This window comes from Dromiciops gliroides, chromosome 1, assembly GCF_019393635.1.
Source record: "Dromiciops gliroides isolate mDroGli1 chromosome 1, mDroGli1.pri, whole genome shotgun sequence".
Lineage (NCBI taxonomy): Eukaryota > Metazoa > Chordata > Mammalia > Microbiotheria > Microbiotheriidae > Dromiciops > Dromiciops gliroides.
Genome location: NC_057861.1, coordinates 607,316,733 through 607,388,821, shown reverse-complemented (window position 1 = coordinate 607,388,821; position 72,089 = coordinate 607,316,733). Strand labels below are relative to the sequence as shown.

General features: G+C 38.1%; 1 non-coding gene and 1 pseudogene across 1 annotated transcript; one reads left to right on the top strand and one right to left on the bottom strand.

Annotated features, from left to right (window-relative positions):
• Window positions 1-20,732: 20,732 nt before the first annotated feature.
• Window positions 20,733-21,175, bottom strand: LOC122752618 (annotated as a pseudogene).
• Window positions 21,176-29,810: 8,635 nt separating this feature from the next.
• LOC122737439 lies at window positions 29,811-29,917 on the top strand. The gene has a single exon (XR_006354274.1). It is a non-coding gene; the product is annotated as a U6 spliceosomal RNA (small nuclear RNA).
• The last annotated feature ends 42,172 nt before the right edge of the window (window positions 29,918-72,089 follow it).

The window sequence follows — 72,089 nt, the reverse complement described above, 5'->3', positions numbered from 1 at the left end:
GGCATTTCCTTCAAGAGGTATTTCTTGATCTCCCTCCTCAAATTCATTTTGTCTTAAACAATGCAAGCTCCTTCAGGGAAGGGACTGTTTAATTTTTACCTTTTTACCTATAAAACCTTACAGTTGCTGACACATAGTGGGTAGTTAATATGTCTCTTGATTGGTTCATTGATTCATTCATTGACTCATTTTTTACTGGTGAGCATACCAAGTTTATCAATCCTTGAAGCACTATCATCTAGATATTGGTCTACCTAATTGACTGCATAAAGAGAGAAGGAAATAATCATTTATTTATTTATTTGAAATAAGCATTTATTAAGCACCTACCATTTGTCAGGCACTGTGCTGGTTGCTTTGCAAATGTTATTTCATTTAATTCTCACAGCACCCTTAGGAGATAAGTGCTTGTATTATCCCTATTTTAAAGTTGAGGAAACTGAGACCAACAGAGGTTAAGAGACTTGCCCAAGTTCATAGAGCTAATAAGTAACTGAGACCAGATTTGATCTTAGGTCTTCCTGACTCCAAGGCCTAGAATTTTATCCACTGTGCTACTTAGTTGCCTCATGAATGACAGAACCTATTTAAATCTTGTCAGATTTAAACATTAAGGGAATTCAGATACCTTGCTTTGTAGCCAGAAGTTTTTATACATCTTACCTGAATATGATCTTTGTAAGACTGTAGCTTAAAGTTCATTAATTAGGAAGGGTGGAGCCAAGATGGCAGAGGAAAGGCAGTGACTTGTCCGAGCTCTCCCTAAGACTCCTCAAATACCTTCAAATAATTCCATAAGACAATTCCTGGAGCAGGAGAACTCACAAAAGGACAGGGGGAAATACTTTTCTAGCCAAAGACAACTTAGGTCAGCAGGAAAGGTCTCTTGCATCAGGGTGAGAGTGGAGTGCAGTCCATACAAGCTGCACCAGTGCAGACCCAGCCCCAGCAAACCAGGAGCAGGCCTTGAAAGCCACTGAATCCACAGCAACTTCTTCTGGAACTCAGCCAACAGAGGTTAAGAGGGTCTAGTGATTGGCCAGAAGGAGATTATAGAGGTTTTTTTTGCTAGAACTGAGGCAGGATTCTTTTGTTTTGCCCATACTTTGATCCAGGTTGCAGTCTTGGGTGGTGGTCCCAGGCCTGGAAGGAGCACTAGCATATCAGAGCTTGCAGCCACAATGGAGCAGGATGTTCTTCATAGTTCCAGGGCAGAAAAGCAGGTTGGTGATTGCTTACAGACCAGAGCATAGGCCAGGAGAGTACATACCTCTCCTTAAATCATTGCACCTTGGAAGAACTAAAAACTTATAAATTCCTAGAAGTATCTCTGAAAACAGCTGCACAAATCCCCTGAAGCTTGGACAGTGCACTCTCCACCCTAGAAGTAGTGCCCTACTTTAACAAAGAGTTAAAAGTCAAGAAATAGGCTGGGAGGGGGCAGCTAGGTGGCGCAGTGGATAAAGCACCTGCCCTGGATTCAGCAGTTCTCGAGTTCAAATCCGGCCTCAGACACTTGACACTTACTAGCTGTGTGACCTTGGGCAAGTCACTTAACCCCCACTGCCCCGCAAAAAAAAAAAAAAGAAAGAAATAGGCTGGGAAAACAAGCAAACAAAAAAAATTCTGACTATAGAAAGTTTCTATGGTGACAAGGTATACCCTCAGAAGAAGATAACAAAGTCAAAGCTCCTACATCCAAAGCTTCTAAGAAAGATATGATTTGGTCTCAGGCCATAGAAGTGCTCAAAAAGGATTTTGAAAATAAAGTAAGAGAGGTAAAGGAAAAAATGGAAAGAGAAATGAGAGTGATGCAAGAAAATCATGAAAAAAGTCAACAACTTGGTAAAGGAGACACAAAAAATACTGTAGAAAATAGCAGATTAAAAAAAATAGACTAGGCCAAATGGTAAAAGAGGGACAAAAAGCCAATGAGGAAAAAGAATGCCCTTAAAAACTGAATTAGCTAAATGGAAAAGGAGGTACAAAAATTCACTGAAGAAAATAACTCCTTAAAAATTAGGATTGAGCAAATGGAAACTAATGATTTTATGAAAAATCAGGAAAAAATAAAGTAAAACCAAAAGAATGAAAAAAAATAGAAGACAATGTGAAATATCTCATTGGAAAAATGACTGACCTGAAAAATAGATCCACAAGAGATAATATTAAAATTATTGGACTATCTGAAAGCCATGATCAAAAAAAGAGCTTAGACATCATCTTCCAAGAAATAGTCAAGTAAAACTGTCCTGATTTTCTAGAACCAGAGGGTAAAATATAAGTCGAAAGAATCCACCCATTGCCTCCTGAAAGAGATCCCAAAATGAAAACTCCCAGTAATATTATAGCCAAAGTCCAGAGCTCCCAGGTCAAGGAGAAAATATTGCAAGCAGCTAGAAATAAACAATTCAAGTATTGTGGAGCCACAGTCAGGATAACACAAGATTTTGCAACCACTACTTTAAATAATCAGAGGACTTGGAATATGCTTTTCTGGAGGGCAAAGGAATTGGAATTACAACCAAGAATCACCTGCCCAGGAAAACTGAGTATAATCCTAGAGGAAGAAAAATGGGCATTCAATGAAAGAGAGGACTTTCAGGTATTCTTGATGAAAAGACCTGAGCTGAATAGAAAATATGTCTTTCAAATTTAAGACTCAAGAGAAGCACAAAAAGGCAGACAAGAAAAAGAAATCATAAGGGATATTAAAAGGTTAAACTGTACATTCCTACATGGGAAGATGATACTTGTAACCCATAAGGACTTTCTCATTATCAGGGCAGTTGGATAGAGTATATTTAGACAGGGCATAGGTGTGAATTGAATATGAAGGGGTGATATCTTAAAAAAATAAAATTAAGAGGTGAGAGAGGAATGCACTTGGAGAAAGGGAAAGTGAGATCTAGAATGGGGCAAATTATCTCACATAAAAGAAACAAGAAAAAGCTTATACAGTAGAGGGAAAGATGGGGGAGAAGAAGGGGAGTGAGAGAACCTTACTCTTATCAGAATTGGCTCAAAGAGGGAATAACATACACACTCAATTGGGTATAGAAATCTATCTTACTCTGCAGGAAAGTAGGAGGGGAAGTACATAAGGGTGGGTGGAAAATGATAGAAAGGAGGGCAGATTGGGGGAGGGGGCAGTCACAAACAAAATGCTTTTTTGATGAGGAGATAGAGAGTAGAGTAAATGGCATGGGGAGGAAATTGGATGGAGGGAAATATAGTTTGCAATAATAACTGAAAAAAATTTTGAAGCAAGTTTGCCTGATAAAGTCCTCATTTCTCAAACATGTAAAGAAATGAGTCAAATTTATTAAAATAAGAGCCATTCCCCAATTGATAAATGATCAAAAGGTATAACAGTTTTCAGATGAAATAATCAAAGATATTTATAGACATATAAAATGCTCTAACTATTGATAAGAAAGATGCAAGTCAAAATAGTTCTGGGGTACTACCTCATACCTATTGGACTGAATAATGCAGAGGAAAATGAAAAATGTTATAGGGGATATGGGGAAAATGGGACATTAATGCACCGTTGGTAGAGTTGTAAACTGATTCAAACTTTCTATAGAGCAATTTGGAACTATGGCCAAAGGGCTATAAAACCATGCAAACTCTTGACCCAACAATACCGCTACTAGGTAGGTATCCAAAAAGAGATAAAACCCCAAAAGTTAAAGGACCTCTGTGTGCAAAAATATTTATGGCAACTCTTTTTTGGTGGCAAATAATTTGAAATTGAGGGGATGCACATCAATTGGGGAATGGTTGAACAAATTGTGCTATGTGATTATGATGAAACATTATTGTGCTATAAGAAATGATGAGCAGGATGCTCTCAGAAAAACCTGGAAAGACTTATATGAACTTATGCAAAGTGATATGTACTGTATACAAAGTAACAGCAATATTGTAATATGATCAGCTATGAATGACTTGGCTATTCTTAGCAATACAATGATCCAAGACAACTCTGAAAGACTTATGAGGAAAAATGTTATCCATCCCCAGAGAAAGAACTGATTGTATCTGAATACAGATTGAAGCATGTTTTTTTTTTTAACTTTATTTTTCTTTAGATTTTTTTGTCTGTTTTCTTTCACAACCTAATATGGAAATGTTTGATGACCACACATGTATAACTTATATTGAATTGCTTGCCTTCTTTAAGGGGAGTGGGGTTGGGGAGGGAGAAAGGAAGAGAATTTGGAACACAGTTTTTAAAATGGATGTTAAAATTTGTTTTTTACATGTAATTGGGGAAAAATAAAATTCGAAACAAAATTCATTTATTATCAGGGCTTACAATAAACAAGGTGTCCAGTTTTGGTGGGTCCCTGAGTCAATCAGTCTGTTCATGTTATAGGTGAAATAAATGTGAGGGCTCAGTAATGCGCCCAAGCTCACATAGGTAGTAATATCTTAAAAGTCTCTTCCAGTTTTAAAATTCTATGACTTTAAAGTGAATTCAATTATCATCTATGTGCATAGGAATTCCCAATTTTTGTCTAGCCACACTCCAGTCTGGTACTTCCAACTATTGGTTACTTTAATCTTTGGTATCTTGCTCTGACACTTCAAATTTAATAAATCCAAATGAGCACTTATCTTCTTTTTTCTGAAAACACCTCCTAACTTTTCTATTCCTATTAGTAGAACCACCATTTCTCTAGTAATTCAAATTTGAGTTCTGAGTCATCTTTAATTCCTCCCTCTCCCTCATCCCCCTTATCCAATCAGTTGCTAAGGTTTATGGATACTCCTGTACCCTCTTTCCCCCCACATCTGCATACAATATACTTAAGACCCTTATTACTTCTCATATATTCTATAATAGTCTCATTTTGGGGGCTTCTTGCTGCCAATCTCTCCGTCCTACAAACTTTTGCTGTGGGGTTTCTAAAACTGTGCAATATGCAAGAAAAAACCACCAAGGCAGAGCACCGAGCCAATGGCACTTTATTAAAGGGTCCATGGATCTCTCTAATGAAATGGGCCTCAGATTTTCATCATGATCTGAGATGCTCCCTTCTGCAAGGACCTTAGCTTTATAGTATTCAATACAGGGACAATACAGGTAAAGCAGAATCTCATTGGTTGATAGACCTTGCCCATGACCCTCTAGGAGAATCCACACAAAATACAGAATCCCATTGGTTGACAAATGGGCTAGTGGGCAGACCATAACAGGCCTATCTTAACCCTTCAGAAGGTCCTACTAAGAAAATGAGCATACCCATACTCATGGGCTGGGCCAATAAACATATGTCAAAACATCCACATGGGCTGGATGTGGGCATCCACATAGCTGGGGGACTTTCCATGTAATTGAGTCACCTCTGCCATGCTGGGTTTGGTCACCATAACAAGGAACAGCAAGGGTGGAGGTCTTCGAGTTAGCTTCCTATGATTAAGGAAAGTGAATTTACAACATACAGTTCATACCTCTGAGGCTCTACTATTAGAACTTATCACTATGTCTATGAAATCATATCAAACTAATTAATACTGATAGGAATAAAATAAGGATTCAGTAAATCATCTATCACAATGCACAGGTTTAACCATGTCACTGCCATGATCAAAACTCTTCAGTGGTTTCCCATTGTTAACTGAACTAAGTATAAATGTCTCTTAGTCTGGCATTTAAAGTCCTTCACAAGCTGCCCACCTGTGAACACTTCTCTGTTTACTTTCCTTCTCACATTCTGTATTTCAGCCAAAAGAGATTGCTCTTCATTAGCCGACCTTGTCCCCCATGCCTGGACCAGATTCCCTCTGTGATTCTCCCTGTTGAAATCCTTTCTTTGCTTAATCACACAGCACAGGTGCCCCATCTTCTAGGATCTGAAGTCAGAGAACTTGGATTCAAATCCTACCTCTGCCACCTGCTGTCTATGTAAATTTGGTTAAGTCCAATTTAATCTGGGTCTTACCTTCCTCTTCTAAAAATTAAGGCTGCTGCAGCAGATAACCTTTGTAGCCCCTTCTACTTCTAAATCTAGGATACTATAATTCTGTCTTTTCCTTGCTTAATGAATGACATTCACCCCTGCTATCTTTAGCCTTTATATTCCTTTAATTAATAATAAGCCAGATTTTTCCAGGGTCTAAGCTCTGATTTATATAGAGGCAGTGGTGCTAGAAGATGGCATAACTCTTTCAGGCCTCTAATATACTACTCTATTTAACAAGTTACTGTTTCAGGGATGCCTATCAACTGCATCCTAAACTGGAAACTTATACTGTCTTGATGTTATTTCCCTTGAATTTAGGGTGTGTGTTTGTGTGCCTGTGTGTTTATGCACCCCCCATAAGTATATGAACTGTTTTAGGCCTCTAGGGTTATGCTGTATTTAGTAAGAAGTTATTTTTCAGTGTTTTAATTGGAAGCCTAGAGGAATGAAAGATTTGCTACAACTTCCAAACTAATTTAGTAACCTAGACACTGGTATTATATGAAATATCAACGCAATGTTAAGTTCTTTAATGATGCTGTCTAAAATTGGCTATAGAAAGTCACTACTTCCTACAACTAGTTTTTGTTTCAGCATCTCTCCAATGGAGTATTAAACGGCTTGTTCAAATAAGGTCATTCTACTCACTCTATAGACTGTAAATCTTTTGCAAGCAGGAAGTATTTTATGCTTTATGTTTGTATCTCCAGCACCCTAGCACAGTGCTTGACACATAGTAGATACTTAAAAAATGCTTTTTGATTGATTTACAAAAGGGTTCAGGATTTTAGACTATCTTTCCCCCTATCTGGATCATTCAGAAGTAATGTTCACTTCTTAATTTATCTGGTTTTTCTTTGAAATAAGGGACAAAGAAAAAAAAAGACATAAGTAGTCTGCTTTTTAAGATATACCTGGAGGGGCAGCTAGGTGGTACAGTGGATAAAGCACCAGCCCTGGATTCAGGAGGACCTGAGTTCAAATCTGGCCTCAGACACCTGACACTAGCTGTGTGACCCTGGGCAAGTATCTTAACCCTCATTGTCCCGCATATGTGTGTGTGTGTGTGTGTGTGTGTGTGTGTGTGTGTGTGTGTGTGTACCTGGGAAGCCCTAATAAGTATTAATCTAGGGGTCAGTCTGCATTGCAGTTAAATTTATATAGGATTGGAAAACCTTTGTGAAATAAACTGGACTTTATAACCCCTTTATTTAAAAGAAATGATGAGCTTGATTTTTATAAAAACATGGGCTGACTTGCACAAAAATAATAAAGAACAAAATAAGTAGGACCAAGAGAACATTATATACAGTAACATATATATATGTATATATATATGTATATATATATATGTATATGTATATATGTATATATATATATATATATATATATTTGTGTGTGTGAGTCAATTGGGGTTAAGTGACTTGCCCAGAGTCATACAGCTAGTGTTACGTGTCTGAGGCTGGATTTGAACTCAGGTCCTCCTGACTCCAGGGCTGGTGCTCTATCCCAGGGCCAGTGCTCTATCAGCTATATTGTTTTTTAATTTTTTTGAGGCAATTGGGTTTAAGTGACTTGCCCAGGGTCACACAGCTAGTAAGTGTCAAGTTTCTGAGGCCGAATTTGAACTCAGGTCTTCCTGAATCCAGGGCCAGTGCTCAATCCACTGTGCCACCTAGTTGCCCTCAGCTATATTGTTTTAAGAACAACTTTGAGTGACTAAGTCATTTTAACGATTATAAATACCCAGGTTAACTACAAGGGACCTATGAAGAAAAACTACATTGCTCTGTATCTAGAAAAATAAAAGATAAATGGAAGTTTGTATAGAATGATTTTGCATATATATTTGTGTCTAATGGTAGCCATCTTTAGGGTGATAGGGGGTGAGGGAAAAGGGAGAAAAGGAGAAAGAATAAAAAATGAAAAAAGTTACATAATAACTTTATTATATATTTAAAAGTAATAACAAGTTGTACATAATAGAGTTGCCATTTCATGTGCAATCAACTTTTTAAAAAATTCTGCTGTTACAAAAATGCTTGTTTCCTTTCACAAATGAAAAATTATGTATCTATCTCTATCTATACCTCTACCTCCACCTCTACCTCTATCTATCCATCCATCCATCCATCATCCATCTTTCTTTCTTTCTTTCTTTCTTTCTTTCTTTCTTTCTTTCTTTCTTTCTTTCTTTCTTTCTTTCTTTCTTTCTTTCTTTCTTTCTTTTTCTTTCATCTATCTATCTATCATCTATCTATCTAACATATCTATTTCTCATCTATCTACCTATAAATCTCTCTCTTCTCTCTCTCTCTCTCTCTCTCTCTCTCTCTATCTATCTATCTATCTCTCTATCTCTCTCTCTCTCTATCTATCTATCTATCTATCTATCTATCTATCTATCTATCTATCTATCTATCTATCTATCTATCTATCTATCTATCTATCTATCTATCTATCTATCATCTATCTATACCAGGCTGCTAGATAGAATTCTTGAAGTATGGTTCTCCCTCTACTTCTTTCACCCCTACCTCCTCAAAAAAATACTGCATCACCCAAACTGAAGAAGCATTTATTGAAATACTCATTTATTTATTCATTTGTTGATTTATTTATTGGGGAAAATGTAAGCAGAAACTATAAATTACCTTATAGACCTCATCACCTTACTCCTCATATCTACTATACTTAATTAGGGAAGTCATATTGCGACATCATGCAAAAGACAGCCCAGGAAAACCCCAGTCCCCTACTTAACAGAGATGGAAAGCTACAAACAAATGACTCTGAAAAGGCAGAGGCTTTTGATGTAATTTTAACCTATCTTTAAAAAAAATGTTCAACAATGATGGGAAAGATAGGAACGCGAGAGTGAGTGCCATCTGGGATGGGGTAAGAAGCCAAAATAGGAGAGCTAAGGAAGTGATTGAAGAGCACTTTAAAAAGCTGAATGTATTCAAATCAGCAGGGTCTGATTAGGTGCACCCTAGGGCACTTAAGAAATTGGCAAATGTCCTTGCAGAGCCACTCGCCCTTATTTTTTTGAAACTTGCCTTGGATCCTGAGCACTGGGAATAGGTGGAAAGAGCCAGTACCTGCTTTTTACAACAGAGAACAGGACAACTGCAGTAATTAGAGACTATTCAGCTTATCTTGGCTACCTGGGAGATACAAGAACAAATCATACAGCGATCAATTTGCAGCCGTCTCAAAGAGCGCAAGGTGCTGGGTAGTAATCAACATGATTCTGTGAAGAACAAATCATGCCAGACCAATTTAATTTCCCTCTACAAAGTGATGAGCCTGGTTGAAAGAGGAGAAAGCAATAGCTATAATTTATCTGGACTTCAGTAAGGATTTTGATTCCGTCTTATCACAATATCAACAAGCTAGGACAGGATGGCCTGAATCTTGCCACTATTAGGTTGGTGCATTGTCATCTGGAGGGTAGCAAGAAAAGTATTATTAGGAGAGGTTCAGTATCAACCTGGGACAATCACAGTCTATCAATCTGAGGCCTGATGAAGAAAAAGAAGATAGTGATGATTCAAAGCTATGTCATCATGGACAGAGTGTTGGTTTTGAGGTCCCCAATACCTAGGCTCAAATCTCATCTCAGATATACTTGCCAGCTGTGTGACCATGAGCAAGAGATGTTCATTTAAATTAGCAAATTAAACTAATAATTAGCCTCTTGTGCCTCAGTTTCTACATCTATAAAATAGTCATAACACTAGCATGCCAGAAAGATCAAATGAGAATGTATGCAAAGCTCTTTGTAAATCTTGAAGTGCTATGTAAATGTTACTATGTGTGTGTGTGTGTGTGTGTGTGTGTGTATGTATACACACACACACACACACACACATAATTGCAGGTGGGAGTTTCATTAGACATAGACAAGAAGCATTTCTTGATCAGAAGGATAATTAAGTACTAGTGATCTCCCAGTAAAAGTTATGGACTCTTCATCTCATTCTGAACATTATCAGAATAGAACACTACCAGCTTTCTTGATCAGCTTAGGCATTAACCTGCCTAATGGCAGAGGGCTGGATCCTATAACTTCTTTAGGTACTTTCTAGCCTTGTGGTTCTATGGGCTACCAGCAGGTTGGTGTATTGCTTTCTTTTCTTTGCCAGTGTCAGTAACTATTTTCCATACCTCCACCTCCTCTGTACTCCTGCTACTAACTAAACTCTCTCATGTAGTGAAAATCCAAGAAAAGGAGTTCAAAGAAAATATTTGTCCTTGATCAGTCAGATAGCATATGTAAGCCTTTGTACTGATAGTCCCATTGGAGGATGCAACAACTTTTTGCAAGTCCATTTAATCTTTTTTTTTTTTTTTTTTTTTGCGGGGCAGTGGGGGTTAAGTGACTTGCCCAGGGTCACACAGCTAGTAAGTGTCAAGTGTCCAAGGCCGGATTTGAACTCAGGTACTCTTGAATCCAGGGCCGGTGCTTTATCTACTGCACCACCTAGCTGCCCCAAGTCCATTTAATCTTTGCCTCCTCTTTAGTATATTAGCTCCAAATAAATTCATTGTACTTAAAAATTTCTGACCAAGATTAGAACTTCTCAATTATCTAGGAAGAAAAATTATTTTGATGACAGTCAATTTGTTATTTCATTCTTGTGATAGCAGTGATATTGATTTCAGTTTCTTACCTTAGCCAGTAATCATGTAGATAAGTATGAGTGGTAACCTTTAACCTTCTGAGGTCTTAACCTTCTACACCAATGTTTGTTTGCATGTGTATATTAGAGCCTGTGTGATCTGTCCCTTAACTGTTTACCGTGGTTCTCTTTTAATTACATATTGGTGGTGATTCATTTGTGAGATGAGAACAACCAAGTTGAAAATGAAAGAAATTGTCAAAGTTTTAGCTTTAAATTAAAGCACCAAAAAGAAAAAGTAGTTTGCTTTGTTCCTATCCATCTTCAAGTAATGACTGTTGAGCAAAAACAATCATTCCTGTACAGGGTAATGAAAACTTGTGATAGCAAATAGCATATCACTTGAAATGTTTCTTCATATTGCCATTTCACTATTTCATATCCTTTCCTATCCCATTTTGCTTCATGAGAGAATATAATCTAAGTTTTAACTGGAGGGGAGCTTAGAGGACACTGAATCCTAACTTCTCATTTTATAGATAAGGAAACTGAAGCTCAGATAGGTTAAGTGATTTTCCTGGAGTCACACAGCTAGTATGTATCTTTGGCAGAATTTGGACTCAGGCCTTCCTGGCTCCTAGTCCATTGTTCTTTCCACCCATACATTCTCACATCTAGTTTTTAAGTCAGTTGGAGAGTTTCCCTTCAGTACTATAAATCGTTAACTGCCTGTATTTTATGGTCTTATGGTTAATTGAACCACATAGACACTATCCTCTACAGAGGGTTTAGCAAGAAAATAATAACTCATACTTATATAACACCTTAAGATTTATCAAATGTTTTCCTTCCAACATACCCTGTAAGATATGTAAAACAGGTGTTTTAATTCCCATTTTACAAAAGAAAGATAGATTCTGAAATGTTAACTGAATTAATTATTCAAGCAGGGTCACACACATAACTAGTAAGGCATCTCACACTCAACATGCCTAAAATAAAACTTATATATTTCCCTGAAATCCATCCTTCCTCTATACTTCCTCATTTCTATTGATAGTATCACCATCCTGCCAATGACTCTGCTTCAGAACCTTGGGATCATGCTTTATTTTTCCCTCTCCCTCAAACACCTATTCAATCATTTCCCAAGTCTTGTCAATGTTACCTCTGCAACATCTTTCACATTTGTCTTCTCTCTCACTCATATAATCTCTATTCTAATACAGGCCCTAATCATCTTTGGACAATTACGGTCATCTTTTAATTGGCTTACCTGCCTCTAGCATCCTCTCTAATCAATTCTTTGCACTATTGTCAAATTGATACTTCTAAAACAGATCTGACCATGTTATTCTTATACTCCAAAACACTGAGTGGCTCCCTATTCCTTTTGGGATAAAATGCTTAATCCTCAGCCTAGAATTTTAAAAACTTTTCTCAATCCAACTCTCACCTACCTTTCTAATGTTATTTGAGACTAATTTCTTTCCACACTCTGTATCCTAGTTATAAGTTGTTTCCCTTACAAAATATTCCATCTCTTGCTTAGATTCCTTTGTATTAGTAGTCTCATACCTCTTGAAGGTGCACACCTCAACTCCGCTTTGAGAATTGTTAGCTTTCTTCAACGAACAGCATAAGTACCATTCCCTACATGAAGCCTTTCCTTATTTTTCCTAGCTAGCACTCCCTCACTCTTGAAAGCACTTTATGCTATCTTGTTCTATATAAAAAAGCTGAAATGGCACTGAAGAAGATGAATTTGGGAAGGGCTGTTAGTACACCCAGAAGAAATCAGTGCTGGGGAAAATAAACAGTTTTGGTGGTAATGAAGAATCAATTTTCAGGCTATTTCAAAGAAGAGAATATATCAAAAGAATGGGGAGAAAACCCTAGATAATATTAATTTTTTAAAAAGGTTATCAGGGAGACATTAGCAACTATCAACTCATCTACCTGTTTTCTCATCTCTGTAAAATCTTTATGAGAATGAGAATGGTCTACATACATTTTGAAGTCATCCTTGATGAAAACGTGTGAAAGGAATAGGTAGGGTTTTGCAAACGTTTTTTCTACAGCAAACCACATCTTTACACTCGCACAATTGACTGAAGGTGTAGAAATTATAGTATCTCACTGTGTTTATTGTTTGTTGACTTTTTAAAAAAGTATTTGACTTACTAAAGTGAAATGAGACATTAAAGGCACTCATCCAGCAAAGTATTTCATAAACCTCTATCTATACCTATATCTATAGATATAGTTATATGGATATGCTAAGATATACTCCTTTCTATAGTTAGTTATATTTTTACATAATTATAAAATACTTTTCAAATTAAGTTTTATTTTTTAAAACTAGTTCCAGACATTCCATGAAGGATGCATGATCTCCATGGTGTATATACTTGTCAGTGGTGCTGACCTTAATCCCTCTCTATGCCTTAGACTGTGCAATTCCATTTACATCTCTCTATAAACCCCGCAAATGTGATCCACCTGATATGTTGGAGGCCTCTGTTTGGTTTTTTTCATATTTTGTGTTTACCAGTCTAGCACACAGGCTGCCCATCTACACCTATTCTCAGTATAATACCAAAAAAAAAAAAAAAAAAGGAATGGCAGACAAAAAGGGAGAAACGAAAGTAACAACAATAATAAAAAGATATGATTATCCAGATTTAAATGCATTCTAATGAGCGTATAAACTTCCTACTTACTAAAACCTAAGGACAACACAGGTGCTTTCTCTTTAGAATCTTCTAACTTTGGGGTACTGATACTCTAGATTTTAAAAGATGACCTGTTGCAATGTTAGAGTTAAAAATGTTTTGTTTTGACTTTAAATCAAACAATATCTCCTGGTATAAATCTAAATATTGATTCAATTCAGTGGATACTAAATTCTTTCTTTTCTACCTTTTAAAACATGATCATATTCTATCAAACATTACAAAACCTCCTAGATGAGATCCCTTTCATTCAAAGAGTTTGGTCTAATGGTCCACTCAGGAATTGCTCAGTCACTCAGGAAGTAACAGAGCCAGAATTTGACCCTAGGTCCTTCAACATCAAATAAAGCATTTTTTCTACCTGTTGTCCAAAATTTTGGCATTTGGTATATGAAGATTTGCAAAATTATCTGCCTTTGATGAAAAGGGTCTCATTTTTGAAAATATTTTGAAGGTAACATTTTTAAAGCAAAGAGCCACGTTCATATTAGTGTGAATAATGAATATTATAAAGTGGTTGCACAATTCAAATTTGCACTGCATATTTTCATTGGGCTGAAACCAATTGCCATATTTTACATAATTATAACCTTGAATAGTGCAAATTTGATTATCTGCGACCACTTCACAGGATTCATTATTCACTCTAATCAGGACCTAGCTGTACTATTATATTTTTACCTTGAATATTCTTGCTACTTATAGATCTCTTTCCTTGATTTAAAATACCTATATGGCAACTTAGATTCTTGGAGAGGTAGCATGACACAGTGGAAAAGGTGCTTAATTTGGAGTCAAAAGACCAAAGTTCAACACTCAGATCTATCCCATACTACTACCCTTAGACCTTGGGCAAATCACTTACTCTTTCTCTGGACCTCAGTTTTCTTAACTATTGATGGGGTCTGACCAGAATGGATGAACTCTAAGATCTCTTCCATCTTTAAATCTATGAAACATTCATTTCTTGTTAATATCCCGTGCTGGTAGAAAACTCAAGGGCTCTCTACACAGGTTGAAAAAGAATCAATACAATTATATCAATACAATTTACTTGCTAATCAATTTTTTGGTTGGCAGACCAAATGTTATGCACATTATGTTTCTGTGAGGACTACACTAGAATAATACTAGAAATCACAGTTTAAATATTATAGTAGGGGCAGCTAGGTGGCATAGTAGATAAAGCACTGGCCTTGGGTTCAGGAGGACCTGAGTTCAAATCCAGCCTCAGACACTTGACACTTAACTAGCTATGTGACCCTGGGCAAGTCACTTAATCCTCATTGCCCTACAAAACCCCCCAAAACAAAACAAAAAAAAAACGCAAATAAATATTATAGTAAAGTATTGGCAATTTCTCAAAAGATTTGAATAAAGTTAAGCCTATATGTGCTACAGAGGGACCCACAACACAGTGTTAATCTGTCAAAAGAAGGGGTTAGACCTTTCCATCTGGGTTTATGTAATAGAGTATTCATAACCTATCTACCTTTCCTATTGCTTTTGTAACCTTTTAAATTAACAATAAAATTGGCATTTAATGAAAAAGTTGTGCTAACTCTTTCATCAAATATAAGGGTTACATAATGGCATGGGAGACTGGTTTGCTTAACATATAGCTACCACAAAGCAATGTTGCTTTGATCAATGAATGCATTTGCATGAGACGGACCATTATTTTGAGAGCACTTCTCTTCTTAATATATTATCTCTAATGCTTTTCTGACTTTCTGCTCTTTAGAGTACTTTTGTAAATTCTTTCCTTAATTCCCAACTTGTCCCTTGGAAGCAGTATCTCTAACCTTGATACACCATGGCATCATTTGCTCTCCCCAAGCATCTTGACCATGTCTCTTTCTCTGGGAAGGATTTTTGTTTGAGGTTCTTTTGATTGCTTTTAATCACCAGCATATGAGACCTCCTCAGAGACAACTTGATATGAGAAACAGAAAACTAGCCTCAGAAAACCTTGGTTCCAGTTCCACTCTGACACATGCTGGCTATGTGACCATGGGAAGTCATTTACCCTCGCAGTACCAGGAAAAAAAAATTGCACAACAGTTTCCTATTTACACTGGTAAAAAAAGTTTGTTTACCAGAGGTCTCTTACACCGATGAACTATGTTGAACTCATTCTCATGGAAGAAGAGCAGAAATATAACATCAAGATAAGTGACCCTATTATCTTGGCAGTATGTTGTATTGTTGCTGTTGCTTTTGTTTATTTATTTTTCTTCTCTTTTTGTCTGCTACTCCTTTTCTGGTAATATAGAAATTTATCTCATCCATGTGTTAAACAAGGAAAGCAAGACTCTAAAGTAAAGAAGTTCACTTTTTAAAAACAGCTCACAAGAACGACTAGATGAAGGTATTTAGCTTCTTGGTTATGGAGAATGGCTGGCACAAAGAAGAAAGATTTCATGTAGATCAGGGCTTAACTTTTTTTGTGACATAGGTAGGCCCCTTTTGCTGTCTGGTGAAGCCACTGGATCCTTTCTCATAATCGTTTTTTTCAAAAGGCATGATAAATAAATAATAAATAAAAATGAAATAATAATTAATAATAATTAAAAGGCATAGGATTATAAAGGAAACCAGTTATATTAAATTGTTTTTAAAAAGTTCATAGGTTCTAGGTTAAGAACCCCTGTTATTGAACAAGGAGCACAATTTATACAATAATAATCTTATAGAAAAAACAACTTTGAAATACTTAAGCATTCTGATCAGTGTATGAAAGACAAACTTAAAATGTAGCAAAAGTTGTACATTTTCAGACATAGCTATAGTGAAAATTTATTTGCCTGATTATGTGGATCTGTATGTTTTTTTTCTTCCTCGTTTGGTTTTTTTTGTTTTTTTGTTTGTTTTTGCAGGGCGATGAGGGCTAAGTGACTTGCCCAGGGTCACACAACTAGCAAGTGTCAAGTGTCTGAGGCCGGATTTGAACTCAGGTCCTCCTGACTCCAGAGTCGGTGCTTTACCCACTGTGCCACCTAGCTGTCCCCCTTCTTTGCTTGTTTTTAAGTTTCTTATTACCTGAAAATTAAAAAAAATAAAAGTAAATAAAAATTTAAAGGAAGACCTGTTATAGATGGTGAAGGCCTCAGGTTTTTGTTTTTCTTTGTTTGTTTTGCAGATGTCATTGTGCTGATTGCTTCAGGGCCAAGCATACTCCAGAACCTCCTAAATGAAATTCATCATCATTCAAAAGAGTTTGGCACATGAGAAAAACAAGATGTATGAAAAGTACCAATGACATATAGGTAGGTGGATGACCCATTGAGCTGGTTCAACAGTGTTTGTATCTTGGACAGCCCCTGTGGATGGGTAATGAAACAAGCCTAGCAGAGAGTCCAATAGGAGGGGGAGAGCAAGCTGGGCTGCCTTTTAGAAATTGCATTTCTTTTAAAAAAGATTTATTGATACTTTTCATTTTAACAGCAAAGTCACTTACGTGCTCTATCCACCCCTCCCTTTTCTTACTCTAGAAACTTCCCTTGTGACAAAGAAAAACTACTGAACAAAGCCAACTGACAAAGTGACCATAATTGTCGGTGTATATTACATTCAGTATTTGTATTCTTTCTTCCATCCCTGACTTCCAACACTTAAGGAGAGGAAGGGTACTAGCCATTAACAGCATTTTTTTCAGTAACATCAAACCTCTCTGGGGGCGGCTAGGTGGCACAGTGGATAAAGCACCGGCCCTGGATTCAGGAGTACCTGAGTTCAAATCCAGCCTCAAACACTTGACACTTACTAGCTGTGCGACCCTGGGAAAGTCACTTAACCCCCATTGTCCCACCAAAAAAAAAAATAAATAAATAATTATTAAAAAAAAAATCAAACCTCTCTGAAACAAAGGTCCATCTTTTGAATGACAATATTTTTATAGTGATACCATGACATCATAGAATAACAGTCTCTAAAGAATGTTGAAAGTCACACAAAGGTCAATGGAAAGACATATGGTGGGTATGAGTAAGCAGTAGCAGCATAGAGGCATCACACAGGACAGTGGGAAAATCACTGAATCTAAAGTCATGTGTCATGGAATCCAAAGCTAGTTCCAATTTTTTTTTTTAAACAATGGATGTATGATTGAAATAAATGGATACTTCTCAAGGTAACTATTTTGAAGAGGACAGTTCTCATTTACATGCACAAGTTCTATCCTTTAAAAAAAGAATTCAGTCATATTCTGTTTAAAGTTACTTCTCATCTATTTTATAAAACCCATATGTAGAAAGTAACCCATTTAAAAACTGGTGCACAGGTCCTGTTCAACCATAGGGGAGAGCTTGATATGAAGCTTAAAAACAATGACACTGATTTTGTTTCGTTTTGTTTTGTTTTGATACTGATTTTGAAAAACATTTCTGAGTAAGAACAAAAAAAATAAAGCAAGATAAATTAGAAAATAATTTAGCAAATGTTCTCACTAATTTTCAGATCGAACTAATGTATTTTTAATTGATTTTTAAGTTGTCTGCTAACTGAACAAAAGTATTTTAATATAACCTCTCTTTGTCTCTGTCTCTCTCTAAGACAGAAAGGGAGGGGCAGCTAGATGGCACAGTGGATAAAGTACCGGCCCTGGATTCAGGAGTACCTGAGTTCAAATCCGGCCTCAGACACTTAACACTTACTAGCTGTGTGACTCTGGGCAAGTCACTTAACCCCAATTGCCTCACCAAAAAAAAAAAAAAAAAAGAAGACTGAAAGGGTTATTTCCTGTGATTAAAATCTGGTTGTGGTTAGCACAGTGCCTGGTACATAGTAGGTGCTTAATAACTACTTGATTGATTGACATATATGTATGCATTTATGTATGGGTACATATATACTACACATATACATATTACAACACTTTAAAGATCTGTTGTGTCTGTCATTGGTGGGATGCATTGCACAAAGGGATTGAATTAGATGATCTTTAAATCTACTTCCATGCTCTGGTAGTTTGTTATTCTGAGATACTTTGGTAGATATACACACTACTTCCCGGGGTGCTGTGTTTGTGGAAGGAGTGACAGAAAAACAAATAACTTTTTGTTTTCTTTTTTAAAAAAGGAGAAAGGACAAAAACTTCTTGAAATTTTCACCTTCTCCAATCTATTATTATCTAATCCTTAAAGTTAACTTTGAGGTTATCTGGCTAATCTAGAGATTATCTAGATAATCTCAATGTTAGCTAATATACAAACTTTGACTCTGAGTCAACACACAGATATTGCTATGACACATATATATATATATGTTTGTGGATATTCATCATTTGGAAGCCAGAAAATGTTCTTTCATTTGAGAGTACCAGAGCAGGTGCAAAGCATAAAGGTTTGGAATATAGTATAGCTAGGCAGAAATATGAATAAAAATAATGACCCAGGATGTATGTCAGAGAATAATCTTTTGTTATTTTCACCATTGGGTTTGTATAACTATATTAAAGACTGAATTCTACCTAATAGTCATTGTAAGGAAAAGTCAGTCAATTCACTTTTGTTTAGCCTTTATTCCAAAAGCTTTTTTTTTTTTTTTTTTTTTTTTGGTGAGGACTTTGCTTTCATTAGGGCCTTTTTTGTATATGAAAGCATATTTACATTTGTATAATCATGTTTGTGTTCTTCCTGGCTTACATATAATATCTAGGGAACTAAGTTTAGCAAACATATTTTCATGTGCAAATGTCCCTGATAAAGTTAGAAGCCCATACTTAAATACAGAATTGACTTTGGGAATAGACAACTTTATGGCTCCTATTTATACTAGTCAACTTTTTTTCAAATTTATTTTTAATACTTGTAGCTATAAAATTAGGGAATGGGACTAGATAACCTCTAAGATTCCATCCATTTCTAAAATTCTATGACTCTAGATTGCTTAAAAGCAAAACTTAGGGGAAAATTTTATTGCAACTCCTTTTCTAAGCTGAATAATGCCCCTTATGAGGAGGAAAGGACAAGGAAGGAGAAATTTTCCCCAACAATAATTTCAAGTTAAGAAATGTCAAATAATGGTTCTCTGGCTGCTTTTAGCCTGGAAATGGAGTTTTCTCCTCTAGTCCCTCCTAGCTCCTGCTTTCTTATAGGGCAAAGCCCAGAATTTTGCCTTTGGAACCAGCATACCCTAAAAGGCATCATGGCTCTAATTAGTTCATTCATCTAGAGCTGTGGTTCTCATACTTATTCAGTCTCATGGCCCTTTTGCCCTCTTGAAAAATATTGAGGAGCCCCCTCCTCAAGAGCTTTAATTTATGTGGGTTGTATCCATTGATGTTTAACATATTGGAAATTAAAACATCTTCATATTATTGTGAAAATATGGACCTCATGGACCCCTTAAAAAATCTCCTGAACCCCTAGCAGTCTCCAGACCACACTTTGAGAATTACTAGTCTCCAGAAAATCTAAGTGCGCTCCAGGTTCAAGTTTTAGTCCTGCTTGGGAGAGTTATAAAATCATTCAGAAAACTAAATTGTGACTTGATAGCAGCTAGGGTGACACTTTAACCTCGAATGCTAGAGCTGAAGGGTCCTATTATGATAGATTGTGAAATGCAAAAACCGTCAGAGCCACCCCTCTCCACACACACACTCTGATTGCAAGCTGGGATTCCCACTGGCTCCCTTCAGCCCATCATGCAACCTTATTAATGAATAGACCATGCAGATTATCCATCCTGCCAGAGCCTCCAATTTAGATGATTTCTGTTACATCAGTGAGTTTTGTAGCTTAAGGAGGCCATCATTACTAACCTTTTCAGAATACACATGCCTCCGAACACACAGACACACAGACATAGGGGAATACAGATGCTCTAGAAAGGTGCAGGCTCCATCTTTTGTCAATTGGGCATGGGCGGTGCATCCATCCCACTCACTATCATGTGCCAGCTTAGCATCAGGGGAAGTAAAATAAAAGATCATCTGGCCAAATGGCACCTGATTGATTCACTAACAAACACTACCAGCTCATTGATTGATTAAATCCTTACCCTAAGCTCATCCTTCAATCACTCATCGAAGTCCTTAAGATGGAGCCCATTTTTCATATAAAAATGTCTATAACACTGAAGAATTGGCTTCTTCAGTTCTTTGTGGATTATCTTCCACTTGCACTGTTTATCTTACGACTACATTTTTTTTTTTGCATGTTGTCTCCTTCATTGGAATTTTAACTTTGTGAGGGCAGGGACCATATTTTTGCTTTTCTTCATATCTCCAGGACTTAACAGTCCTGGCACACAGTGAGCACTAAGTAAATTCTTCTAAGTTAGTCTAATGGGAACAAATTTATTGACAAAAAAGAGAATCAGAAACTATTATTGGCATCTGGGATAGCAAAATATGGTATCTTAAAAATTTGGGCGGGGGGAGCAGTTTGACTTTATTAGCCAAAAGCAGGCCTGACATCGTAAGTACTCTTGAGTGGGCCGGTTCTATTCTTCACCACCACCACTGGCTTCTGGCTCCGCAGGATGGCACTGGCGCTGTGCAGGGAAGCCATGCGGAGACCTTTCCGATATCTGTTCTTACGGATGATGTGCCGGAGGCTGTTGAGCGTGGCCCGGCCATTATTGTTGCTGGTGGTCCTCACAGAAGAAGTGGCAGGCTTCCTCTGACCTCCCCAACACCTCAGCACCACCCCAATACGATATCCTTGCCGTCGGCATCCGGCTTGATGTCCACCCTCTTCAGGTGGATCAGCCCCTTATAGCGGAACGAGTTTTGGGCCTTGAAGTTGTTGGGCTCGGTGCTATACGTCTGCTTGTTGCGCTTGATGAGGAAGCCGGGGCGGTTCCGGAGGATTATCCGCTGCAGATGGGCCGACATGGCAGTGGGGTGGCGGAGCGGCGACCTACCTGGCGGGGACTGCTCTCATAGCGACTCTCGGAGACGAGACGGAAAGGGCGCGCGTGTGTGTGTTGGTTTTGTTTTGTTTTGTTTTGTTTTGTTTTGTGAGGCAATTGGGGTTAAGTGACTTGCCCAGAGTCACACAGCCAGTAAGTGTTAAGTGTCTGAGGCCGGATTTGAACTCAGGTCCTCCTGATTCTAGGGCTGGTGCTCTATCCACTGCATCACCCAGCTGCCCCCTGTTGTTGTTTTTTAAAGTATCACCTAAGCAGAGGGAAGAGGGGTGGAGTGAAGGAGACACTGCTTAGGGCTTCTTCCAATTTCCTGGCTTCACTCCCATCTGCCTGCTCTGGATGATGACCTTGTCCACTCCACGTTGCTTTCCATCACAATGGCCAGGCTCTGCCTTGCCTTCTCCATCTTGGTGACCTCAGTTCTCGTTTCTTCCTAGCCCATTTGCACTCCCGTCCTGACCCTTTTTCCTCAAATCTGGTGATCACACCCCCAATCCCCAAATCTTGTATAAGGTTTCCTCCTTCTTCTCCCAGGGTAGGGAGGTGGTGAGATGAATCTGGGAAGAACCTAGTATTCATAAGAGACCGAGAAGTCAGAGTTCACAACATTTGCCTTTGAGATTTTCAGCAGATGGAGTGTTACAAGAGGCACATGCTAAAGGAAGCAGGATGAAGAATACAGATGACTCAATTTACAATTCTTTTTTTATTTCTGATTCCTTTCTTCTTCCCAATCCCATTTGCTTTATTAGAAGTGTAAGAGTGATGGAGAGAGGCTACATAGTAGGTTTTAGGAAAGGCATTTCAGGTGGGCTTTGAGATTAGGCTTTCCTTACTCTTTGGGGCAATAAAAGATGGAGAGGAGAGGAGTTTATTTACAAATGAAATGGAGAAAGAAAAAAAAACCATGTTTTTCTGTAAAAGTGGAAGGAAGGAAAGAAAGGAGGAAGGGAGGGACAAAAAGAAGAAAGGGAAGGAGGGAAGGAGGGATAGGATGAACAAAGGAAGATAACTGGAAATACATTTAACAATGAGTGGAGACACTTTAGCATATACTGTTCAAGCAACTTTCCTGACATTACTCTTGGAACCACATTGAAAATGCATGTCTGGGGCAGCTAGGTGGCACAGTGGATAGAGCACTGGTCCTGAAGTCAGGAGGACCTGAGTTCAAATCTGACCTCAGACACTTGACACTTACTAGCTGTGTGACCCTGGGCAAATCACTTAACTCCAATCACCTCTAAAGAGAGAGAGAGAGAGAGAGAAGAAAAAGAAAATACATGTCTATTCAAAAATCTTTTTGAGATTTTGTTATTGTAGTTGTTATTGTTAATACTGGAGAGAAGATATTATCATATTGGGATGTCTAATAGTAGTATTTTCACAGTTGGAGATTGTATTCATGATTGAATCCTGAAAACATAATTTCCAAATTTTCCAGCAATGTAGGTATTGACTGAGGACATTCTACTCAGAGTAACATTATGCTCTCTGGCTACTGCCCCCAGCCAGGGTTCCTCTGAGAACATCTGACCAACTTGTTTTTTGTTTTTTTTTAATTTTATTATTTTCCAGTTACATGTAAGGATAGTTTTCAACATTTGTTTCCATAGGATTTTTAGTTTCAGATTTTTTCTCCCAGCCTCTCTTTCCTCCCTCCTTCCCAGAATGGAAAGCAATCTGATATCAGTTACACATGTATAATCACATTAAACTTATTTCTGCATTAGTCATATTGTGAAAGAAGAATCAGAGTACAAGGGGAAAACCTTAAAAAAGAAGTGAAAAAAATCCCAGCCCCAAAGTAGAAACAGTATGGTTCAATCTGCATTCAGAACCCACAGTTCTTTTTTTCTGAATGTTGAGAACATTTTCTATCATGAGTTCTTTGAAATTGTTTTGGATCATTGCACTGCTGAGAAGAGCCAAGTCTATCACAATTGTTCATCATACAATGTTGTTGTTATTGTGTACAATGTTCTCCTGGTTCTGCTCCTCTAATTCAGCATCAGTTTATGTAACTCCTTCCAGATTTCTCTGAAATCCTCCTGCTCATAGTTTCTTATGGCACAATAGTATTCTATTACATTCATATACCACAACTTGTTTAGCCATTCCCCAATTAATGGGCATTCCCTTGATTTCTAATTCTTTGTCACCACAAAGAGAGCTGCTATAAATATTTTTGTACATGACCAACTTATTTCTATCTCATATCTAGATATTTTTAGTCTGTTTGCTGGAAGCAAGCTAATAAGGCATGGAACAGAACATAGGTCACATAACAAAGAATAATTAAAGGATTCATATGCAAGCTTATAGACATTCAAAAGAACTTTCCTCTCTGGTGAGCCCCCAGGAGGCTTCACAGTTACTTCATACTTTCAGTGCTGTGTTAGTGTTGGACACCTGCCAAGTGGGGAAAGAACCTGGGGTTTCTAGAGAATCCAGATGACTTCCCTTCTGGCAAGTTCCACCTTCCTTTGGTATGTAGACAATTCCCATGATTCAGCACTAGTGAAGGGGAAGGTCTAGGTGGTGCTTTACTGTTCCTTGGCTCTGCTATCTTGGGCAGCTCTTCAGCATGGTCCAGAAACTTCCTTTCCAGTCATTTGGAAACTTTGTCTTTCTGCTGATACTGCTGACACAAATGCAGTCATCCTCCAGGGAAGTTACAATAATTGTTTGCATGAAACTGCCTGTGGCCAACATGCCTTGGAACTAGTCAGCATATTTCCAGATTCTCTTGTTACCTGGATGTAGCAGTGTGCTGGTCACTGTTTAACAATTGGCTTTCTGGGTGGGAAAATGTACTCACACCACACTTTTCCAATTAATCAGTGTTATTAACAATTTCTTCATCACTTTCTTATATTTGGACAGCCAACAAAACAATAAACTAAACCCTAATTTGTAGTATTTTCTGTTTCAAGGTATAAACAGCAACTGGGGGGAAAAAGATCACTTTGGGCAGCTAGGTGGCACACTGGTCAAAGTGCTGGGTCTGGAGTAAGGAAGACCTAAGTTAAAATTTGGTTTCAGACACTTATCTGTGTGACCCTGGGTGAGAGACTTAATCTCTGTTTGCCACAGTTTTCTCATCTGTAAAATGGGGCTAATAATAGCCTCGATCTCCTGGAGCTGTTGTGAGGATCAAATGAGATAATTGTAAAATTCTTAGCATAGTGCCTTGCACAAAGCAAATGCTATGTGTTATTATCGTTATTATTGTTATTGTCATGGTCATTACTCATATAGAAAATTTAACAATTGGCCCTCTGCTTAGATGGTACACAAATGAATGTCTCAGTAAAATATCAAGATTTTCTTTCCTTCTTAAGGGAAAGTCCCCCTGCCCTAACTCCTACCTAAACTAGGATTACTGAAGTCCACTTACCTCTTTCCTATTTCAAGGTGCAAGCAGTGTATTTGCTACATGATTAGAATCTATAATGAGCAATTTTTGAAGCTGTGAATAAATACCCACCCCTTACATTTGCTTTTCCAATTTCCTTCATTCTCCTTGGTGACTTGCACCAGGTCATAAAAACTGTCTTGAAGTTAAAAAAATCATAAGCAGGCACTAAAAAATTAGAGTGGGGAGGGGGCAGAAGTTGGTGGTTGGCTGATACTCTGTGCCCTTCACATGTGAAAACATTTGAATGATTTCTTTCTTTCTTTCTTTCTTTCTTTCTTTCTTTCTTTCTTTCTTTCTTTCTTTCTTTCTTTCTTTCTTTCTTTCTTCCTTCCTTCCTTCCTTCCTTCCTTTCTTTCGTGAGGCAATTGGGGTTAAGTGACTTGCCCAGGGTCACACAGCTAGTAAGTGTCAAATGTCTGAGGCCGGATTTGAACTCAGGTACTCATGACTCCCAGGGCTGGTGCTCTATCCACTGTACCACCTAGCTGCCCCCTAATGATTTATTTCTAAAGGTTTATGTGCAAATAGTTAGACAAAGGAAAAAAAGAAAGAGTTGAATGAAATATTTCTTCAATTCATTATTTATGCAATGGTAGTTATATATTCTCAATCTATTGGTGTCATTGTCAAGTCAATAAACAACATGATGCAGAGGGAAAAGCACGGGAAAAGGAGTTAGGAGAAGTGGGTTCTTGTTATCGTGCTGCTACTTTTTACCTGAGACCTTTGATAAAACACATGATCTCTTAATCTCAGATTCTTCATCTGTAAAATGGGGCTAATAATCTCTACTCTGCCAGACTAACTGGAGTGCTGTATTACCGTGCATGCCAAAAAGAAGAGAAACCTCCAACTTTTACCATCTATTGAATCTTCTGTATCCCCCTCCTCCCAAATCTTTTAGAGTGTCAACAGATATTTGGGATGCCTTTAAACCTCCTGGGATCATTTTAAACCATAGTCACGGCATCTCTGTAAAGCTAAATCTTCCCTACCCTTTCCTCCTCCAGACATGGAAGAATACTAATTTTTTTCTCTAGGAAGAGAGTTTATAATAAGGACCATAGCACATCTTATATTAGGGAGTCCTTGACTTAAAACATGCCACTATCAAAAAAGTTTCCGAGGACTCTAAACACATATAAGGCAGGCATATATTTCTGTAAAGAAGATTTAGATAGATTGATTACAAGCCTAGATTCTAAATCCAAGATGGTCTTAGTGGACATAGATTTTTTTTTTTAAGCAGAGAAAAAAATATCATTTAATCTACAAGTATTTTAAGTGTCTACTATGTCCAGGCTACAGAGATAAAAATGCAGTAAATTAAACAATTCCTACTCACAAGAAGCTTACACTCCAACAATGAAGATGATAAGGACACATATAAGTATATACAGAATTAATGTAAAGAGAATAAATGCAAATACATAAAGGGTAATAAAGTACAGAGTAGTGTGAGCATGAGCACTAGTGAGGAGAGGGAAATGAAAGCCTTTATATAGAAGGTGACACTTAAGCCGTGTTTGGAAGGAAGAAAGGGATTCTATGTGGCAGAGGTGAGGAGGGAGTGTGCTCCAGGCATGGAAGGCTGCCAGTGCAAAGGCATGGAGATAGATGTCCTATGTGAGGAACAGAGATAAGGCCAGTTTGGCTGGATCACGGGGTATGAGAGGAGTAATGTACAATAAGGCAGAAGAGATAGGTTGTGGCCAGATTGTGAAGGGCTTTGAATGTTAAGGTAGCAAAATCAGGCCTCTGCCACTTGACTCATATTCAAGTCAGAACAGATCCAGGACAATAACTGTGGCCCACTGAACCCAGCTAAAGGGCTACTTCTCTTCAGAGCCACCAGAAGGGAAGGCGCAGGCAGGAAAGGGAAGTCCTGAAACTCAGCTGAGGGCTGCCAGTTTCATACACAGCTTGAAGAGGAATGGAAAAGTAGGAGAGGAGCTTCTGGGCTCTGACTCACTCAGCAACCTACAGTCAGGACAGTGAGGTAGGAAGGAAGGAAGGAAGGTGAAAGAGCAAAAATATCAACAAACTCTACTTACTACTTCTGGTCCACCTAGATCATAGGCTTCAAATGATGTTTACTCTTCCTTTCCCCCTCCAACAAAGGTGAGGCATTATCTTCACTTTGGAAGCTCTGCCAAGAAGAAGTGACTTATGCATCTGGGTTTGTAGGTAGGTTTATCTGACCCCATTATATGAATAAGAACCATATAGATAGATAGCTCTATCCAGTCTATGCATCTCCATGGGGACCACATTATTGAGTTGAGAGTATCCCATTCCATTCACCCGACCCATTTGGGGAGTAATCCTTTATGGGCAAGGTATTTGGGGAGTGAGGATGAGTTTTTAGTATCTCTTCTAGCCTGATAATTATAATGCGTCAGGTGTTAACTATGACATTGTGAAAGGAGTAATACTGGATAAGGGGCAGCTAGGTGGCACAGTGGATAGAGGACTGGCCCTGAAGTTGGAGGACCTGAGTTCAATTCTTACCTCAGACACTTATTAGCTGTGTGACCCATGGCAAGTCACTTAACCCCAATTGCCTTAAACATCCTGGCCATCTCCAGCCATCCTGATATATATATATCTCTTGTCACTGGATCCATATGGCTCTGGAGGAGAGAGTGAGGTTGGTGACCTTGTACAGCCCTCCCTCACTTAAAAAATCCAATTCATGATATCATCCCCATGTCATGGTTCTCTTTGGGAAAGAAGGACAAACAGCAATGCAGGATACTTGCTACTCCATCTGATGATCCCTAGCACTACCAGTTTCAGAAATCTTCATTATTAGACTGTTATGACAGGGGACTGGACTGGTTTATCTTTAAAGATGTAAGGAACTTGTTGAACAAATTGTGGAAGTCATGGTATATAGTTGGGGGGCAGTTGGCCTATTTTCAAGGACTTTAGAAGCATCCATTTCATCCATTTGTTGAGTTATAAGAGTAAGGCTCAATCACTCAATGATGCCATGTAAAGAAAAGGGACAAGATGCTTCATATTCTGATACCTTTGTCTGGTGAGGATAATTTCTGTTGTTTATTAGATGTGGAAAAAATCCTGGATACCTTAAATTAACCAATCAATCAAAAGATTTCAACTACATGTAAAAGGAAGTGGGTCCAGATTGGTTGAGGGACTTGGTCACACCTTGTGGGACTTGTATAAAATCAGAAAAAAATAGTTGAGAATTGGGAGTTTGAATGTCTGCTGGCATAGAAGAGAGCCCTTCTAGTCAAGCTTCTGAGAAGGAAACACATGGGAGGTGGGAGTAGGGGTGAAGGTGAGGGTGGGGAGACTCTTGGTTTTGTTTCTGGTCTCCTTTCCTCCTACCTTAACCAGAGCAGAAGCTTGTGAACTTCAGTCAGATAATTGACATCCCGATTCTAGCATTGTCTCTAGAATAGCTGACAAATGTCTGCATATGAATGGAGGACAACTAGGCACACTGTAGAAATTCCATTTCAAATATCTATAAGGAGTCTGGCAGAGAAGCTATAGTATGCCTAAAGGTAACTTCATGAGGACCCCAGAAAGGGGAGAAGCAAACTTTCAGCAACAAGGAAGTTTGAATTACTCCTTTGCCACATGGACTCTCTAAGCTTAAATCTACTTTCTCCTGGACTTCCTATGTATCAGTGAGACAGAGTGTATCATAAATCTTGGAGGGGAAGATGTTTTATACCAAATGCACTTATAATGCCACTTTAGTAAATACTACCTTCTAAAAGCTAATTAAGTCTGATTAACTAATGTATATCAGCCAATAATCTTGAGGAGAAGTCCCACCCCCTTCCCTAAGTGGGGTCCTATGAGCTATAATATTAGGAAGCTACCTCTTCTACTCGAACCCTGAGGGGAATCATAGTAGTCACCTTTTGGGGGACCCAGCCTGCCTGTGAAGATGTAGGTTGGGAGGATAGCTTCAAAGAATAAGCTATATAACAAATGCTTGCTAAGGGCTTACTATTTAAAAGGTGCTGTATTTGGCACTGTCCAGCAAACAGAAACGAGGAACACACACACATACACACACACACAGAGTCCTTATCCTAAAAGACTGTACAATTTAGCAGGAATCATATATATAAAAATACCTACAATATAAGTCAGCATGTGATAAGTGACATAGGTAAGGTACAAAGTGTTATAGATGTTCAGAGGAAGAAGTAATTATTTCCAAATTGGGGGATGGGGGGTGTGGAGACCAGGAAAGTTTTTATAAAGAAAGCCTGGATCTGAACCTTGAAGTATGGGTAGGATTTTAAAAAATCTTATTTTTATTGGTACTGAGATCAAGGGTATGATGATCCCCAAAATAGAATGAAATCACAGATCGTGAAAATTGAGGTGGTTGATGAACTGGCCAAAGTATTTGAGAGAATATGTGTATTGAAGTCCTTAGATGTGAGAGGATGGGTTGGGGTAGAGAGGAAAACTGTTAGTAAAGTATGGAACTTCTTGGGAAAGGTGTGTGAATGAATAACCTAGGGGTTATAACAGCAACATATATCTGGATAGGGTTATCTTGTTGGATAGAGGAAACCACAGAAGAGTGCAGGTTATTGAATGGTAGTGGAAAAAGGAGAGTCTGTAAATTGCAGTGATAAGCAAGGTGCAAGCCTACTCTTCTTGGTCCAGTGTGCCAGGTCCCATGAAAGAAGGGTCACCTAATACTGGAGAGAATATCTATGAGTACAGCATCTTCTGTAAGGAGCCAGATTTTCATGAGTGCAGGATGGAAAGAATGTGAAAGGAAGAGGTCTGATATGAAGGGCAGTTTACTAACAATAGAATGGAGGTGGGGTGTCTAAAGAGCAGGGATTCATGGGGCTGCTGGTGGTGGTGGTGGTAGGACTAAGAGACTAAGGTAATGGTAGCAGGGAAAGGGAGTTTTCTCCTAGGCCAGGGACTACTAACATGTGTGTGTGTGTGTGTGTGTGTGTGTGTGAGAGAGAGAGAGAGAGAGAGAGAGAGAGAGAGAGAGAGAGAGAGAGAGAGAGAGAGTGAGTGAGTGATGGATACCTTTGTCAGTCTGATAAAGCCCTTTTCAGAATAATGTTTTTAAATGTATTTGAAATACATAGGCTTACACAAAACCCTAATTCTATTAAAATACAATTATTCAAATTTTTTAAAAAAATTCACTCACCCCGTGCTCGCTTCTGCAGCACATATACTAAAATTGGAACGATACAGAGAAGATTAGCATGGCCCCTGCGCAAGGATGACACGCAAATTCGTGAAGCGTTCCATATTTTAAAAAAAAAATTCACTCACCCCCAAGTGAAGAACTCCTGTTTTAGAGGTAGGCAGCCTTCAACTTGCCAGGTATTCTGAAAAGAAGAGGAAAGAATCTGTATCCTTTTCAGTAGGTACAAGGAGGCCTGGTTCTTGGATGATTCTATTTTCTAAGCTTGCCCTGTTTCTATATCTATATCAATATCTCCATCTCCATATATATATAAATCTATTTCTGTGTGTGTCTGTGGGTTGGAAGCAGCAGGTTATAAGGTACAAGGTTGAAGCACTAAATGCTAGGCCCTGTTCATGGGACAATGTGGGAAATTTGGGGCCATGACAGTCAGGGAGAGGTGAGTCTTTGCTGGTTCACTCACTCTTTTCAATCAGTGGGGGAGAAAACAATAGAAATCTCTAGGATACCAAGATAACACTTGGATAGTTCATTTATTATTTCTTATTCTTGCTACAAGAGCCAAACTCCTCTTATGGTTATATAGTTTGTGTGTTTGTGCATTTCCTTGATGCTATCTTTTACACCATTGTACCACTCTTCATGCATAAGTCACTGTGCCTTCTTCCATCCCCAAGGCATCTTCCCGTTGCCCTTTGGATCACCTGCAATTCTAGATAGCCCTGTTCCATGATTCACAGTGCTTTCAGCAATCCTAGATAGCTGGCTGCTGTGAAAAGACCGTGTATTTAGTACCAGTTGGAGAAAACCTGGATGAATTCCAAAATGATACCAAGGACTTAGGAAGGCAAATAGTTTTTTCAGGGCTTTATACCCTTTTGGAAATAGCTTAAAAACAAAAAGAAAAATTAGGTCTGCACAGGAGAAAGAAAGACCGAGTTGATGCTCATTGAAGTAAAAGTGCTGGGAAATATGAACATTTCATACACAATCACAGATGGAAAATGAATTGGCAACATGAGGTTAGCTTCACCTGGCAAGGATATGACTGATATAAATTGCTTAAATGAAAGACAGTATTTCTGAGACCAATATTTGTTTGCCTGTCACAGAAGAGCAAAATACTTAGGGGCAGAGTGAAAGAATATTTATCCAGTTGACAATCAAATGAAAATATGATGGGTCCAGAGAAAGAACATGGATTGGATTTTTTTTTCAGTACCCTCAATTTAACCAGCAAAAACTCTTTTGAGATACATCTTTCTCAAAACCTTTAAAACAAAGAATTTCTTTTCTTGCATGCTATCATAAGTTAGTACCACGAAATTATTGTGTCAGAGGTTGAGGAAGCCTATGAAGGAGGAATAGCTGTGTGCCAGAGGTTCAAAGACACAGCTGCTCTCAGATGCCCATAGCTGACAATTATACCCTGGGACTGTTTACAGGTTTTAGGAAGCAGCCTCAGATATTGTGTTGGGCTCCTAGTTGCTTGTTTAACATTCCCCCTCCCCCAATATAAAGGAGTACTCAGGATTAACTCCCAACCTGTTAATTGGTGGATCAGGTCTGCCTACCAAATCATCCTTTGAGGTTGTGGAATAGGAAGGCTCTGGAGAATGGGGTGAAAATGGAAAGTTTGTGTTACATTTGAAGTGATTAGTAGTGTGAGTCCAAGAGGGAGAGAAAATTTTATTAGAGAGTGATTTGACTATATAGGAGCTGAATGTGAATCAATGGACTTAATGAGTGAATTAGTGTATGTAAAAAGGAGTATGTTCAGGTAAGCATCCTCCAGTAGTTTGACAAGAAAAAAGAGAAGACCAGAGAATTAAGATACTTCACAGGGGCAGAAGACCTTCCACCCTGTTTAACAAGCCAGTGAGTTTGAATGAATGCTGATCCTAGTATCTCTCTACAATTCTATTTTTGTGTCTATTGTCATCGATGACAAACCCTGGCAGATGCTCTATCTGAATGGAGTAGTTATGAACCCTTAGTAGTCTCAGCATGGTACAAGAAAGTGCTTAGGAGAAAGATCCAAGTGGACACATAGCCAGAGAGTCAGAATAAGAATATGAATATATTCATGACACTTAGTGAAGTATACATGACTGTGAACAACAAACGTCTGACATGTTGGTTTAGTTCCATTTCAAAAGCAAACTCTAATGACAAATATTATAGATTATAAAAATAGACACAAAGAAGAATGAAGACAGTGAAAAACATAATCAGAGCTCTTAGTATCCTGACTAAATGTCATCTTACAAAAACTTTCAAGTGACTTCATCAGTTTTAATTTAAGTAATAGAATTGACAAGATGGCAGAATAGTTGGAATTTTTGTTGCTGTTGTCAAGATATCCACCATGATGTTATCTGTCCTCTTTGAAAATGAAGGGTGAACAACAATCATTGAAACAGCTGTTTTCTAAAAATCCCTCCAACCTAGAAAGCCCCTGAAGAAGTAAATATGTGCCAAATGTATAGCAAATTAAACTGAGTCTGTGATAAAAAGAAAGAATACATTGTATAAGGTAAGAACCTTATGAAATAACATCTGAGAACTTAAATATTTAAAACTCTAATTCACTATCTTCATCCCCAGTTCACCCCACTGCTGGTCACTAACTTGGTCTGAACTCTCTCTCAATCCCACTACTCTCTCCTACAAGAGTTGGAAGACATTGACATTGATTTTGCCAAGCATTATAAAGGAAAGAGAGTATAATTTGTATGGGAGGTAGGTGGGAGAGAGATGCTACTGCACAGAGAAGAGGGGAAAGGACTTCTGTGCCCTGAGAGAAAGGGGAATAGAATCTGAACTAGGGTTAGTCTTTTCCTTCTGAAACTTAGTATGGGAAGGGAGTTAGCTGGGCTCTGACATCCCTAATTTTTGGTGATGGAGAAGAAATCATGCCAGAGAAAAAGTCAATGTTGGGGGAAGCTAGGTGGCTCAGTGGATAAAGAACTGGCCCTGGATTCAAGAGGACCTGAGTTCAAAGCCAGCCTCAGACACTTGACACTTACTAGCTGTGTGGCCCTGGGAAAGTAACTTAACCCTCATTGCCCCGCAAAAAAAGAAAAAAGTCAATGACAGTAGTAGAAATGAAGTATGGAAAGGAGGGGAGAGAGGAAAGGAAAAGAGTGAGAGAAAAAAGCTACTTGTTTATATTATAAGAAAAAGACCCAAAGACAAAAAGTTTGAGAGAGAAATGTTAGCCATAAGCCTATCTCACAAGCAGATTAACTAATAGTGAGACTCATAAAAGAAAAGAAGAAAAAATGAGTAAAAATTCCAAAAATAAGCTGTACAAGTTAAAAAGTGTTGTACTGCAAAGGAAAATGATAATGAAATACAAAATGGAAAAGATAATTCTACAAAACATTCCAAGATCATGAAACAAGAAGTAACCCCAGATTGGTTCAAAAGAGATATTCAACTTTTAAAGAAGTTGTTAAAATGGAAATTCGGTCATAAGTCAGTGTTTTCAAAGCAGAATTAATGAAGATAAACAGTAGTGTATGGGGGCAGCTTGGTGGCACAGTGTATAAAACACCAGCTCTGGATTCAGGAGGACCTGAGTTCAAATCTGGCCTCAGACACTTGACACTTACTAGCTGTGTGACCCTGAGCAAATCACTTAACCCTCATCTCCCTGCAAAAACTAAACTAAACTAAAATAAACAAAAAACAAAAACAAAAACAAAACAAAACAAAAAACAGCAGTGTAGATGCCTTAGGACTCACAGTGAAGAATCTTTCCCAAAAAGTGGGGGATCTGAAAAACAATGAAAGATTTGGAATTAGAAAATGTTTAAGCAGAAGAAAACTTGGTGAAAAAGAATTGAAAGACAAAGACTTTGAGAGAGCACATGCCTTCTATAAAAGTCAGAGTAAGTGGTCTTGAAGATGGTATATGTGGACATAACAAGTAGTATAATAGTTCTCCCAGGAGAATATGCTAAATTTAAAAAAATTAATATCATATTGCAAGAACAATAATACAAGGGACCCACCTAAATTTTTTGAACACAGAAAATGAAGTATTGATTGATTGAGTCCACAGACTACTGCTAGAGAAAATTTCAAGCTGCAAACTCCAGGGCCAGTAGTAGTTAAGTTTCAGAATTACATTATGTCACTGATTGAACTTTTAAAAATCTGGTTGTTGAATTTTGATGAGTCATTAAAAAGTCACTATTTCATATAAAAACTATAGGCAATTATGCGCTGTGTTTAACAAACCATTGTTTCTTCTCTTTAAGCCCAAACACCAGACTTTGTTGTAATTTTTCATTGTTAATTTATGTCTGCTTTGGATACTACTTCCTACCTCCTGCCTTTCATAAATTTCTACTTATCTCACTGGTTCATAGTTTTAGATAATTTGGGCTAAGTTGTTGATCTCCATATGTTCAGCTTCTTAGGAAAAAAAAGTGCAGATGTTTTATATGTGGCCCACAACACTTCTGTGTGTAGCCTGAACCAGATTAAAATGTAATTGGGAAATATTTACCAAGATAAGTAAAAGTACAATAAAACATAGATAATATTAATATGTGGTTTTTCAAGTCAGTATATAGTCCAGAAGGATTCTTATGTATGATTTATTGGCCCCTATTTCCATTTGAGTGCAACACCACAGTTTTACATCATAGTCATTTCCAGCTATAACCTCCCTGATACTCAGCCTTCTCCTCCTCTCCGCCACACCTCAAGTACATTCTCTTAAAACAAAGAAAAACTGTTAAACAAAAACAACCAACAATATAGCAGGCTTGTTGAATGGGGTATTCAACAGTTTGTACCCATAATCCAGCACTTCTCCAATAAAAAGGAGAAAATTAATTTCCTTATCTCTTGGGGAGAGACAAGATTGGTTATTGAAATTGCATAGTGCTTGACTTGTTTTTAGTATTCTTTTTCTTTACATTATTGTAGTCATTGTATGTATTTATTTCCTGTTTCTGCTTACTTTATATGAATATCTTAGGTATACCTCTCTATGATCCCCAAATTGGTAAGGGTTCAATTAGGGACCCTACTTAGTCCCAGTTCTTTCTTAGCTTTGAATTGAGCAGACCCAAGAACAGTACAACATGTTTCCTACCTAAATAAAATATGTGATCAACTTAGGACAACATTCATTCAAAGTGCTTTACCTACATTATCTCCTTTGATCATTCAGCAGACATTAGCTGATTGCCTCCTTGGTGCAAAGCACAGTGTGGGGTGCTCTATCTGCTGCCTGACATTAGATGAAAAATTCAAATGAACAGTCAGTCCATAGTGTTGTAATGAAGGCTGTTATTTTATTCCTCACAGACTGATTGAAAAGTATATTGACTTCTTACTGAGGTCTTCACCTATGTAAAACTAAGACATTTATAAATTCTAATAATTATTTAGCAGTTATTTGCGTGGCATATTAGTAAGTGTGTTGGGGAAAAATTATAACAAAAACACAAATCCAGGAAATGCTTGAATTTGGCAATATTATAAACTTTCCTCAGTATTAATTCAAGTACCAAATATTAAATTGGATTTCTTCCAAACATAGGAATCTGATTTTTTTCCTTTTTATTTTGCTCCTCAGTGATAATGGTCCAGATCTTAGCTCATCTATCCATTAGTTGAATACAATATGTATATTCCCTTACCTTCCCTTGCTTTCCCTTTTTTCCAACTTGCTTTCTCTTGCTTTCCCATTTCAATATACATAATAGAAAGGGGAAAAAAAGACTCTATATGAAACTGTGAGTCTCTATTATGCACAACTTCCTTCTCAGTTATATAACACATTCAACATGTAACTTTCAAAGCTGTCATATTTGTTTGTGGTTCCTTTTGTCCTTCCTTCTGTTCTTGTATTTTAAAAAAATGTTTTAATTATTCACAGGTTTTTCTATCATTTATTCATTTTCTGGACAGTAGAGGGGCAACCCTGTCCATACCTTCTCCTTTTCTTCTACCTCTTTCGCCAAATTAAAAAAAAATCAAACCCTTCTAACAAATTTGCATAATCAAGCAAAACACATTCCATTGACTTTGTCTGAAAACGTGTCTCATTCTGCATCTTGAGTCTATCAGTTCTCTGTCAGCAGATGGGTAGCATGCATCATCTGGAATCTTGGTTGGTCACTGCACTGATCAGAGGTCTTTAGATCTTTCCAAATTGTAGAAATATAGTTTTAAAAAAGATCTACTCAGTCTTCCAGGAATGCCTAGATGTTTAACTCCTAAAAAACCCTCTTGATAGCAGAACCATAGAGGGGGAAATATTTAATAATATAGAGAAATATTGAATAATATAGAATAATATTTACATTTTGGTTCTCACTCTTTTTGTTTTTTATCATTACATTTGTAGTTTTCAACATTTTTTGCAAGATTTTAAGTTCTAAATTTTCTCCCTCCTCCCTCTCCAAGACAGCAAGCAATCTGATATAAGTTATACAGTACCATCATGTTAAACATATTTCCACAGTAGTCATGTTACAAAAGAAAACTCAGAACAAAAGGGAAAAACCACAAGAAAGAAAAAACAAAATAAAACACATGAAAATGTTATGCCTCCATCTTCATTTAGACTCCCTAGTTCTTGTTCTGGATGTGGAGAGCACTTTCCATTGTGTCTTTTGGAATTGAAAAGAGCTAAGTCTACCACAGTTGATCATCACATAATGTTGCTATTATTGTGTATAATGTTCCTCTGGTTCTGCTCACTTCATTCAGCATTCACGTCTTTCCAGGTTTTTCTGAAATCCTCCTGCTCATTATTTCTAATAGCACAATAGTTTTCCATTACATTCATATACCACAACTTGTTCAGCTATTCCCCAATTAATGGGCACATACTCAGTTTCCAATTCTTTGCCACCACAAAAAGAACTGCCATCAATATTTTTATATATGTAGGTCCTTTCCCCATTTTTATGATCTCTTTGGGATATAGACCTAGTAGCAGTATTGCTGGATCAAAGGGAATGTAGAATTTGATTGCCCTTTGGAAGTAGTTTGAAATTGCTCTCCAGAATGGTTGAATTAGTTCACAACTCTACCAACAATGTATTATAGTTCTGATTTCCCCAAATCTCCAAAATTTATCATTTTCTTTTTTTTTGTCATATTAGTCAATCTGATAGGTATGAGGTGGTACTTCAGAGTTGTTTTAATTTGCATTTCTCTGATCAATAGTGATTTAGAACATTTTTTCATAAGACTATAGATAGTTTTAATTTCTTCATCTGAAAACCATCTGTTCATATCCTTTGGCCATTTATCAATTTGGGAATGATTTGTATATAGAATAATATTTACAATCACAGAGGGTACATCTAAACAACACCATCAGTCTCATAGAAAAGATAAGATGAGTATATACCTAGCTTACCTGGAAGACCCTTGCTTTTCTTTTCCATCTACCTATATCTAACCCTATTTTCAAGACCTAGCTTAAATTTACCTTTTCTAAGAAGCCTTTGTTGATTGTTTCCACCCTCACTGGTACCTCTTCTCCATTGAATTTCTAAATAACTTATAAGTTATGTATTGTATAATTTAGCCCTAAATTATAATTGTTGTGGTTTAGTCATTTTCAGTCATGTCCAACTCTATGATCCCATTTGTAGTTTCTTTTGCAGCTCATTTAACATATGAGGAAATGGAGGCAAACAGAGCTAAGTGATTTGCTCAGAATTACATGAGAGGGCTGCCTTTTGTCTTCATATACCAATGCTTAGCACAGTGTCTTCCTTAGGCTCTTAGAGTTGGGGGACAGACATTGGAAGGTAATGGGGGAGCTCACTAGCAGAAAACAATGAGTACAAATATGACTTATATGGAGACAGCCAAAAAGCTTCTTGTGGTTAGGATTGAGTGTCTATTGGATTTATATTCTGAAATCCTTGACACTAATAGGGGCTAATTTCACAAAAGTTTTTCTTTTCTTTTTAGTAACACATTATTTTGTAACATTCTGAATGTTATGCTTGTAAGTGCAGAAAACACAGCATTTGGGATAGTGCTTTGCAGATATTTTCCTAGTTTTCATTGGTGGAAGTATCTGAGACCATAGACACAGTTAAGTTCCCTGGAAGGTATCTAGTTTCTTCATGTCATGAAAGTCCTTGAAGTAACGTTTACATTATGATTCTCTGATTTTTACATACTTGGACTTCCCGCATGACCCTGTATTTGAGGAACTGGGCACAGAGTAGGCACTTAATAAATGCTTGTTGACTTGACTTGAAAGATCACTGAAAAAGTTAGAAAGGCAGATCTAGAAACCCTTTCTTCAATGGCATCCAGGTCAGAGTTCATCCAGGAGCTACAAATCTTAACAGAAGCATCTCTGAATCACTGAATCAGTATCCAGGAACTGTGTGTATTTCTACCACCTCCACAGTCAGAATGGAGCCAGGAAAATGGAATGCTATATGTTTTGGCCACAATGTTTTCGTTTTATTGGAAAATATTAAACAGAGACTGAAAGGGCATTTCACAACAAAGTTAATTTAACATCTTATCATCAATAGATAAAGTTAATAAATCTCTATTACCTAAGAAATAATCAACATATTCATATGTTGAAAGCAAGGACAGAATCTTAAGTATACTTAAGAGACAAGGATACTGCACAAATAAAAGGGGAGAGGCAGCTTAGTATAATGGAAAGAGCAATGGACAGGTAGACTTTTCAGGTAGTCTTAGATTTTAATCACCAATCACTTACCAATTGTTGTGTAACCTTCTGGCAAGTGACAACTTCTCTGATCCTTAATTTCATCTATAAAATGCTGAATTAATCTAAGATTCCTTTCAGCTCTAGAAATCTATCACTCTAGATGATAAGTAAGATTCAAGAACTACAGTGAGAAAGAAGAGGAATGTGTGTCTATCATCTCTGTTACATAACTGGCTCATTCCCAAGGCATTTTGTTGCACTTAAAAAGTCTACAAAGTGGGCGGGGGGGGGGGCAGCTAGGTGATGCAGTGGATAAAGCACCAGCCCTGGATTGAGGAGAATCTGAGTTCAAATCCAGCCTCAGGCACTTGACACTTACTAGCTGTGTGACCCTGGGCAAGTCACTTAACCCTCATTGCCCTACAAAAAAGTATACAAAGGCTACTCCTGTTTGCAATGACTTCATGCTGATTTAATCAAGGTTCAGAATATCATAGAGCCTCTAAAGGATATTCATATTCATTCAAAAGAGTTCAATTTAACTATCCACATAGGAAAAACCAAATGGCTGAAGAATGCTTGTTGTTCAAGGAAAGAAGGAGGAAACAAGCATTTATTAAGTGCCAACTATATGCCAGGTACTGTGCTAAGCACTTGATAAATATTATTTTAATTGATCCTCACTACAGAGGTAGGTACTATTATTATCTCCATTTTACAGTTGAGGAAACTGAGGTAAATGGAGGCTAATTGAATTGCTCAGGGTTACAGTACTAGTAAGTGTTTGAGGTCATATTTGAACTCAGGTCTTCCTGACACCATATTCAATGCTCTATCTTCACTACCACCTAAGTGGTAGCTATCATCTGTGTCTCCAAAGAAGCCATAGAATGTGCAGCAGCCATATTTGGATAAAACTCTCTTGGCAGATGGGCTAAAGCAAGTTGAGGGTAACTAACAAGCTTCAAACCCATTGGTGAGTTAGGTGGCTATCTACCCCAAGCATGTGAAGACTTCCCCTGGTAGAAGGGTAGACGAGAACAATTTACTTCAAAGATCATGAAGGTAGCTGACTCAGGTGCCGTGGAATGCTTAGAGTTTGGCCAGACACTGTAGATGTCAAGGTCATCCACTGCATCCTGGGCGATTACTGGTCATCCTGACTTTTGTCTTACCCCTAGATTTGATGACTCAGGAAGAGAGAGTAAGACTGATGACTGTACAACTCTGTCTCACTTAAATCCAATTCATGCATGAATCTCGATGTCATTGGTCCACTTTGAAACAAAGGACAAACAATAACAACCACCTCGCTGATTATGATATTCAGTAGATGAACAATTCATAGAGTTCATTTATCAGTCCACGTATCAGCATCATGCATGGACAATGATCTGGGCTAAGGACTGAATAAAGGAAGGAAAGCAGTGTAGATAGCCTTTGGGAAATACGTCAGTGCTTTTAATGACGCTCAGCTTTTACTTGAAACAAAGGTCCATCTCTTTGACATAGGGGAGGCAGGATGGTAGTGCAGTGGAAAGAATTAGATTTGGAATGAGACCAAGTTTGAATCTATGTTCTTCTGTGTGACCATGGGCATGCCATAGCTTCTCTGGGCTTTGATTTCCTCAACTGTAAAGTGAGGAGATTAGATTCTGTGGTCACTTACAGCTCTAAATATGTGATTCTATTTTGAAAAACTTTTTTCCTTATTTGTAAAATGATAGGATTAGACCAGATGACCTCCAAGGTCCATTCCGGCTCTAGGTATGTGACCGACATAGTCTTCTTGGCCATTTTAATGGCTATAAGTCATGGAGTACAATATTTTCAAAGAATTAAAACTGAGAGTCATATGAAGGGTATAGTGAAAGGTAAATGGAAGGTGTGAATAAACTATAAGGTATTACTTACCAAGAACCACAGAAGAGAAGAATGTCATCAGAGATATGTGATTGGAAAAGAAGGTAGGCTGGACATGTGGTAAGAACCAGGAATAACTGAGGGACAGTTTGTGTGATCCATTAGTACCCAGGCAACATTAATATCTAAAGGAAGGCTCCTGGGACAGTGGATAAACCCCTATGGAAGATTTATAGCAGTACAGGAGCAAGAGTTACATAGGATGGAAAGGCATGGAAGGCCATTTGTGTTGTTGGAGGCAGCACCCACATTGATAAGAGTGCAAATTGATCAAAATATACAAGTGTGCAAAAGAATTGGTAAAAGTTTTATTTTCACCAATATTTTGGTGGGATAGTGGAATTATGAGTTCTGAATCTTCAATTCAACCCACATTCCCACTTATAATAAAGCAATCATAGATCCCTGACATATATTCCATTGCCTGTTATTGTATAAGTTTTATTGAATTCAGTGACCACTTTTCTATTCAATATATTTGACTTATTCAATCTGGGATAAATGAAACCCCGTTTTGTATGTAAAATATATGCTCATTTTGAGCCGAAATGGGAACTAAGAGTATTCTCCACCCAATGCCTGAATAAAGGAAAGAAGAACTTTTCTCAGATTCTACTCCCATATTGTTAACACAATAAAAATAAGTGGGAATGTAGCAGCTGCTGACAGTAGCTCTGAGAAAGGCATCAACCTCTCCACCAGAATCAGACTGCTTATATTCAGCATATCACAACAGATAGAAATAGGACTTTTTCTGTTGTTGTTCATCCTTTGTACTCAAAGACCAATGATGTCATGATGTTGGGATCAAGGTACAGTGTGGTTGACTGTGCCTGATTGGTCATCCACTACAAGTTCAGAAGGCTCTATTACTAGTCAGGCACAAATAGTCCATTTGAACATCTGGGATGGAGATGGCTCTAGTTTTGAGCACCTCACATTTCCTTTGTGGCATTGTGATTCTGCTTTGCTCAGAGAGCACATCATCCTCTTTGATGAAGGCACACTGTTTTTATGTTTGTCCATTACATGGTTGCTTCAGAGGTATTTGTCTAGCTGGGTGGCTGAGTGGATAGAGCACTAGACCAGGAGTCAGGAAGACCTAAGTTCAAATCTGGTCTTAGATACTTTCTATTTTGTGACCCTGGGCAAGTCACAACCTCTGTTTGCCTTAGTTTCCTCATCTCTAAAATGGGGATTATAATAGTACCTATCCCCCAGTGCTGTGAGAATCATATGACATAATGATTGTAAAGTACTTAGCATATGACATAATAGTATATAATTGCATATGCCATAAAGTACTTAGCAAATGAAATACTAATTATAAAGTACTTAGCAGTCCTTGGCACACAGAAGGCACTATATAAATGCTAGCTATTATTGTCTTTGAAGGAAAGAGAAGCAGATGAGACCTACTTATAATGGAGCAATGTAATTATGGAGGCCTCTTGTTGACTGATGAATTCCCCTACATTCCTGTTGTATGTATCCTTGGAGAAATCATGTAGGATGGGCTGGGCTACCAAGTTTCCTAACGCGTTGGGCATAGAGAGCACTGAAAAAGTTTGGTGATTACTAATTTGTGTCAGAAGGTCAAAGACAGCTGTATATTTGGCAGCATCTTCAGAACTCTTCTCTTGGGTGTGCCAGTTGTAGAAGTTGTGGTATGATCACAGAGATCAGAGATGATATGATCCATGCACATACTTTCTAAGTTCTTACTTCTAGTATGATTGTTGGTTTAGGGATACCCTTATGCTTAAAGCTTGAAGATCTACCTCTGAGGAATATGATCTTTTCCTAGCATGTATGGGCAACAAGTTTTCGTAATAGTGCCCAGCCCAGGAAGTTAACTGATGTAGTGAACTTTTTGAATGTCAGCTCCTAATTTAGGCTATATTATATGCAAAGACTATTCCTCATTACAGAGGGATAAGCATATTTTGTACAGGAAGATCTGCACTTATGAAAAGGATAAATTAGGGAGTCATTATTAACCAATTAAAATAATCCACCCAGAGGCTTTTTTAAAATTACAAGCCAGTTTCCCAACTCTTTTACTTTTTAAAAATATATATCCTACCTCTGAATAAAGTATTTATATATATTTTTTTCCTCTTAAAAGAAAGACATGGCTACATTTAGATATGTGCATGTTTTTCTGTTATTCAAACCTAATCTGGGACAGCTAAGTGGTGCAGCAGATAAAAAGCTTGACCTGGAGTCAGGAGGACCCAAGTTCAAAACCTCCCTCACACCCTGACTAGCTGTGTGATCCTGGGCAAGTCACTTGAACTCTGCCTTCCTCAGCTTTACCACCTGTAAAATGGGGATAATAATAATAGCATCTACATCCCAGCATTGTTGTAAGGATAAATGAGATGTTTATAAAGTGATAGTCAAACTTTAAAATGCTATGTAAACTGTATTATTATTATTATTGCACATGCTATGGACACATGCAAAAGAAAGCATACAAGCAGTTTTTTCTGATTCAGGAGGGAAAACATGACGTAGTTTGTTATATGACAAAAGACAATTCTGTTGTTTCTGCAACATTCTATAGTCATTAGATCTCTTTTTTAAAAAACTGCTCAAAATGTGTATGTTCTTAAAATCCCAAATTTTGCTTAATAGAAAAGGCATAAATTGTTTCAAAGAGACTGGAGGCAAATTAAGTTTCCCTTTGTCCAACTTTGTGTCACTTCCTGCCTCCATAAATAGGGAAAGCAAAATATCTGTGCTTCTTATTCATGTGCATCTGCCAAACCAATTAACACCTCATGAATGTTATCTTAATTGCATTTATTAACATAACATTAACATAGCTGTGAGATAACATTCAGGAGGCATTAATTGGTTGGCAGCCACCCTCGAATTGGGAGGACAGAGAAGGGCCCTTCTCCATATCTTGCTTTTGCTTTTCACAGCAGAGAGGAAATGAGATTAAATTGAATGAAAGGAAATTTATCCTGACCAAAATGGTAGCCCCCAGCACAGGTCAGCCTGGTTTTCTCTCCCAAAGGCTTGCTTGTGTGAAAGAAGGAAAGGAATCTGCAGCAAATCCTGTCTCTCTAAAAGCTTAACTGGACCTCATTCACCCTTACAGCTGCTTGTTTAAGCTCAAGTAATGTACCTCACTTCAACAACAACCAAGTCCAGAGCAATCTTGACTTGAGAGAACTAAAAGAACCTGGAGCCAGTAGCCATGCCTTCCTGCTGTTCTCTTGGGGACCTGTGTCAAGTTATCTAGCCTTTTAGTAGGAGTTTGCTACACTGCTTTGGAAATGGTACTAAAATGTTCCTCCGTTAAGGTTGAGTTTATTTCTGATGAGACTTTGCATGAGAAAGATTCTCTCCTTTAACTGGATGTGGGAGGAAAGTATTTTCACTAGCTGCCCCCCATGTCTGGAATTTTCCACCTCCTCATCTCTGTCTCCTGTCTTCCTTGCAGGCCTTCAAGCCTCAGCTCAAATTCCAGCTTCTGTAGGAAACCTTTCCCTATCTCTGTTAATTCTAATGCCTGCCCTCTGTTGATTATCTTCACTTTATCTTGTCTATATCTTGTTCATACATGGTTGTTCTAATGTTGTCTCCCCTTCTACACTGTAAGTTCCTAGAGAATGAGTACTGTTTTTGCCTTTCTTTGTTTTTCCAGTACTTAGCCCAGTGTCTGGTTCATAGGAGCTTATAAATGTTTAGTGACTAATGACTCCCTGATGTGGAAAGAGTGGCATGAGTTTGTTGGGAGTGGGGAAGGGGAATAATTTTGAATTTGTAATGACTCTATTAGAAATCCTTCCTCTCAGAAGCTGTGTTGGAGAATGGGGTAGATGGCTAGAGTTCTCTATTGTTAGGCCTGATTTCAAGAGTAGGTGGAACTTGGAACCATCTGGAAGGATGGGGAAACACATTCTTCTGACCAACTATATCTTTCTCTTGTTTCTCTCCCACCTGTCATCCTGCCTGGAACTCAATAATAGAGATCCATTCATTTTCTAAGCATTCTTTCTCAAACAAAAACCCAGGGAAAATATAACACATTAAGCTGTAATCAACTATTAACACCTTAATGTAGATTGACTTATTAGAGGATTTCCTCTATAACATTAGGAAGAAAAATACAGAGTTAATAAAAGTTTTAAGTGGGAAAAGAGAACACTTTGGATCATGGGCCATAGTCCAGAGAAGGTTGGTCTGTGTGGGTACACTAGTAATTAGTAAGTCATTCTGTCAGTCAATAAGCATTTACTAAGTGATTACTATTTGCCACTTTGAGTGTTGCTAGATTGATTGATTGAGTGTGTGTGTGTGTGTGAGTGAGTGAGTGAGTGAGAGAGACAGAGAGAGAGAGGGAGAGAGACAAAGAGGGAGAAAGAGAGAGAGACAGAGAGACAGACAGAGAGACAGAGACAGAGAGACAGAGAAAGAGACAGAGAGAGGGAAGGGGGGGTCCCTGTCCTCAAGGAATTCATTTTCTAATGGGGACTATATATAATAAACTGTACATATAGGATATATACAGTGTTAATGAAAGTATCAGAAAGAAGTCACTGACAGTGGGTATGGGTATGGGAATGGTCTGTTTCAGAAGGTGGGATTTGGAATGAGTCTTGAAGGAAGTCAGGAGATTGGAGTGAAAAGAGAAAGCAGGAGAGCTGTGCTAGGGGAGATGGTATCAGGAGGGTAAGAAGGAAATTGAGAAAAATAACTTCACATTTTTGTCTATGACTGACCCTACTTATGATAGGGAGTAGGCTAGAAATATTGTTTGTTGTGAATGTTGGATTCATTGCAGTTGCCCAGTCCAAAGCATGAGAGGGTCAAAGAGTTCTAAGGGACACATAAGGATTGGATTGCTAAGATTACTCAAAATGACCTATGATATTACTGATGAGGATAATTCCTCCAACCCTCCAATAATGATTGAAATATAATCATGCTTGTCCATTCTGTATGACTTGTTCATGACCTCCCAGTAGTTCCCAAAATCATTGGGGCCTTCCTTCATTTCTCTTTGATATCATGACAACAAGGGTAGAGTACATGGACTTTTTTATGACTATCCCTTAATCTTGCCATGTGACCAGACCCTCTTCTTTCTTCAAACATTTCTTTAATGACCTCCTTTACTTTGCCTATGCATACCACTGTTTATAATATATGGTAGTCTGGTCAGACCCTCATTTGTGTTTTCCATTGCTCTTTGGGTAACATTAGGATTAAGGGAAAATTATTGAAAGTAACAGGGAGCCCAGGAAGGATTTCAAAAGAGTAAAATATAATGTGGTAGAAAGTTATATAAACAAGGTAGCCATAAAAGCAACATCTGGACTCAGTGATACAAATGATATAGTACTCAATTTTATTTGCACTTAGTCGAAAGATTCTTTGTCTCTTTAAAATATCTTCATTCATTCTCCCATGAAACAAACATTTATTAAGTAACTACTATGTGCAAACCACCGTGCTAAGAACTGGAAGAGATAAAGAGATAGATAAGATAGGATCCCTGCACTCAAGTTAGTGAGTGTCTTCAACTTTCTGATCATAAATAGAAGGTTATCTATTTGGAATATATATTATGTTATACTGATAAGGGGCTGGGCCAAGATGGCAGAGAAAAGGCAGGGACTTACCTGAACTCTTCCCAATTCTCCTCCAAATAACTTTAAATAGTGCCTCAGAATGAATTCTGGATTTAAAGAACCCACAAAAGGATGGAGTAAAATAATTTTCCAGCCTAAGACCACTTAGAAGGTCAGCAGGAAGGGTCTGTTTTGTCCCAGCAAGCCAGCAGCAGGGTTTGCGGCTGAGCACCAAAGGCTTCTGGAGTTCTCAGCTCACAGATGGTAAAGGGAGTCAGAAAACTGGTCAGAAGATTACAAGGGTCCCTGTGCTGGCATTATGTGCAGGACTGTGCTTTATTTCTCATACTCAAGAAAAGAATGTTTGTAGTCACTCACAGACCAGATCACAGGCCAGCAGAATAGTGACCACAACTCCCCTTAGATTATGCCTCCTTTGAAGAACTGAAAGCTTACTGATCTCCAAAACTAGATATGAAAACAACTACACAAAAACCCTGAAACTTGGTAGAATGTCCTCTTAACCTCCAGAGAAGAGTCTGGCTATAGCATAAAATTAAAAGTCAAGAAATAGGCTGGAAAAATGAGCAATAACAAAAAAGGAACTTGACCACAGAAAGTTATTATGGTGACAGGGAAGATAAAAACACAATCTCAGAAGAAGACAACTAAGTCAAAACTGCTATATCCAAAGCTGCAAATAAAAATGTGAATTGGTCTCACACCCAAAAATAATTTCTGGAAGGGCTTAAACAGAATTTGAAAAATCAAATTAGAGAAGTAAAGGAAAAAATTGGGTAAGGAAATAGGACTGATGAAAGAAAATCATGAAAAAAAGAGACAACAACTTGATAATGGAGTTTTGGGGGACGGTGGAAAGACAAAAAAATACTGAAGAAAGTGACACCTTAAAAAGTAGAATTGGCCAAATAGAAAAGGAGGTACAAAAGCTTACTGAAGAAAATAATTCCTTAAAAATTAGAATTGGGGGGCAGCTAGGTGGCACAGTGGATAAAACACCGACCCTGGATTCAGGAGGGCCTGAGTTCAAATCTGGCCTCAGACACTAGAGACTTACTAGCTGTGTGACCCAGAGCAAGCCACTTAACCCCAATTGCCTCACCAAAAAAAAAAAAAAATTAGAATTGGGTAAGTGGCAGATAATGACTCCATGAAATATCAAGAAACAATAAAATAAAATTTAAACAATTAAAAAAGAAGAAAATTTAAAATCTCATTGGAAAAACATCTGACCTGGAAAAAAGATTGAAAAGAGATAGTTTAAGAATTATTGGTCCACATGAAAGCTGTGATAAAAAAAAGAGCCTAGATATCATCTTTCAAGAAATTATCAAGGAAAACTGCCCTGATATTCTGGAATCAAAGCATAAAATAGAAATTGAAGGAATCCACTGATTACCTCTTGAAAGAGATACCCAAATGAAAACTTCCAGGAATATTATAGCCAAATTCCAGAACTTCCAGATCAAGAAAAAAATACTGCAAGCAGCCAGAAAGAAACAATTCAAGTATTGAACAGCTGCTGTCAAGATAACACAAGATTTAACAGCATCTACATTAAAGGATCAGAGGTCTTGGAATATCATATTCTGAAGGTCAGAAGAGCTAGGTTTACAACCAAGAATTACCTACCCAGCAAAACAAAGTATAAACTTTCTGGGTTGGGGGGGGGGCATGGATATTTAATGAAATAGAGGACTTTCAAGTAATCCTGATAAAAAGACCAGAGCTGAATAGAAAATTTGACTTTCAAATACAAAACTCAAGAGAAGCATAAAAATGTAAACAGGAAAGAGAACTCATAAGGGATTCAATAAGGTTAGACTGTTTACATTTCTACGTGGTTATATGATACTTTTAACTCCTTAGAACTTTTCATTATTAGGGCAGTTAGAAGGAGGATACATTGACTGAAAATTCAGGTGTGAGTTGAATATCATGGGATGAAATCTGAAAAAAAAATTAAGGGGTGAGAAAGAAGAATGCACTAGGAGAAGGGGAAAGGGAGAGGTAGAATGGGGTAAGTTATTTCACATAAAAGAGGTACAAAAGAGCTGTTATGGTGGAGGGGAAGAAGTGAAAGGTGGTAGGGGAGTGCATAAAAGTTATTCTCATCAGACTTGGCTCAAAGAGGGAATGCCATACATACTCAATTGGGTGTAGAAATCTATTTTACCCTATGTAAAAGTAGGAAGGGAAGGCAATAAGAGAAGGTGGGGGTACTGATATGAGGAGGTAGATTGGGGGAGGCAGTAGTGAGAAATAAAACACTTTTGAGGATGGACAGTGTGAAGAAAGAGAGAAAGAAAGAATAGGATAAACAGGGTGGGAAATAGGTTAGAGAGAAATACACAGTAATCATAACTGTAGAAAAAGATGTATAGCAAGTTTCTCTGATAAAGGCCTAATTTCTCAAAGAGAACTGAGTCAAATTTATAAAAATAAGAGACATTGCCCAACTGATAAATGGTTAAAAGCTATGAACAGGCAGTTTTCAGATTAAGTGATCAAAGCTACCTATAGTCATGTGAAAAAATGCTCTAAATTACTATTGAGTAAAGAAATGAAAATTCAAACAACATTGAAGTTATATCCCACACTTTTCAGATTGGCCAATGTGACAGAAAAGGAAAATGACAGATGTTGGAAGGGATGGGAAAATTGAAATACTAAATGCACTGGTGGTGGGGTTGTGAACTGATTCAACCATTCTGGAGAGCAATTTGAAACTATGCTTAAAGGGCTATAAAACCATGCAGTACCACTACTAGATCAGTATCCCAAAGAGAGAAAAAACAATTTTTCCAACATTTATTATTTTCCTTTTTTTTTTGTCATATTAGCCAATCTAATAGGTGTGAGGTGGTACCTCAGAGTTGTTTTAATTTGCATTTCTCTAATCAATAGTGATTTAGAGAATTTTTTTCATCTGGCAATAGATAGTTTTGATTTTTTCATCTAAAAACTACCTGTTTATATCCTTTGACCATTTCTCAATTGGGGAATGACTTGCATTCTTATAAATTTGATTTACTTCCTTATATATTTTAGAAATGAGGCCTTTATTAGAAACACTTGCTGTAAAAATTGTTTCTCAGCTTTCTGCTTCCCTTCTAATTTTGGCTACGTTGCTTCTGTTTGTACAAAACCTTTTAATTTAATGTAATCAAGATCATCCATTTTGCATTTCATAATATTCTCTATCTCTTGTTTGGTCATAAATTGTTCTCCTTTCCATAAATCTGAGAGTTAAACTATTCCTTCCTCTCCTAATTTACCTATGGTATCGCCCTTTATGACTAAATCATGTACCCATTTTGACCTTATTTTAGTATATGATGTAAGATGTTGCTCTGTGTGTGGGTATTACTTTTACAGATTAGTCATCTTTGGCAATATGCTGCTGATTGCTTCTTAGAGTTGCAATACATCTTTGCATAGTCCTTTAGGTTATCTGCAAGCTGGCTTTTCTCAGATCTCGGTGTTACACGATTTACCATAAAGAGAATTCTGAGATTGCAGCAGTGAATAATTTAGGATTATTGAAACCCCTGCACCATGTTCCAAATGTGATGTAGTTCAACAATTTCATCCCACACAACTCTGAGGCCAGCTCGGTGTCCTTCTGTAGCACTTGTCCAAGAAATGTAGCTATGATGGTCTAGCTCAGTGAGCTATCTGTCCAGCTGCAGCTCATAATCTGTACAGTTTGAAGGGAAAACAATCACTTTGAATAATTACAAGTTCCATTGAGACAGCTTTGTACTAAACAAATTGTGGTACATGAATGTAATGGAATGTTACTATACTATAAGAAGTTACTAATTTGATGAATCTAGAGAAGCATGGGAAGACTTAAAACTAATGCAAAGTGAAGGTAGTAGAGGCAGGAAAACAATATACATATAACTATAATAATATAAATAACAATAACAGTACCCCCAACAAAACAAGAAAAACTGGATGCTATGAAATTGTTTGTTGTTGTTCAGTTGTTTCAGTTATGTCTGACTCTTAGTAACCACCATTTGGGCTTTTCTTGGCAAAAATACTGGAGTGATTTGCCATTTCCTTCTGTAGCACAATTTTACAGATGAGGAACTGAGGCAAATGGGGTTATGTGATTTGCCCAGGGTCCCAGGGCTGACACTCTATCCACTGTGCCACCTAGCTGCCCCTTAAAATTATTAATGGCCCCCAAAAGAAAAAGGTACCTTCTCTCACTACCTTTTTTGGCAGTGGAGGGGGACTATGGGTATATACCACTGAAAATAATGTCCAACTTTTATATTTGTTAGTTTTGCTGAACTTTTAAAAAGTTCTTTATCATAAGGGATAGCTTCCTGGGAGGGGAATGGGAAAAGGACATATTGGGAAATGTAAATGATGTTAAAAAAAAGAGAGACATCAACTTTTTTTTTCTCAAAAGAGGAGGCTTTGTAGTGTTCCTGAGCTTGATATAATTAATAACATCATCACTGGATGGAAAACATATAGAAAACATCAATGATTGGAAGTTCTTTTATTTGGACCCTGTGCAATTCACCTTCTAGAACTCTGACAAATATCATCGGAGCATATATATCTTCCTCTTTTATTACTTATTCAATACAAATGCTAGGCAAGCCATCAAATCAAATTATCTCCATAGTCACCTATGTTGTAGAATCCTATATTACTTTACCTAACACGTGCAAGAGATACCTTGTTTGAAGAAAGCTTGCAAAGTCTCATTTTGCTCTGACACAAATGCTTAAAAACCCCCAATATCAGACACAGCAGGTTCTTAAATTCTTCAAAATGATCAGTTAGTTGTATGACTAAAGACATGGTCTGCTCTAGCAAAATGTATTTTAAAGACTATTCACTTCTGTTTTCAAAAAGGGATACTCTCAATATGTTAATAGACTATTCTCCAAAAAGGTTTCACAGAGATGAGAAAAGAGGTATATAAGTCAATAGTTGCTGATGGTTTTTTAAGAACTTTTTTTCCTCAGTAAAAATCCCCACCTGGTCTTATTTTTTAAAAATTCATTTGAAAACAAGTACAGATCTCCTCCATCCTTAAATATGTTTCACTTGACCCTGGCATACACTCAAGCTATTCTACTAGATCTTTCCTCTCTTTCACAGTCAAAATCCTTGGGGTGAAAGTTGTCTATACTTCTTGTTTCTGTAGCCTCATCTCCTATTCATTTTTTGACCATGGCTCATTAAGGTTACAAATGACTGCTTAATAGCTAAATCCAGTAACCTTTTCTCAGTAGATAGTAGATAAGGGTGTAGGTACAGCGAAAACAATGGAGAAATGACTGCTTGGCACTTCATTATATTTTAGCAGCAGCAGCTACTACAACAGATGGGAAGGCCTTCCAAATCTATGAAAACATATACAAAATGTATGCAGTATTACATAACCAAAGTTGATATTGGTCTAACAGTTTTGGTCACTTAATTATGATCCTTAGAAAAACTGTAGTGGAGACCACTGTCCTCACTGTTCTTGTGGAGGAATCAGCCTCAGTATATTAACTAGGGCATCAAAGGAAATTTCAGCTGTAAGTACTTGAGGAGAGAGGTCCCAAGTTTTAGTCCTTCATAAGGTCCTACATTCAGAGCCGGGAGGGACTTTAGGGGTTATGTAATCCAACCCTTCATTCTAAAGTTGAGAAAATTAAGGTATGAAATGTCATAGGTAATAAGTAGCAGAAGTGGGATTAGAAACCAGACCTTTGGATTCTAAATGAAGTACTCTTTCCTCTGTCCTGCTGCCTCAGGAAATAAAGGCAGCTCTTCATTCTCTGGTTCTACCAGGACAGTGACAACATGAATAAATATAATTCAGAAATTTCATTTTATAAGAGATTTTCAAGCTTTTCTCTAAACAAACTTATTATTAGAACTATGAAAAATCAGCACAATTGCCTGGCTTGTGCTTAATCTTCTTTCATTTCTCTGCCAATCTTGTTCCAGTGAGCAGGGAAATAATCACATGGCAGGTAAAAAAGGAGAGGAATGAAAGGAGAAAAGAAAGAGCCCAGATAATATGAGATCCAGATAATCAGCCACAGACCAACTAAATAATTCATCAGTCAACAAGCATGCATTCAGGATCTACTGTGTGTTAAGTTCTGTGCTTCATTAATAATCAAGAGTGCATTATATTAACTGTGATAGGACTGGATTGTTTTAGACAAATTAAGGCTAAAAAGTTTTTCTAATCTTTGTTCTCACCACCAGGATAAGAAGGCATCAATTGAGAGGCAATGTGGTACGGATCTGGAGATATTGGACTGGATTTAAATCCTGGCTTTGCCTCTTCCTATCTGTATTACCTTGGGCAAATCATATAATGTCTCTAGGGCTCAGTTTATCCATTTGTAAAATGATTGAACCAGATGACTTCTAAGTCCCTTTGCAGCTAAAAATCTATGTTCTTATGAACCTGAAAGTCACCTTCACAGGTTTATATGGGAGATGCAGTTAAGGGAAGCAATATATCAGCTAATACAATATAATATAACACAATGCAATGTCATATTATACCATGTCATGGTATGCCATAACATACAACACAATAGAATACAGAAACTAGAGCTGGAAGGGGCATCAGAAATCATGTAATTCAACCTATGCCTGAAAAAGAATCTGCTTCTCCAGCTTACAAACAATTTGTCACCTAGCTTTTGTCTGAAGACTTCCAGTGAGGGTATACATAAAATACAGTGCAATACACAGTAAAATATAACACAAGACAATATCACGCAACTTGTAAGTTCCCAAGGCATGTAAAACCAAGGATAAGTTATTTTATTTTTTGTTTATGGGGCAATGAGGGTCACACAGATAGTAAGTGTCAAGTGTCTGAAGCCAGATTTGAACTCAGGTCCTCCTGAATCCAGGGCTGGTGCTTTGTCCACTGTGCCACCTAGCTGCCCCTAAGGATAAGTTATTTTGAAGATGAGAGGTGAGGGGAAAGAGAAAAATCAGAGAGGCTTTGAACATGGGACCCAGGATAAATGGTATTATCACAGCAGAAATATGTAGTCAGAATGAGAAGCAAGTTTAGGTAGAAACTTAATAAGCTTAGTTCAAGAAATGTTGAATCTTGGTAGTATCATTTGCATCTGTTACTTCCTCTCATTCTCACAGACATGAGCCTTTACCACCATCCTAGACCATCATGATAACATCTTAAAGGTATTCATTCTCTCACCCCCTCTAATTCTATCCTTCATAGTCCTGCCAGACTTACATTCCTTATGTACATATCTTGTCATGTCATTCCTCAAAACTCTTTAGTAACACTATATTACCTCCTGAATAAATTTCAAACTCCTTTGCCTGGCATTCAAGGCCTTCTGTGCTTTGGTCCACCCTACCCCTCCAATCTTATATCAATCTTTCTACAAATTCAACACTGTAGATATACTGAACACCTTGCTAATCCCCCAAACATGCCTTTTACTTACTTATCTACTTCCATGTTATACTCACATCATTTGCTCTGCCTAAAACATAATGTGAGTTGTTTCTCTCCCGATTTGGTGAATTCCTTCCCCTTTCCCTTACATGTGATAGTGATTTCATTGGTATGAAGAACTCACAATGTGGAAATTCCTTGCATTGATCAATTAATCAGCAAGTATTTATTAAGCCCCTTTGTGCAAGACATTGTGCTAGGTGCTAGGAATGCAAATAAAATGAATGAAAGAGTCTCTATTCACAAGGAGATTGCATTTTAATGTGAAAGTCAATAAATACATATATAAGTATATGTAGAATAAATATGAAGAGAGTTAACATAGTTAAAGAGAAGTTTGGGAAGACAGGTTATAACAGTTGGAAGGATCAGGAAAGGCTTCACGTAGAAGGTGATGAGTGAAGTGAGTCTTGAAGGGAGAGAATTCTTTAAGGTAGAGTTGAGGAAGGAGTGTATTCAAGGTCTCAAGGATGTCCAGTGCAAAGACATGGAGATAGGAGATGGACTGTTAGGTAGGAGGAACAGAGAGAAGACCAGGTTGGCTGCATCACACTGTAAAAAGGGGAGAGTAATCTTTGGTGAGACTAGAAAAATAGATCAGGGCGAGGTCATAAATGGCTTTAAAACTAAATAGAGGAGGTGGGGGAAGCTAGGTGGCGCAGTGGATAAAGCACTGGCCCTGGACTCAGGAGGACCTGAGTTCAAATCCAGCCTCAGACACTTGACACTTACTAGCTGTGTGACCCTGGGCAAGTCACTTAACCCCCATTGCCCTGCAAAACAAAACAAAAAACTAAATAGAAACTAAATGTATTTTATCCAGTAGGAAGACACTGGATTTTATAGATGTCTTCAAGTCTTAGCTAAAGTCTCACCTTCTATATGGAACCATTTTGTATTTCAACTAATGCTATTGTCTTCCTCAAAGATTTTATCTAATTTATCCTGTGTATATATACATATACATACATATACACACATACACACATACATATATACATGCAATATATATACATACGTATACATATGTATATCTTTTTGGTACATATTGGTTAGTATGTTACCTCCCCCATTAGTTTGTGAGATCCTTGAGGGCAGGGACTGTTTTTGTCTTTATATTCACAATGTTTAGCATGGTGCCTGACATTTAATAAATGCTTATTTTCTTGACTTGATTCTGTAGGGGAATAATTTAGATCTGCATTTAAGGAAAATGCTCTTGGCAGCAGTGTGTCAGATGGACTAGAATGGTCAAAGATTTGGATCAGTGAGAACAATCAGGAGGTTGTGAGATTTATCTAGGTGAGTGATGATGAAGGACAAACTAAACTGTACCTGTGTGACAGGATAGAAGAGAGTGAATGTGAGAGATACTGTAAAAGTAGAAATGGCCAAACTTGGCAACAAATTTGGATGTGTGGAGTAAGAGAGAGGGAAGAGTTGAGGATAACGCTGAGATTCCAAACCAGGAATCATGGTGTCTTCAATAGAAATAGTGAAGTTTGGAAGAAGGGAGGGTTTAGGGTCGGGGAGGGAAGATAATGAGTTCAACCTTGGATTTATTGAGTTTGAGATGTGTCTGGGACATATACTTTGAAATGTTTAATAGGCAATTGGTGATGCTGAACTGAAGCCAAGAGGAGAAAATGGAACAGTTTGTATACATCCAGGAGTCATTTGCAAAGAGATAATAGCTAATACCACAAGCACTGAAGAAGTTAACAAGAAGGAGAATGTAGAGAGAGGAAAAAGAATAGGTTCTAGGACAGGATTATGGGCAATGCCCACAATTAGAAGGTGTTATAGGGATAACAAACCAGCAAAATATTTGAAAAAGGAGTAGTCAGACACCTAGGAAGAGAAGGGAATAAGGGAAGTTAGTATCATGAGAACTCAGAGAGAACATTCAGGAGGAGGGGGTGTTCAACACTGTCAAACATGGAAGATGAGTTGACAAGAATGAGTGCTGAGAATGATGTGCCATTCAAGAGATGGTTGGTAACTTTGGAGAGAGCAGTTTAATTTGAATAATTAATCAGAAATCATGCTGAAAATTCGTGAGGATCAAGTGAGAGGAGAGGAACTGGAAGCAGCAAGAGGAGACAACTTTTTCAAGGAGTTTGGCTGTGAAAGAAAGGAGAGACATAGAGCCAGATGTTTAGGGGATGGTTAGATCTAGGGAAGGCTTTTTAAGGATGAGAAAGACTTGAAAAGGTTTAGAGGCAATAGAGAAGCTAAGGAGTGTTTGGAGATTCAAAAGAGAGGATGACAAAGGCTGTAATTTTCTGGAGAAAATGTGAGGGTATGAGATCAAATGAACACATAGAGTAGTGGCTTTGGGAAAGAGAGAGGCTCCCCTTTTGTCAAAGACTGGAGTGAATGGGAAAGTGTGGGAAGTAACATTAAGGGGTTTTGAGATGAAGAAAAAGGGAGAAGGTAAGAGTTAGTGAAAGGTGGATGAACAGTCCCTAAAAGGACTCTGCAAGCCTTCACACCAGAGTTGCTAGTCCTCTCTGAATGCCCCCAAACACCCCTGTTCTACAGTATTTAAAGAGGAACAGAGGAGGCAAATGGTGAGAGTAATCCAGGACTTAGATTTTTCCAGATATAAATAGCAATGAGGGGGGAAGGTCAAAGGATTTGAGAGCAGAAGGCAATGTCAAGCTTAAAATGATAAACAATAGAGCCAAGATTGGGAAAGGAGAAAAGACAAGTCAAGACAATGGCCTGAGAAAGAACTGAGGGGTAGAAGGATGGTAAAGTCAAAGAAAAGGTTCGGGGGGGGGGCTGAAGCATAATCAGAGATGGAATGATAGGAGGTTATGGTCAGAAAGAGAAATGTCAAAGTTTTTAATCAAAGAAGTGAATCAGCAACTCGTCATCTTGAAGAATTCCCTGGGCTATGGAGAGGTTAACTTACTTGCCCTTGGTTACATAGCTAGTAGTGAAATCAGATCTTTCTCACTCATAAAGTACTATTTTATATTTTAGCTATCTATATTTGTATATTACCTTATTACCTTTCATTTTTATTTTTTGTTTGTTTGTTTTTCAGGGCAATTGGGGTTAAGTGACTTGCCCAGGGTCACACAGCTAGTTAAGTGTCAAGTGTCTGAGGCTGGATTTGAACTCAGGTCTTCCTGAATCCAAGGCCAATGCTTTATCCACTGCGCCACCTAGCTGCCCCACCTTATTACCTTTTAGATGTCAGCTCTACAAAGGAGCACCCATTTATTATCTAAATAATAGCTGTTCCCCAATATTCATGGGGGGGGTCTTCATATAGTAGGCATTTAAAGGTTTTTTGAATTGGATTAGTAGGAGTGATTCTCCCTGGCAGATTCTAGGTAGCAGTTAATGTTCATTTACTGGGAAAGAAACAAGAGTGGAGAGGGTATAAACAGATGGGAGATAAAGCATACCATATTTAAGCAGAACGCCAGTGGACTAGTAAGGCTTCTCATCTGAACTGCCAAGAACATTGCATTTGATAGGTGAGGTAGGCCTGCCCCTTGCTCAAATTTTAAATTCCTCCGTATTTTTTCTTTATTCTCTGTTAGCATGCTCCTGTGAAGGATGCATTGAGTTTAAGCACCATTTCCAAGAAGGTACATAATGTCATACATAGTATAGTGTCCCAAAATTCTGAGTTCAATGGTTTTTTTTGGCTTTAGTAGGTTAAAACTGCACTAAGACTTTTGGAACACCCTGTAAATATAACTAGGAGGAAATTTAAAGCACATCTAATTTACACCTTCATTTTACAGATAAATAAACTAAGGTCCAAAGGTGAAGTGACTTTACTAAGGTCACACAGAGTGCAGTAGTAGAGGTAGTATCAGTACCCAGATATTCTGACTCAAAATGCTGTTCTTTCCATTATATGAAACTTCCTCTTCATACTGAGAGCACAGTAAATATTTTCCGGGGGGCAGTGTGGGGTAGTAGGAAGAAATCTAGACTCGATCAAGAGGCACCTGCATTCAGATCCTGCCTCTGACATTTATTAGCTTGTATGACCACGAATAAACCACAGAAACCTCAACTTCAGTTTCCTCATCTGTAAAATGGGAACAGGAACACCTGCAATTATTTCTGTGATGACACCAGATGACAGCCAATCACAAGAGGAATATATACAAGAGCAGGCATTGAACTGTCACAAAAGGGGAAACACGTGCAAACTCCCAGTAGTACACTGCCTTGGGAAAGGCTGAGAAAACGGCCATTGGCAAGAGTTGATGTTGGATTCTCTTGGTTTAATTTTACCCCCAATGGCACTGATGGCAGGTCTATGCCATCTCATTCTATGCCTGACTTCGATTCTCCCTCTTATATGCCTGATGTTATGGACATCTCAATCCTATGCATCTGAGTAAGCCTGACTCAGTTTCCCCTCTGTTCTTTTATGGTAACCCCCATAAATATCTCAGGTGTCATGATAAATACAATGTTGGCTTTGGCCTTGACATCTGCTGTCAGTTATATTAGATCCTTTAATTTCTCATAATGCCATAGGGATAATTAGGCAGATGTTGCAAAAAGCGATGAAACAAAGATAAAAATTATTTTCTAAATTAATATCACAATTGTCTTCTCAATTTATTCTCTACAGGGTGGAGTGTAGTAATAATAAGTTTTAGGGAATGTTTCAATTTTTGTTTTTATTATATGTTTCATTTGTAACAACTGGAAAATAATTGTAAAATCTCTAAAAGACTCTGAATTTCCCTAGACATGTTTTAGAGAAGTCTCATTGTTTGATTTGTTTATTGACAAAGTTATTTAAAGTTGTGTTAAGATCAATTTTGTAGGAAACTTTCCAGCTGATTACCAGTATCTGAAACACCTGAGAGACTTTACAATCACACCCCAAAACTCTACAGCTGAGACTTGTTAGTTGATCATCAACATCCACACCTGAAAGACTTTCACTCCACAACTATACCCTGAGGACATCCCAAGAACCATCTGAGATAAGACCTTCAAAGACTTAAATAAACATTTTCCTGTTTTCCTTTTTCCCATTACATACACTATTTGTAATATTCACCTGCTAAAGGTGAGTGCCCCTTTTGTCAATGCATCACTCAGTTTCTTTTCTCTCTTTTCATTCCCTTTACATTTTAGTCATAAGTATCTGTAATGTTATTCCTTCATGTAAGGAAACAATGTTTCTTCATGAAGCACAGGGGGCAGTGTGAGAACCAGGGTGCCACCCCCTGCCAAAAAAGACATTGTGAGAACCAGGGCATTGCCCCCGACAAGATAGCATGAGGTGACCTTTCTGAGATTTCAAAAGTCAGATTGAAGTTACCTCTATTCATAGACCGCCTTTAGGTCATGTCAATCAACGGACTTGAATGTGACCAGCCAATTAGCTTGGAGCTGTGTGTGGGGACCGCCCTGCTTCCTGTCTGGCAGAAAGCTTCCACTGGCAAGACAGAGGATGGCTCTTTGGTTCAGGAACAAGCTAGTGGTGGCAGAGGAAGGAGGAGGGTAGCCAGGTTTCATAACTTTCAAACTTCACATGTTCTTTCTTGGATAGCTAGGTGAAGGCAGCTTTCTCTCTGTCTCTTTGCTAACCCCTGATATATTTTAATAAATGCTTTAAAGCCTAAACTGTTGTTGAACTTATCAATAAATCTTAGCTAGTTCCCTCCTCCCCAAACTGGGGGTGGGGGCAGGTAAGGACACACATTAGATTTTTTTTTTTTTTGCAGGGCAATGGGGGTTAAGTGACTTGCCCAGGGTCACACAGCTAGTAAGTGTCAAGTGTCTGAGGCCGGATTTGAACTCAGGTCCTCCTGAATCCAGGGCCGGTGCTTTATCCACTGCACCACCTAGCTGCCCCCACACATTAGATTTTTAAACATCACATTTCCCTCATAGGCTTTTTGTAGGGTTGAAATAATATGTTGAAAGTTAAGTTCTAGAGTATATAAATTCTATATAGAAACATAGATTTAGACCTAGAAAGGATGTCAGAAGTCCGTGGAATAAAATATAAACTCTTCTGTTTAGCTTTTTAAAGCCCCTTTTAAGCTGGCTACAACCCATCTTTCCAAACTTCATTACATATTACTTTGTTGTTGTTGTTGTTGCTGTGTCATGTCCAACACTTTGTGACCCCATTTGGGGTTTTCATTGTTTGCCATTTCCTTTTCCAGCTCATTTTACAGATAAGGAACCTGAAGCAAGCAAGGGTAAGTGACTTGCCCAGGGTCACACAGCTAGTAAGTGTCTGAGGCTGGATTTAAACTCAGGTCTTCATGACTACAGGCCTGAGATATTAGCAAAATGTGGGAAGATATTACTTCACCTCCCACATTTTGCCAATCCAGCCAATCTGGACTTTTCTGTGTTTCTCACATACAATGTTTTTTCTTTCACTCTTTGCCTTTGCATTAGCTATTCCAAATGCTTGTAATTCTCTCCTTCCTCCTCTTTTTCTTTCAGGTGTAGCTTAAGCATTATCTTCTGCATGAAGCCTTTTTTGATCCCACCAAGTGCTAATGCTCTCCCTCCCAAACTACCTTGTATGTATATGTATTTGATTTTATATTCATGTGATATATTTGTATATATGTATGTATGTTTATATGTGTATGTACACACACATATGTGTGTGTGTATATGTAATATGCACTTGTCTCCCCCATTATAGTATAACCTCCTTTTGAGTAGGAATTGTTTCATTCTTTATACTTGTGTTGATAGGACCTAGTGCTGAGAATTACCTAATAAACATTTCTTGCTTGATGGATTGAAGTCCAGTCCTCTTATTTTACAGATAAAGAAAAATAAAAGGGAAGATAAATGACTTGTCCAAGGTCACACAGTTAATATTTGAATCTAGGTTCCTCTCATTTACCAACTCTTTTTAAAAATTTTTATTTAGAATTTTCCCCAAGTTACATGTAAAGAAAATAAAAAACAAAATAGTTTTTCACATTGATTTTTTAAAACTTTGTGTTCTAAAGTTTCTTCCTCCCTCCCTTCTCAACCGTCCCTATGAAATCAAGCAATTCAATATAAGTCATACATGTGCAGTTATGCAAAACATCTTCACATTAGTCAGGTTGTGAAAGAAAATAGACAAAATGCTTTTAGAAGGAGGAGCTAACAAATAAAAGTATGCTTCAATCTCTATTCAGATACTATCAGTTCTTTCTCTGTTGAAGGTTTGCATTTTTCATGCATCCTTCTGATATTATCCTGCTCATCATTTCTTTTTTTTTCCTTTTTTTTTTTTTAGTGAGGCAATTGGGGTTAAGTGACTTGCCCAGGGTCACACAGCTAGTAAGTGTTAAGTGTCTGAGCTCGGATTTGAACTCAGGTACTCCTGAATCCAGGGCCGGTGCTCTATCTATTGCGCCACCTAGCTGCCCCAAAATTTATGTATTTATTTAGTGAGGCAATTGGGGTTAAGTGATTTGCCCAGGGTCACACAGCTAGTAAGTGCCAAGTGTCTGAGGCCGGATTTGAACTCAGGCACTCCTGACTCCAGGGCCAGTGCTTTATGTACTGTGCCACCTAGTTGCCTCTCATCATTTCTTTCACAGTTACTATTGCTAATTGTATTACCCTCCATCTTATTCCCTCCCCTTGATATTTACTTTATTTTCTATCTTCCTTCACCCTATCCCTCCTTGAAAGTGTTTTGCTTTTTACTGCCCCCTCTCCCAATCTTCCCTTTCTTCCTTCCCCTCCCCGCCTATCTCCTTCCCCTCCTACTTTCCCTCAGGGCACAAGATATTACTGTTTCCAGTTGAATGTGTATGTTATCCCCTCTTTGAGTGAATTCTGATGCGAGTAGGGTTCACTCATTCCCCTGCTTCTTCCCCATTTTCCCCTCCCCTCCATAAGCTTTTTCTTGTTTCTTTTATGTGAAATACATTTCCCCAGTTCACCTCTCCCTTTCCCTTTCTTCCAGTGCATTCCCCTTACCCCTTAACTTTATTTTGAAGATGTCATCATGGGTCAGCTAGGTGACACAGTAGACAAAGCACCAGCCCTGGACCCAGGAGGCCCCGAGCCCAAATCTGGCCCCAGACATAAGCCACCCCACCCTGCATACCCCACAAAAAAACAAGGATAAACAAAAAATAAATGCTTTACAGATATCATTCCTTCATATTCACTTCACACCTGTGCCCTCTAAGTGTATTCCTTTCATCTGCCCTATTACTGAGAAAGACCTTATGAGTTAGAAGTAATATCTACCAATGTAGAAATGTAAACAGTTTAACCTTTTAATATTCCTCATTATTTCTTTTTCCTGTTTACCTTTTTATGCTTCTCTATGATCTTGTATTTGAAAGTCAAATTTTCAATTCAGGTCAGGTCTTTTCATCATGAATGCCTGAAAGTCCTCTTTTTGATTGAAGTCCCATTTTTTCCCCCTGAAAGATTATATGCAGTTTTGTCGGGGAGGTGATTTTTGGCTGTATTCCCAGTTCCTTTGCCCTCTAGAATATCATATTCCATGCCCTCAGGTCCTTTAATGTAGATGCTGCTAAATCTTGTCTTATCCTTCCTGTAGCTCCACAGTATTTGAATTTCCTTTTTCTAGCTACTTGGGATCTCTGGAATTTGGTTATAATATTTCTGGAAGTTTTCCTTCTGGGATCTCTTTCAGGAGGTGTTTGGTGGATTATTTCAATTTCTATTTTACCTTCTGCTTCTAGAATATCAGGGCAATTTTCCCTGATAATTTCTTGAAAGATGCTGTCTAAACTCTTATTTTGTTCATGGTTTTCAGGTAATCCAATGATTTTCAAATTATCTCTCCTTCTATTTTCCAGGTCATCTGTTTTTCCAAGGAGATATTTCATATTGCCCTCTATTTTTTTGTTCAATTGGATTTGCTTTACTGTGTCTTAGTTTCTCATAAAGTCACTAGTTTCTCTTTGTTCAATCCTAATTCTTAGGCAATTATTTTCTTCAGAGAGCTTTTATATCTCCTTTTCCATCTGGCTTTTCAAGCTGTTGACTTTTTTCTCATGATTCTCCTGCATCGCTCTCATTTCTCTTTCCATTTTTTCCTTTACCTCTCTAAATTTTCCCTCTATCTCTCTTACTTTCTCTTCAAAATCCTTTTTGAGTACTTCCATGGCCCGTGAGCAATTCATATTTTTCTTGGAAGCTTTGGATGCTGGAACTTTGACTTTGTTATTATCTTCTTCTGAGGGTGAATTCTGGTCTACTTCACCCCGAAAGAAACTTTCTATCATCTGCTGCTTTCTATTATTACTCATATTGACCCAGAAGCAGATGTCTGATTAAAATCTGATTCTCTATGGTAGGAAGCTTGGCTTGCCTGTGCCCCTCCCCCACTGGGGCTCTGCCACTCAAATCAGCCAGTGGGCTTTTTTGATTCAGAATGTGGGCTCTCCACCCCAACTCCAGCACATATCAGTCACTTCACCCTGGCCAGCTGCTGAACCCACTCACTGGTCTGCGAGCTGAGCCTCGGAAGAAGCTGCTGGCGCAGAAGACTCCAAGGCCCTGGAGGTGAGGTCTGTTTTGGGCTGCAGCCCCACCTTAGGTGGAGCTCTTCTCCCAGACAGAATAGCAGGTGGTCTCAGTCATCCAATTAAGCCATCTTTGGCTGTAAAATAGTCTTACTCTGTTCTTTTGTGAGTTGGGCTGATCTGGGAGTTTGTCTTGTGGCATTATTTTTGGAAGTGTGTGGATGGGTTATTGGAAGCTTGGGGGAGTCACAGTCTTTCCTCCACCATCTTGGCCCAGAGACTCATTTACCAACTTTTTCTGCCACACCAAAGTGAACATCTTTTTGGGATTTTTTTTAATAGTTCAGAATTATTTTTTGAGGCTACTATCTATAATTTTGCCACTGTAAGAAACTCATTGTGTGCAAATCCCCCGTGTTGATGTAGATCAACAAATTATCTGTAACTTTTTTAGTTTTATGAGTTGCCCGGGGCATTGAAGGATTATGCAGCTCATTCATAAAAACTTAGCCATTATGTGTCAGAGGCAAACTGAATCCAGGTTATTCTGCCTCTAAAGCCAGTCCTCTATACACTATGCCAAGCTTCCTTTCAATTCAAAAGTATTTTAGAATATTAATGATGGACATAATTACTAAGAATGGTTGAATAAAAGAAATCATGGTGGCTTGGATAGAAGGCTGACTTTGGAGTCTGGTAAACTTGGGTTCCCAGTCTGTGTCACAGACTGGCTGTATGACAAAGGGCAAACCATATTACTCCCAATGCTCTAGGCAACGCTAAAAGAATCAATGAATTAGAGATGAGTTATTGTCATACCTCAGGGAATTTTCATACTGTGATTCACTACCCGGTGAAGTCATAGGTTTAATCACCATAACCATAGAGAAAGAGAGAGACAGAGACATAGACAGAGAGAAAGAGAGACGGAGACAGAGAAAGAAACAGACAGACAGAAAGAGACAGAGAAAGAGAGTAGCTGTTTGGGCATAGAGATTGGACTTGTAACTTCATTGGCATGGGCTAAAGGTGGGGAGGGTCGGGGATGGGTACACTCCTGGATTGGGAAACTCCTTCAACCAATTCTGGTCCATGCTTTTTCTGTAATTTATAGCCTAGGACATAGAGTTTAAGTGATTTGCTCATAGTCACACAGTTAGTCTGTCAGAGTTTGGACTTGAACCCAGGATTTTCTAAATCCAATGCTCCTCTATTTATTAACCCAACACTACCTCAAGGCCCTAACTCTAGAAGGCTCAAAAAATACACTTATAAGTTGTAGAACTATATCAGGGTGGCACAGTGGATAAAGTACCAGCACGGGATTCAGGAGGACCTGAGTACAAATAGGGCTTCAGACACTTGACACTTACTACCTGTGTGACCCCAGGCAAGTCACTTAACTTCCATTGCCCTGCAAAACAAAACAAAACAAAACACACACACAAAAAAACAAATAAAAAAAACTATATCAGGGATGGAATAAGTTCACTAATTGCAAAATCCCAGGACCTGATCTCAAGAAAATACATACTTTCCCTTCCTCCCCCACAAAAAATTATGATTGTCATTGAAATTTTATTAAATGTACAAAATTGGGGAAGAACTGCCCAAAGCATCAAGTATATATATAGTTTCCACACTTAAGAAATGTGATACATTCTTGATATGACTAATTTTCTTCCTGGAGCTTAGAAGAACAACAGAAATGAAGGCTCTGAGCACACAAAAGAGAAGTCCCTGTCCCAAGCCTTCTCAAGAGCTGACCACCAATTATAGTTCCTGCTTTCAAGGGCACTACATTCAATCTGAGGAAAGTGGATAAAAAGATGAAATGAGCTTGGTTTGGGGTTACTCGAAGTCATCCAAAGAGAGAAATTAAGGAAGGGCTTTATTGTCTGAGAAACTGGCACATCAATAGCCATTATGAGGAATCCTAGGTTATTGAAAGAGGGAGAGAGAGAGAAATAGAGAGAGAGAGAGAGAGAGAGAGAGAGAGAGAGAGAGAGAGAGAGAGAGAGAGAGAGAGATTGAGAGATTGAGGGACAGGGATAGAGAGGGACAGGGACAGAGAGAGGGAGAGGGGGAGAGAGAGATAGAGAGACAGAGAAAGACACAGAGAGAGGGACAGAGAGGGAGAGAGACAGAGAGACAGAGAGAAATAACTGCATTTCAGGTAAAATGAAAAAACATGCTTGGAGGAAGGGGAACAGTTGAAGAGGATTGGAGATGCTGAGTCAACGAATCATACTTTTGAGTTAAATTCCTTCAGAGCAAAGTATTTACAGTTTATCTTTCTTAGTTATCTGTGTATATCTCAGAAGTGAGTGCCCCCATATTCAAGTGAGCCCTAGTATAATCACATCAGCACCAATGTGCAGAATCAAAGAAATTTGTGTACTTTTCACTATATGGGCCCAAAGTAGAGTTTAAAATCTGACTGAACCTACATTAAAATAAATAAGACAAGGGGTGGCTAGGTGGTACAGTGGATAAAGCACTGGCCCTGGTTTCAGGAGGACCCGAGTTCAAATCTGGCCTCAGACACTTGACACTTACTAGCTGTGTGACCCTGGGCAAGTCACTTAATCCCCATTGCCCCGCAAAAAAAAAAAAAAAGTAAGATGAGGCATCTGTTGACTAAGTAGAGGCAATTGTGGTGGGAAGAGTTAAGCAGAAGGGAAGGAGACAGTATGAAAAGGGGAGAGCATGGGGCCACATTACCTGTGGGGCTCCCTGAAAATCTGTACTACGACATTATTCTGTCTTTACCACTGTTATTTTAAAATAGAACATGTTAGTTCTTTTGAATAATCAGGTAATCAAAAAATAGTTATCACTTTGACTTTTATTATAGGTTCTTCAGCCACTTATATTTAAAAAATTTTAATATATCATTATTTTAAATACACATCATTATTCTAATTATATCCAATTAAGTATACCTGTATCTTCTCAGCATGAGTCATTATGCACTTTTAGTAAAAAGCACTTTGAATCAAATTGCATGCTAATATGTTTTGTCATAATTTATGTGTACATGTCTGCAGTAGATTTATACATTCTGAAAATAAATTAAAAGTAGTTTGTATAGACAGGATACAGATTTGAAACTTTATCTGTATCCTGTTTTGCTCAGTGGTTTATAACTTTATAGCATTATTTGGTTGTCCTCTGTGAGATAGCAGATGACTTTACTTTGTTGCTTTTGTTAAGTGAAGAAAGTATTTGCCACATAGTAAGCTCTCAACAAATCCAAGTACATTGCTTGTTTTATTGATAGTTATAAGTCAGAAAGCCTAGAGTCCAGATGTGTAGAACGAAGGTTCTAGAGATTATAAGCAAGGCAAAATCATGTGTTTAGATCTCAGATGGTGGGATTTCATTTTATGTGTAACAAGGCTTGCCTTTGGAGCATACCCTGACTTTTTTTGGGTGGGGGCAGGATAATGAGGGTTAAGTGACTTGCCCAGGGTCACACAGCTAGTAAGTGTCAAGTGTCTGAGGGTGGATTTGAACTCAGGTTCTCCTGAATCCAGAGCTGGTGCTTTATCCACTGAGCCACCTAGCTGCCCCCTATATCATGACCTCTTAACATGAAGGCACCCTTAAGGGGTCTTACCTGGCCATGCCTCGATTTCCTAAAATGGCAGTATATTTTATCCCCTGCCATGTCAGGGCCAATAAACTCCTTTGGTTGACTGGAACTGGTAAATGCTGAGTTTTAAAAACTGGCAAAACTGATATAGTCACTTTCTTTTGGGGATTGTTGCTCTTTTTGGCTCTCTGTGTGCATCTTCTCTGTCCAAGCTGTACTTGTTTACAGAGTCTTTTTTGACTAGAGTTAAGAGATTAAAGAGAGCTCTTCTCTCTCCCTTTCTGCCTGACCCCCTCACAAAGGTAAGGGACATTGATTTCTATCAATAAGGAGAGAGTCCCATTCCAATAGTTTTCATGACTCCAGCAACATATGTGTTTGTGTCAGCATTCAACAGTTAAATAAATTAAGCTTCATTGCCTCCCTTTCTCTAAGTAACCTAAGTAGGGACAGAGAGTACTTAGAATCCAAAGAAGCAGAAGGCAGTATTAGGAAAGTAGAGGCAAGTAAAATAAGATGGGATGGTCTAGTAATAGTCCTGTCTAAAGTCTGGCCAACCATATTAAGTATATCAAAAAGGGGGCATTTGGTCATTTTTTTTTCTTTTTTATAATGTTCGGGGTAAGAGGAGGATCAAAGAAGAGATAGGATCATCACTTGGGGCTGATGAGTGGATGATAATGGATGATGATGAGAAAATTGAAATACCTAGCTTATAGATTGCTTCTGTTTCTCTGCCAAGAAGAATGAATTTTTCACTGGGAAAGACAACAAAGATAATAGGGAGTGGAAATAAAAAATAAGGAGGAGATGGTCAGACTGTGTCTAGCTGCCATGAAGGAGTTCAAGTTATCAGGCCTGTGGTTATATCCTAGAATACTGAAAGAGCTAGCAGATAAGAATACTGAGCACCTACCCTCAAATCCCTGAAAGATATTGGAGAATGGGAAATATGCCATAGGAATAGAAATAACTATTGCATTCCTTTTCAGTCTTTTCTTAGGGGAAAATGTTCCAATTTTTCCCAAAAGAGAAGATAATGGAATCTGAAAACTATATAACTGAGTTTAATTACTACTCCTTGTAAATCCTAGAACACATGATTCTTTTTAAAAAACAATTTCTGACAGTCCTCCAACCCCTGCCCATCAAAATACACAATACACAATCAGAAACAGCATAACATAGTAGATGGAGAACTGTTCTCGAAGTTAGAAAGACCCACCAAAGACACACAATGGTTGTGTGATTGATCCCTAAGCAAGGCAATTTACCTCCTAATGGTCTGGGAACCTCACAGCAGATTCTGCCTTACATCTTTGCTCTCACCTGGGAGTTTTCCAATACTAATGGAATCATGGGTCTGGTCCCTATTCCTTTCATTGCAATACCAGGATGTTCTTTCTCCCCTTCTAGAGAGTCATCTTTTATAAAAAAGAATAAATAAAAAAGAAAAACACATCTGCAAAAAGTTGGTCTTCATATGGAGTGTTATGGGTATCATGGGACAACTAGGTGGCAGAGTAGATAAAGCACTGGCCCTGGAGTTGAGAGTACTTCAGTTCAAATCTCACTTCAGACACTAGTTGTATGACCCTGGGCAAGTCACTTAACCCCAATTGCCTCAGATATCCAGGACCATCTCCAGTTGTTCTGATGTATATCTTGCCCCTGGACCCAGATGGCTCTGGAGGAGAGAGTGAAGTTGGTGACCTTGTACAGCCCTCCCCCACATAAATCCAATTCACTGCAACTCATGACATCACTCTGATGTCATGGTCTTCTTCAAGAATGAAGGACAAACAATAACAATCTATACCTATACCTTTCTACTTCAAATTTTTGAGTCAAATTTGGGCATTATAATTTTGAATCATTCAGTTGCAATTGCTGTTATTCTTTTTATTTATGTTGTTATAGTAATTGGATCAAATGAGATAATATTTGTAAAGCACTTAGCACGCTGGCTGGCACATGGTAGGTGTGACATAAATGCTCCCTACTACTTTCCTGTGCATCGGTTCATACTGGTCTTCCCATGCTTCTTTGTATGCATCATATTCATCTTTTCTTATGGCCATTACATTCATCTACTACAACTTGTTTAGTCCTTCCCAAATTGATGGGCACCTACTTTGTTTCGTTTTTTGCTATTTCAAAAAATTCTGCTATAACCTTTGACCTAGCAATACCACTACTAGGCATATACCCCAAAGAGTTTAAAGAAAGAGGAAAAGGACCCATATCTACATATTCTCATGGGTTAGCACTGTAAAAACTCATTATTAATAAGTATATCTAACCTGGACAAATTATATAATTGGATTTATGAAAAATTATAACTATATGAAAAATTATAAGTTCAGAGAAATTATAATTGGGCCGTAAGTCCTGCCACGGTCGCCATTAAAATGTAGAATATTTTTATTACTAGGTCTAATTTGGGGGCTAAAGCTGACTGGAGGACTAATCTGGGGACTTTTGACTGTTTGGCTCTCTGACAGCTGTTAATTTAATGTGGGCTGTTTATAAAGTTCTACCACACTGCTCCACTCCCAAATTGATAAGCAAAATATTAAGAAGCCTCTTAACTAAATAATCAAAGCAGAGTTTATTTATGAGATACTATTTAAAATTAAGAATACAGGGAAATAAAATGTACAACCTGACTGCTTTCCTGCAGTCTCTTTCCACTGTGTCTCTTTCCCACCAGCTGCACTTTGAACTTATCAAATACAATAAGGGCCTTAGCCACCTCTTGCCTCAGGGTATTCAGGTCCTTTATTCTAACTCTGAGCCCCTTTCACTTTGTAAATCCCCCGTGCTTCTAACTTTCCTCTCCTTACTGCCACCGCTGAACCCTTGTGTTTCTCTCTCACTGACCTTCTGCCTGTCTGCTCCCTCAGTCTGCCCTTCGGCCTCTCTTTTCCCTGCTCCTAGTCCTTCTCGTCTTCTCCTGTGTCCTTGTAGCCCCGTCTCTAGTCTGCCGCACTCCAACCTTTCTAATCTTGTCAGCTGCCGCTTGACCTCTTCTCCGCCTCGTCTCATCCCTTGGAACCACTCTGTCCTTGTCCGCCCCCCTTGCTGTCTAACTCCCAGATCTATATATACCTTTTCTTCTCTCCACTCAAATCTTGGGGCTTCTTGCACCCACACACCAAGCTAATCTGCAAGCCAGCTCTGTGGCTGATGGTGGTGGGGGTGGGGTGTGCTCCCGCTTCACGTACCTCAGCACAGGCTATGCCAGAGCCCAACATCTCTCAGATACCTCCGCTCAGGTCGGAGGGAGCTGGGGGCTTTTTCCCCCCAGCTGCCTGATCTGGCATCTTGTACAGCCCACGGGGCTTTTTGGCTCAGCTGAAGCTGAGGAGGAGGGGCACCAGCCCCTCCCACACAGAAGAGACCCTGAGGTCCTAAGGTTTTCTAATCTCAGCCTAAAGGTAGGGTCCCCAAATCAAAATAAATTTCCACAGCACTTTCTTTGTACATAGTAGATGCATAATGAGCATTGAATTGAATTGAACTGAGAGCAAAGTTTGAGCAAGTACAAACAAATAGGTATAATCTGATGAATTAAGGAATCTTCAGTTATTATTTGCTGTTTAGTGATTGATAATCAAACCCTAGTTCTGACTTTCAGTTCTCAGTAAAAACAGCAGCAATAACAACAACAACAACAACAATAACAAACTTTGACACTCTTCCTTTGTTTTTCCTTAGATTTAAAAATCCTTGTTGTATATCAACTTTTCAGAGCAGCATGGGCTTTCATGAAAAGCTTATATTTTAGGGTGGCAGGGGGAAAGACAACACTAAACAGATAAGTCAATTCAATGTATATACCAAATAATACAAAGTAACTTCAAGAAAGAAATGGAAAAGAGAGAGAAAAAAACCATGTGACTTCATGTTTGGGTAAACCTCTAACCTGTGATGGTCTCTTTCCAATCAGGAAAAGATTTTACTTGTCTTTTTTTTTTCTTTCTTTTCTTCTGCCTAGTTCTTTGCTCTCTCCTGCTAGTGGGTAGAAAAAAAAAACCCAATTTGTATCAAACACGAAAGATTATCCATTAATCACTCCCTTAGGCTTTTAGCTCCTTTCAAACATGTTTCTAGTTCTTGAAAGGGTCAAACACCTTCCTCAGAATACACATTTGAAAACACATTTGAATGGCACACACTAGTTTCTTAAAAGACATATATAGTGATTTAGCCAATCGGTCATTCAATAAATATTTATTGAATTCTTATCTTGTACATTGTGCTCTTCCCTTCGGACAAAATTCTGCTAATAGACCAATAGATTCTTAGTTGAGCACAACCCTGTCTGGTTGTTTCCAAAAGAAGCTATATGTGGGGTAGGGTAGAGGGAGAGCCAGTAAGTGCTCTCATTCATTTTCTTTTCTTTGCATTTATTCATGCATCAATTCAAATGTACTGTGTGATCTAGAGCAAACCTCTTTACCTTTCTTGGCCTTTCCTCAGAGCTATAAAATAAGAGTCATACTAGATGATCTCTAGGTTTTGGTCTAGTTAGAATTTTATACAAGCCAACATGAAATACCTACTAAGTACATATGTGAGTTATCATGAGATCATAGAGTAGAACTGCAAGGGATGTCAGGATTCAGCTAGTTCAACTGCCTCATTTTACAGATGAAGAAACTAAGGCCGAAAGATGTTTGTCTAAGGTCAGGTAGATAGCAAGGCAAATAAAATATAGTCCCTGCTCTTAAGGCGTTTATAATTTATTAGGGGAAATCGAACTTGTACACAAGTCACTATAATACAAAAAAAAGTTTCTTAAAAAAGGCATGGACAAAGTGCTATGGAAGTTCAGATGGGTGGTTAGAGGAGGGGAGAGGAGAGAAAGGAAGGGGAGGGGGAAAAAGGAACAGAAAGCAGAGGAAAGGAGAGGGAAGGGGGAGGAGGGAAAGTAGGAGAGAGAGCCCTTTTAAAGTTACAGGAAACTAGAAAAGCTTTGTGGAAGAAGAGAAATTTGGAGATGTGCCCTAAGGGACGTGTAGATGGAAGGGAAGAGAATTTCAGGCATAGGAATAGCTTAAGCCAAGGCCCATAGGTGAAACCAAGGGAAGATTTCAGGAAAGAAGAATGATGCAGTTTTTGTTTTGTTGGTCTTCTGCCCTGTCACATAGGGTTTCTTTTGCTAGGTAGATGGTGTGGGCAATCTTTTCGTAGAGCAGCTATCAATGTGATATGAGTGCATATGTCATATCTATTTTGTTCTCTCTTATTTATAAGGAAGGGCTGTCATTCTTAGAAGAAAATCAGATTAAACTGGAATGATATGCTCTTTATATGGATATGTTGACTATTTGAAAGATAGCTTATGGTATAGTGGAATTCATGTTGGAACTGGAGTCAGCAGACCCAGGTGCGAATCGTGATTCAGACAATAATTATCTGTACAAATGGATGGACAAATCACTTAACTTCTTAGAACCTCAGTTTCCTCATCTTAAAAATGGGGATAAAAA